Here is a 70,192-nt window from a genome sequence, read left to right on the forward strand (position 1 = left end):
CTAGAAGCCACAACTGGAAAATTTCAGCAGTGGGGGACAGGAGTAGAGGGGGAGGGGGAGTTAGAAGAGATGGAGGAAAAAGTAGCTGCGCAGACCTCTAGTAAGAAAGGGAAAAGAATCCAGTTAAGAAAAAAGAGGAGCAGAAAGCCTGGTGTTGGCAGAGTTAGGGAAGTGTTGGATTTTTGCCTGAAGCATGTGAAAGCAGTACCCAACAAGATAAGAACAAATGTTTGCAGTCATGCCCAAGCTACTCCCTTAGGAACTAGTTTGCTGGCCTTCCTGTACTTACTGGAATACACCAAGTTTACTGTGATTCAGTAGAAGTTCTTCTTACTAAATCAAGGAAATTGCAGTCTCCAGGACTCACTTCCTCCTTGGCAGAAAACCCTGCTCCAGGGCTGTATCCTGGAGTCCTCCAAGTCCCTGACTTTAGTGCCACAAGAAAAGGTAGAACTATTGCTTGCCAGTGCCAACCCCCTCTTGAGCCTATGAGAGCCAGTATGGCTAAAGTGCCAGAGTAGGAGTAGGGAAACTAGGTTCAAGTCCTTGGACCATCTACTCAAGCACAATATACCACACAGAATTGTTGATGGAGGAGGGAATCCATTTTTCATGCTACTTTAATTTTTTTTAGTGAACTCCTAACCTATAATGCCCAAAATGCTTTGCACAACAGTGCAGTAAAGAAGATCCTCCCATCTCAAGAATGAAGCCCAAGAAAAGTCAGACTAATATAATAAATCACCAGCCTTTTGTTTTTATTGAACAACATTTGGTATAATGCGACAGTGAAATATGGAAGTATAGAAGTCCCTGATTAAAAAGTCGTACTAGTACAAACGCAAGCAGATAGAAATACTCCATCCTAAATATGTGTACTCAGAAATAAAGTCCTACTCTCTTCAGTATTACTTTAGGCACAGCCTCACAGCTAACCCCCAATCTGTGAGCCCACAGAAACATATGCAGACGTAGCATTGTCTGACCCAGTTGCCAACCCCTTTTCTGACACATATTGAAGCCAGTGACTAGAGCTGCCTTTTCAGTTTCAATAGGAGAAATTTCTCCAAGACTCCTTTAATAACTCCTTCCTTCCTTCCTTCCTTCCTTCCTTCCCTCCCTCCTTCCCTCCCTCCCTCCCTCCCTCCGTCCCTCCCCTCCCCCTCCCCCTCTCTCTGGAAGAAGACTTAAAAGTGGATTCATTCCTTAAAACAATGTACAGATTCATAATATTGTAGCAAATGTTGCAAAAAACTATTCCTTTTTGGCAAATCTGCAATCAGAAAGCATATGTTTGAAAAATGTGACCAACTATATACAAATACTAATCTGGATTTTTTAAAAAATCAAATTTAATTGGGTCATAAAAAATGAAACTAAAAGGAAAAATGAACTTGTTAGTTGGGATGAACTATCTTGCATGTGTGTGAGGGAGGGAGGCAGGCACTCCCACAGAATTTGCAGCCTTAGGAAGTCCAAGAAAGTCCAAGAAAAATTAATTGTACTGAAATAATTAACTGGCTCTCAGGTATTCAAGTGTTTAATCTCAACATTCAGAAAGCTCTATGATATTATAGCACTTTGCTTCTGTTTATAATGCTTTGAACAGATTGTATGAGACATTATGAAATTGAAAGTTCTATGCGAGATATCCACTGAAATGATCCAAAGCATTTATAAAATGAGTTGTATTGAATCAGGCCTACTGAAGGTACAATTGACTGAATTCCTACACAGATTATTAAAATGGAAGCCTTCGCTGTCAAAGGTATTGCAGCCAGTTTCATCGTCAAGAGAAAGTAATTAAACTAAATGTCACCGGTAAGGTAATAACCTGCCCTTTATCTCTATGTGAGCAACAGTGAAACTAGAAGCCCCAGTTACTGGAATAATATCCAGCACATACTCTACAAAGTGCAATTTGACTATGACTAATAGGTTTCCTGAAGGCCAAGAAGAGCCTTATGTAAATTATTTTGCAATATCTCACCTATTTGGATCTACTGGTAAATGGGACAGGAAAGGCAGGCTTTGCTTGTCAATCATACTGTCACTAAACTCATAAAAGGTCAGTGATTTGTAGACATTTCTCACACACAGCTTGTCTTTCTTACCCTTGCACCATACCTCTTTAGGGAAGGGAGAAACTAGTTCATACCAGACAAGCCAAATTTTGTTGCTACATCTGACCCTCCACGCTGCTTTACCTCATGTAAGTCAATAGTGTATTGTTTAATAGCAAAAGGTTGGTGCCTGAGGAACCAGCTAAATTACAGCTGGAATTTACAGAGCATTTTCCATTCAAATTTTGTTTATGCTCTTTCACATGGCTAAAAAAATTGTTCACAACTATCAGAATGTTTTGAATAATTCAACTGCATGTGTGGCATTTGTCAATTCAGAATCTGTGAACTGCCTTACTTGTTCTGCTCAATATGTACCACAAAATTCCCGCTGAATTAGAAGCATGCTTAATTGATAAAGTAAACACGAAAGCATTATGTATTTCAATTAGTCTATGAGAGCAGCTGTGACTAGACTTGATGCAAATTACCATTGATTAGAATAGAGGCAAACTAAACGCAACCTTTTACAGCCTGTGGCTAAACTATGACAAAATACTGCTCACAGTTTCACTAGTAAGAAAATGAAAAGGCAGTTGAAATAAGATAACCCTTGAAGGTCTGCTTCCAACGGGTCTTATGCATTTCCCTAGGGTTGTACTTCCAGCTGATAGAGGTCTTGGGACCCCACCACAAGGCCCTTATGTCTCATGTCCAGGCATCTCATTGATCTTGAGGCCAGGCCTACAAGCAGCTCTTCTAAGGATGGGAACAACAGTCCAACACAAACATACAGCATTCAATACCCTGAAAATATTTTCATTGCCATTAATACATAAACTTAACTTTTTACAACAAATCTGATGTTTTTAAATTGTACCATTCTAAAACTTCAGAGGTCAGTTTTAAGGTTCAAGGCAGGTTTGTGTGGGTGTGGTCCTTTGTTCATTATACATTATCATACTAAGTATAACCCAGCAAACCTTGCTTAAGACTAAGTCTGTCTGAAAGTTAAAGTCATTCAGAACTGCATGGACATGTTTCATAATTATATGGTCACTTCCTTTTTAGACCCGCTTCTGAGACTCTGGGGTCTAAACAGATGCTGGTATGAGCTGCCTTTAGGCATAATTTCTGTAGAAAGACAGAGTATATATCCAATAAATAAACCACATTGGATATTTTAATGAAAAAGTAATTATTAATTATATGTAAATATTTAAATAACTATCACAGGAGGACTCCCTCTCCTAGATAATCCATGCGCAGTGGCATTTTTCTATCCTATAAATGCACAAAAGATACACAAGAGAGCAGAAGTTCTCTTTTTCACAAATAAGAATCTTCAAACATTTCATTTGGCCTGCATTTTTATGGAAAATGAGCTAATTCACATCTCCTGGATTGCTGAACACAATGTGTGTTGTATTGTTTTATTTTAATTGTATGATGCTGAATATGACACATTAAATGTATAGTACAGATTTATGACAGAGTATGTTGAATTGAATCAGGTTAGATAAAGCTGCTGTTATTTTAGCCTCAAAACACAGCCAGTTATTTAGAAAACTAGTTTATGAAAACAAAGATGTATTTTTAGAAGAAACTTGAGAGTCCCTATAGCACATAGGCCAAGAAAAAAATATTACTTAGCTGGAGGAAGAGGTGCTGCTGGTCTCTCTATCTGATTCCAACCTCCTATTGGACTTCTTGTAAGGGACCTACTTACCTTACCTCCCATGACTACTACATACAAGATGGAAGTAGAACCATACCAACTTCTTCAACTTCTTCTAACAAGTAGCTCATAGGGCTAATGTTTCTTTACTGTCACAGCATACTTTTCAGTGGGTTTGAGATGGAAACTTCATGCTGTCAGTCTTGTCCTGACATGTTTAATCTGGATTGATACGTAGCAAAAATCAGAATGTTGGCTGGTTAAAACTAACCAATCCCCCTTAGTTTCTTGCCCTCTCTCTGCAGATTCTTTCCCCAGATAGACTTATCTTTCTGAGGAGAAGCTTGCTTAAGTTATTAGAAGGAGGGGCATCCTCATTTTCAAAATGGTAGTGGGAAAAGTGACTGATGGAAGTAGAAGCACAACCACCATAAGCAGAGTTCCTGCCCCCCCCCCAATATACCCACCCTCTCCTCTAATCCACAGAAATGGTAGAGAAAGCCCTTGGAAGCAGTTGACCTATGAGTGAGGGTGTGCTTTCATGAGTACACACAAATATCCTGTTCTGTATAGAGATCATTGCCAAATCAGAGATGGTTACTGGCATTTGTCCCTGTCGCAAAGTTGGTGACGTTTATTTCTGGAATGGCCATTTCTGGAAGACCTGCTATTCTGGAAATAAAAGCAGCTGCACACCATGGAGGGTAGAAATGAAATGGTGGAGGAGGGATGTGTATTGTAGAGAAATGGGGATATAGGACATGAGCACACCCAATGAAAATATCATGGAAAACATTTTAACATCACACTGCTATAAAAAAACTTGCCCAGCACAAAAGAAACAGAACTCATGTAAATTGCAGGGCTTGATTTTAATTCTCATAGACATTTTGTTTTAGCGTTGGATAGATCTAGTTCAGTGCTTTTGGATTCATTCTAGTTCACTCTGCTGCTGTAACCCTCTCATTTATACTTAGCCCTAGCATTTTAGGTGACAACCTTCCCAGGAAGAAAGACCTGCCCAGCTATGTTGACCATCTGGAAGGAAGCAAGTTTCAGCAGAACTCTTCTAGAGAGCTTTTGAAACTAATTAAATGTTATATGCTCTTTTCCATTAGGGATCTTATTATTGTTGATTTTATTATTTTATTTATGTTTGTAATTAGTGGACATTTTATCTTTGGTAAAATGCCAAAAATGGTAATAACTGTGGTGATATACATGCATACATACAGAACATGGAACACACATATACCTGCATGCTAGTGCATGCTTATATTCCCTATTCATTTGCACTCCTTACTATGTTTCCATGCACAATATGCAGACATTAATGTTTAAGACAGTAATAGCTTTATTAGCATATGTATTTTGCATATCTCTTTTTCTATAAATTACTTGTAATTCATAATGAAAAGCAAAATACCCTTGACCCTGTTCCGAGGCATATTTATTTAATACCCATTGTCTTTTACTTTTCTTCCCTGTTCCTTATGTGAGCCTTAGATAATGGATCATGTTTCATAAGGGCTTTGGCAGGGAAACTACTTAAGGGGTTACACCCCTCACAGAAGGAGCATATATAATGAGAATTAGATAAGCTGAGAAGAAAGAGTGAGGGAAACGCACAGGTTTTGTTCTTTCCCTCCCTCTCCCAATTCTTCCTCAGATACTTGGGGGCCTTCTGGCTGGCAAATCTCCATAAAGATGTGGGTCCTTCTCCTCAGTGCTCTTCTTCCCAACTTTCAGTTAGTCGGTGCAGATGACTCCGTTGCGTAAGTTGTGTGGCTAGAAGACATGTGAAGATATAAAGACAGATAACATGGCTGGGAGGGAGAAGCTGGCTTTAGCCAGCTCAGAGATGCTCCCTTACAAAAATCATGAAGAATTGGAGCTATAAAGATGACGAAAATAGAAAATGCACCATAAATTAACAAGGGAGAAAGAGATGGGTTGGCTATGACGGCACTGGAGGCAGTAGAAGATAGCAAGTGAACTGAGAGTAGGAGCAGGTAATCTGAGAAAATTGGTGCTTTAAAAAAATTGAAAGTTGAAGCAAACTCAGAATTCTTGTGAGCAGAAGCCGAAAGTATGATTTAATGGTGAAGGGAAAGAGTTTTTTGCTATCAACAAAAGCAAAAAATTGTGGCCAATCTGAAGGTTCCTGCTTGACTGAAGTATCAGAGGAATCTTGAAAAAAGCCAAATCTTGCTATAAAATTGGCAAAATTTTCTCATGAGGGTATCAGCAGATATCTATTATGTCAATAGAATACATGTAATAATCTGTAATGAAAGTTAGGATAAATTGGTAATGAAGATTAAGATAAAAGCAATTAATGTTGATCTTAGCTCATGTTCTCATTGAGTATGAATGTAGAAATCTGCTCTATTGTATTGGTTCATTGCTGACTATTCTAACTAATGTTGACTTTTCAGGTTCCTAGTTAGTGGACCTGTTAATTGAAGATAGCAGTATTTGAACTGGGTACTTTCTACAAGCCACCTGTTCCTGCCTTTATTGTCAGGAAGAGTAATAATACAGGAAGATGTCATCCCTTTCCCTCCCAAAAACAATGACTAAAGCCTGGGATGTCTCAGTATCCAGATGTAAAATAACAACAAGTTGCTCATGGGTAGGAAAACCATGAAAGAGCAGAGGGTGTAATAAAAGCAGCAGAATGATCCTTACATTTGGAACATCCCTTGCCTCACTCTATAGAGGCTGTCAGATTTCTCCAGGAGGTTTTACTATAGTGATCTAGATGGTTCTATGCAGACCTTGAAACAAGAAGTCCTCCACAGATCAGTGTCAGAGCACAGGTTTGGTAGGTAGCCCCTGCCAGTTGTTTGCCTTGAGCAGCAGATTTGCTACCCACCAAATTAGATAGCCTTGCAATATCAGTGGTCTGAGGGTATAAGGGTATAAGGGAGTGGTGGAATACCTTCTTATCTACCTGCTAGTAGTAGAACAGCTTAATATTTTCTTCAGTTAAAATGGTGTTCACCACAGGTGCAATGTAGTGATCATTCTCTGGACAAAAATGTGTTCCTCTTCCTCTCCTTCTGTACTCCTTTTCTTCATTCAGGAAATACATGCTGGTCTTTCCATCTCGTCTGAGTCCTTCATCCAGTAACAAGCTGTGTATGCAACTGAGTAATCCAAATACATCTATAGTGCTCAGTATCACTTTGGAGACTGCAGCCACCATCCAGCCTCTGGTGGAAGGATTCATCTGGCATAAAGAACAGTTGAAATGCTTCAACTTCTCAGTGAGTCTTTGTGTATCTGTGGTAGACCTGCTTTGAGTACAAGGAAAAAGTAGAAGACTTTTGCAAATAAATAATATTAAGCTTGATTTGAGCATACAAGTGCTCTTTGATCCACATCACATTACACTTGTCAGGAACCTTCTGAAACCAAGCAGTGAATTAGTATTATGGCAGCTGCTGAGGGAATACTTTTTTAGATTATTTGTAATGCAGTTTCTATAAGGAAAAAAAGAAATGATCAATTTGGCAATGAATAGTATACTCATTAAGAAAGGAAGAAAAAAAGGATAGGGTTGGGCAAGAGGTATGTTGTAATTTATTGATAAATCTCTGGGAGATTTGAAGTTTATCAAGAGATTCCTGAATTCCAAAAGTTTAATAATGGTGACAACAAAACAAGTTATATTGCTAGAAATGGAGAAAAATAGAAGGAGTATGTGACCAGAAATGAAATTCTGTGCAGAAGAGCTGTAAATTCGGTGCCTCCACTTAAAGGATCTTTGGATTCTAGTAAAAGCAAAGTAGTTCCTGTAATGTGAAGCCTCCTTTCCCTGGCCAAGGAGAAAGAAAGAAGGGAAAAAACCAAATATAAGTCCTAAAGAAAGGAGACTTTCTATATTCCTAGCAGAGAAAAAAATATGGAAAATGTCAAAGGCTGGAATTTGAGCCAATGGACATAGTTTAGAGCAGGGTATATACCATCTGAGCCCAGAACCCCATACGATTTTCCAAATTTTGGAGATAGTTCTCAGAATCCCTCCAAAATTGAATTTTAGCCCTGCCCCAAATTGCAATGTTTAATATCACAGCAGGGAAATCATTAATTACATGGAGAGAAATTTATCACTGGTATTTTATTTGTGTATTTTAAATTGAGTTTAAATCAAATCAAATTTAATTTGTGTCTGAGCCCTCCCTCCTTCCGTTCTTACCTGCTTGGGGGAGAATCTCTTCCACATGCAGTTCAAATGTCAAGTGAAGTCCTAGTTCTGAAAAAGCTGCACATTCATTCTCTGTCTGGGCTCTGTTAGGGCTCCTGCATCTTTAATTCCCAAAGAAGGGAGAACTATGCCCAGGGTGTTACTGAAGGTTTGTACCCCATGAAAGACAATGAAGGCCTTGACTGACCTGACCATTTTGATTTAATGTCTCACCTGTAGAGGGCAAATCCCTGTCTTGGCTTAGTCCTTCTTAAAATAGATCCACAGACTAATGAAAATGTCAGTGATTTCAGTGGCATTAGTTTCAATAAGGTTAAATCTGAATTTCACTGTATGTTTCTAAATGCATTCACAAAAGTTTCACATCCATCAGCTAAATTTTCATTAATGAATGGTGGTTTGTCTGCATTCTTGCCATTGATGAATTGCACAGCTGTGGCAAATTACACAGCTTAGCCCATTAGAAAGATGATGCCAAGTCCTGCTTTTCCTGTCACTGTCATTTTCTTGTTTCACATGGCTTCAACCTCCTGTAAACCTGCTGAGTGTTTCAGTGCATTATATTCATTGCTCATGTTAAAATTGATCAAGGATAAGTTGAAGATTTGTGTATTCGAGCAGATAAAAGATGAGAAGGGCAACTGAGTCTACAACTGTATACTTAGCCATTCCACACAATGGCTTTGCAGCAGACCAGAACCAACTTTGAACCAATGTGATCTGACAACATTGGATGATTTGGAAGCAAAGTTGACTTATTCCTGCCACTGTGCCTTTGAGTTTCAAAACAGAGCAAATCTGTTTTTCCTCTTTGTGGTGAGGAAGTTCTGCAGAGTTTCTGGGTAGGCCATTTTCCACTGATGGTAATGCTTGCCTCACCCTGCCTCCTGGGCTCAATCTAGCCATTACTCTTCCCCCTACCCCACCCCAGCAGCTTTTCCTCATTTGCTTTCTCCCTGTAGCATCATACCAACAAGCTGATATTTCACTATCTTACCAATGCAACAAAAAATGGTGGCTTCATGGCTTAGCAGCTCCTTTCATAGCACCCCTCAGGGTATTTTTGTTCATGCCCTGTCCAATATATATAGCATAAAGAAATGGAATAGGTGGCAACATAGCTCCTTTTTATTTTGCACAAAGTGGGTGGAGGGGATGTTTGCTACTCCAGGGACTTGGGAATGGGGCTCTGATTGAATGCCATCCTTTACCCTCTCCCCCTGGTCAGTTGGAGAAAGCACCCATTGGCCCCAGGTATTCTCATTCTGCTGTCAGCCTTTTAAGGTGCACAGAAATTAAGATCATAAGTCTACTTCAAACTTGCTTTTGAGACACTGGGGAATGGAAAAGGCAGGGCAAAGATTCCATATGGCAGTGCCCGTATTTATCTAGACAAAAACTCCATTGAACAGTGGAACAATATATTGTATAGGATTGTACTGCATAAGGCTGACCCAGAGCAGGTTTATACATTTATGTTTTCTTGCTATCTTATGAAATCCCCATAGGTCAGCCTGCAAAAGCGTCCAATGGAATAGCAGATCTCTTCTGATTTGTTTTAAGGCTACCATCCTTTGGAATGGAAGTGTTACAAAGTCTCCTGCTTTAACCAATCAGTCAAATTCAGCACTTTTCCAAGGATTTCTGTGCAGATCTTGATGATTAACCCTTCTTTCTGCTGCTTCCATGTTTCTCTAAATTTATTTTGAGACCTATCCCATTTCAAAATGTTCACTCTCCTACCACACCAAATTTACCCTTGGCTAAAGAGATACTACTGGCAGGGCTTAATTTTGACCCAGTGCATCTGCTGTTTGAGAAGAATAATTGTATTTTTGATCAAAAGTAATGCCATCAGAAAAACCAACTTGCCCTCCCCCTGCTTTCCCCCCATGAATTGCTTCTTTCCTGAAGCAGTTATGTGGTGGTTTCCCCCTATATTGGTAATGTTGGTATCCCATTTGAAATGACCATTTTTTGCAAGTCCCTGTGATCTGTCATACTCTTTCTGGACTAGGCATACTCAGTCCCACTCATAAGATCCACAAAAATAGAGTTTCACCTTACTACCTATGCTGACTTCTTGGCTATGTTCACACAACACACTTCACTGGTTCATTTTAATGATTCAGGTGACATGTAAATGTGGCTTCTCCTGTAGCGGTACTTTTTTTAATGTGTGAGCTTCCACATCATGGGCCAGTCTACCTGCATACCTACTACCATTAAGGAGCAGCACTTTAGAAAATAAGGACAGTGCATTGTTTGGTGGTATGTGAGCTCTCTCCCTATCGGCAGAATACACACCACCATTTCTGCAAATTCTGTGGACCTAATTATGAACTTTGAGTTCTGCAAACATCAAAACCCCTTTGGAAGACTGTTAGACCATCCTCATGGACCACAGTTGTCGGCAAAAGGCCCTTCCTGAAGGTAAAGAAGATCTATTGATGTCCAGGAACTGAGTTAACCCTCAAAGATATCTAAATAATTTATGGAATTCTGTGTGGGATGTTATTGAGACAGATGTTTGCCCTACCAGCAGATTTAGACTCCAGTACACAAAGTGACTTGTTACCGTATCTGGTCTTCCAAATTCTGAGTCACTGAACCTCTAGAGATGATATGTTGAGAACCCTGAGAAGGAGCTGGGCCTGGAAATACTCTCAAAATTCCCTTCTTCCTGTGGTGGTATGTAAAATAGGAGGCTTCACAAGTGAAAAAGAGGGAAAATATCACAGGAGAAATAAGGAAGACAAAATCATGGGGTATGTGCCAATTTCCATAGTGCTGTCACTTATTTAAAGCTTTACCGTTTCTACTTTCCTCAAGTTCTTATTATCAGCAGGGGTGCCTACAAAGAGAATGACAAAAAAGTCAAGATGGCAGCCACACCCACATGATGGAAGGCCTACCCTTTTCACATGAGGCTTTGATCATATGGCTGTGGCTGCCATCTTGATTTTTTTGACATATCCCACCCCCACAAACATCCCTGATTGTGAGGATTGTGCTTCCAAAACCATGAACTAGATATTTTGAAAAATCATCTAAAAGTATGTATTTTGTTAAAAAAAGACTAATCAAACATCTTCTCTCCAGTTCTTGAACACTCCCTGTATAGTAGCTTTCTGAGACCTACAGTAGTGTCCAAAAGTGCTCACATGTCCTTTTCCATATTCAGCCGCATAAGAAAACTACACCCCTTAAGGGCAATGCTACACGTTACTTACGTTCTGGCATCAGTGAAAGTATCTATCAGTTGAAAAGGAAAAATCAAGTCTTGGTGGTGATAACAAGGTGATGGAGTCCCAGATACTCCTCCGGATCTGTTTAGCAAACAGTTATAAACATGTAATGTTTCATCCTCTCAACCTAATCTATTTTGCTATCAGAAGGATGACCAATCTGTGGCCCTCCAAATAATGTCTATCTCCAATGGTCAGGGCTAGTGGGAACTTAGGTCAAGATTTGGAGTCACCAACCCTATGGGAACTGATCATGAAGATAGCATGCTTTCATGTTAGGGCTTCATGGAGTTAATAAGGAATGCTTTTCTATAATTAGATGGATGTATATTAAATATATGGCACCTAATAGAGCTCAAAAATATATATTCATTTCTCATTCTATAGCAAAGATTATGCTACATTATGTTTTATGTTTATTCATAAGTCAAACTCCTCTAGTAAAACCTCATCTTAGTAATCATAAATTTCCTGCTTGCTGATTCTGTCCCATATTCTGCTTTTTGCTGAACATCACTAGCAAACAGTCCACATTTCTTCTGGTAGAAAAGAATGTTCATACTAGCTGTTGTTGACTTTTTTCTTTTTTGATGAAATGTGCTTTTCATCATAAAAAGGAAAAAATAAGATGGGGTTCAGTAATTAAAGCTTCGCTTGGAACAAGAATCATTTTGAGAAAATAATTTAGAACTTACTAAACCCCAACCAGCTATTAAGTTCAAAATAGAAGAGAATATGTGTAGCTCAGGGTTGAACTATGGAGTCCTTGGGGTTCTCTGAGCTTGGTTGTTTCCTTGCAAACGTTTTTTTACCTGGCTAGGTAACATTTTCAGTGAAGATATTAACTGAAGATGTTACCTAGCCGGGTAACGAAATGTTTGCAAGAAAACAACCAAGCTCAGATAACCCCAAGGACTCCACAGTTTAAAATCAAGTAACAACATAAGGCAAGATATAGCTATCGCTGACCCCCCCACCCCCCCCCCACCCCCCACCGTTAAAGTTTTCACTCAGAGGTTCAACTGGCTCCTTCAGGAATGGCTTTTCAGTGGGCATTCAGGGCATTTTTTTTTTATAAGACTTCAGCAGTTTTTGTTGTTGTTGTGCATTCATTTTTTATTAAATTCATTTTTAGGGAGCTTATTATTTTAAACTTTTACTTAATCCATACATGCCTGTATTGTCTTGCAAGTTTTGATGAGACTGAGGAACAAAAAGCAACATATAGATATAAAAAACAAATAAGAAAAATTTTAATTGAAAGCACGGTACTCCCCTGCCTACCCAGCCCCAGCGGGCTGCCACTGCCAATATATTTTTACTTTAAAAAAGAAAATTGCAAGTCAGGTAAAAATAAAAAAAAGACATCTGAGATTACAGAAAAGCCTGGGAATACAGTGGACCTGCAACAACATTTTATGAATTCATAAACAGTGAGTAAAAAATTAATGGTGATTTCATATTTAAATTGTTGCTTCAAAAACAATACAAATGTCATGGAAACACGCTTGAGGACCTTGCAGCATGGCCTGATGCAAAAAGAATCATTGTGCTTTGAGTCTACGGGAGGGAGGGGAGATCACAGGAAGAAAGGTAAGGGAGGGCAAATGTTGAAAGGGGGGGCACGACAGTGTTAGCATATAAATGCTGTGACTGGTGTACTTGTGCTAGATGTTGGGACACAGGTATGTCATCGTGGCACTCATGCGATAAGGTCACTGGGCCCCGGTCATCATTCCAGCATCGCTGCAGTTTGCTGTGGATGCTGCCGGGTCGAGCTTAAGACTGTTGACTCTGGCCAGGGAAATGGCAAATTCACTCCTCCATGAAGTTCAGTGAACAAGCATGAGGTAGCTTTCTCATTCTTTTCAACAGGAATAACGGGGATAAACTGGAATAATCACATAGCCTTGGGTTTTAGTCAGGAAGGGGTTAATGACAATGCAACAAATAATGTGTCTGTATCAAGATTTCATGCCATGCTGCACATGTAGAAATCTGCTCAAGCACCTTCCCCCCGCCCCCCGAAGCCATTTTTTCCTCCCTTCCTCAGTCTCTTGTCCCTCTCTGATATGCTCTGGAGTATCTGCCAACCTTCTGGAACAAACAGAAGGCCCTGCCAAGGGAAAGGGACATAATTCCCCACCCCACCTCACCCCATCCCACCCCAATCTTCTTGGCAGAAAGGGCCCCATCAAAGGAAGATGCTCAGTAGATCCCACACTAAACAAACAGAGCAAATGTGCATTTAAAGACTAAAGCTTCTTTGAGTGCTTAAGAATAAAAATAGGTGTGGTATTAGAGAATCTGCCCCTGTATTACTGATATTTCTTTAAATAAATAGCTTGTAGAGGGAAGTATGTTAGATCAGATTTGTGACAAGAGTGTGTAGTCAGCCTTCAACCAGGGCAGCTGGTATAGCCCAGATAAGATTGCACTCTCCACTATCAACCTTGCCACAAAGTTTGACCTTGCTGACTTTTTGAACATGCTCATAGGAAAAGAAGCTATTGCCTGAGTGCTGGCAGGTGAAGTTTGTTTCTTTGTTTGTTTGCCTGTTTGTATAGTTTGTGAACCACCTGCATTGTCCAAGCAACTCAGGTGATGTACAGCATATTAAAAACAATAAAATAGAAAATCATTAATAGAGGAAAAACCCCACCCTCTCCATGGAGAAAGGAAACACCACAAACACTCAGGAATAATACCCCAATGTCATATTCCCAGTATCAATGTGGTGTTCAGGCTACAACGTGGGGTTACAAAACACCGTGCCTTTGAGCCTGCCGAAAAGGCCACCTTTTAGAGCCTTCCTAAACAACAGACTCTGAGGCTGGGAGCCCTTACACTGCAGGGCAGAAGCAGCCACTCAGCAGAGACATCCTCCAGGGTGACCACTTTCTCAGTAGAGAGTGTAATCCCGTCCCAGGGTTCTTCAGTTACAGTTTATTCAACAAGCCACACTGACCAGGTTCATACATAATACAACACCATACGAAGGCTTAGTACAAACTCCAAACCCAGCCACTGGGTAAAGTTCCCAATTACATGCTTTTATTGACATTTTAATATATTTGTATTGCATCAAACATAAACAGAGAGTAAACAAAGTAACATGATACTGGCAGTGGTAAGTATCTGGGATGTTCTTGGAAGTTCTTGGAGCCTCTTTTGGCCTGGTGATCCCTGCATGGGCAACTCACAGGATCAGTAGAAAAATGGAAAACACATTTGTTTCTCACAACACTTTGGGAGGTCTAAAGACCAAAAATGTTAAACTAGAATGGAAGAGCTGATGGGGGCTACAAGGTCTTTTGACCTAAAACATGGTCCTCAGAGGTATAAGTTAGCAATGCAGTCTTTTACCTGTGGATCAGTCCAGGATTGCATGCTCCCTCCCTCTTTGTCATTCAGCCTTACTTAATGTTATGCTTCTTGTGTGGCCCAGGTACCACCTCCTGCAGATGGCACTGAGGAAGTGGCTGTCATCCGGCTTTCCGGTGGCCAAGGGAAGATAGATGAGAAGAAGCAGGTTCTTATTGAGAAGGCTAGAACCGGTACTTTTATTCAGACAGACAAGGCCATTTACAGTCCAGGACAAGAGGGTAAGGAGACAGTAGCCCTTTATTCTTGTTTGCTTGATGTAATGTAATACATGATTAGGGCAACGGCAGAAGTGGGCATAGATCTACTTGAGCACTCCTGAAGTCTGCATGTCGTGGTCTTTGAAATTTAAGGAGGCCCATTCAGAAAGAGCTCAGTCATGTCTTTGTGGTCAGTCTAGCTACTTCTCTTAAAGGATAGCCTGCTACTTAAGGTACTGACCTGACCTATTGTTCAGGGCAGAGGGGATATTCTGCTGTAAATCTGTTTTTTGCATTTATATACTAGAAGAAGCAAATGCTTCCACACTCATGTTAAATAATTGTTACAGTAATCTGTGGGTTTTTGCTTTAAATTGAACTAATAGAGCATGGAGAAAAATGACAAGGTATTTGGAATGAAAGTGATTACATTATTAGAATAAAATATAAACTATAGTGATTATTCTGTTTGAATAATTATTCATTGAATAAACCGTACTGGCCTGTTTCACATATGCAAAACTAAATCATAGTAGAGGTAAGAACATTTAGATTTTCTTCCAGTACTTGCCAAAAATACACTTCATTGCTAGTTATATCTATCTCTCAAACTCACTTTTGTTCTTCATATATATATTATGCTATCCATCATTAATTAGTATGTTGTTTGTATGAAAGGAAAAGTGATAGCAAGAAGGGTAAGAATTCATGGAATATGAACACTGGATGAGAAAACAGAACTGAACCCTAGATAAATTCCCCAAAGAATGCTAATTAAAAAATTACTTTGGTGTTTAATAATTTAAGAAGTAGAGCAGAAATAGCAGCTTATTTATGTATATATTTGTTTTTACTGTTAGGATACTGGAAGTCAAATTTGTCTATTATAGAATAATAATAATGTATACTGGGGGGAAAAAAGAAGGGTAAGAATTCAGGTAGTGGAAGCTTGAATTGAATAACACTTTGTTTTACTGTGAAAATGGGACAGAAAACAAAATAGTTCTTTAAATATGTACATTTATTGTGATGCAGTGCTTTTTCGGATCATCACCCTCGATTCAGGATTTAACGTGTTAAATAAAAAGGTAAGAAATATTAATGGTGCAAGTTGCAAATTAAGTGGATTAAAGAAAAGGGGGCCCATATATATGGCTTATATTTTTACAAAATTGTCTGTTTTTTTGGTACAGATATGCACATTCCATTTTTGGATAAACTATCCCAAAAAAGATGGATAAAAAGTTAATGCTTTTTGGCTCCATTTGTTCCTCCTTCCATATGCTTTTTGCCCATGCAAACATCCCTCCAACCCGACCCCAAAAGGGCAGCTTGGGTGAAGAGGGGTTACAGTGGAAAAGCAACCCGTTCTTCCTCCACCTCCCCATTTTCCAAATATCCCTCCTGCAGTGCAGCTTTTTCTTTTTTCTTTTATAGCAATTTTATTAAAGATTATAATTACAAAAGTAAAAACTAATACAAACTGAAAAAATAGAAGAATAAAAAGAAAGAGGAAGGTGCAAAAAAGAAAGAAAAAATAGAAAAAGAAATAGAAAAGAAAGAAAAAATAAGAATGTAGTAAAGAAAAATAAAAGAAATATATAAAGAAGTGACTTCCCACCTTCATCACAAGAAGTATAAACAATTTTAGTAACTTATCACCTTAAACAAATCCATAAAACTTTGTCATTTCAGTCCTGATGTCAGCAAAAGTCCATTAAGAGTTACCAGAAACAATGACGTACCTATTTTAACCTTGATCAAATAAACCAACTTTATATTCCTTCCTTTTACTTCTAACAATTTTAATCTTTAGTCCCTTCAAATAATGTCGTAGAACTTGATTTCTTTTCATTTTTTCTTTGTCCCTTCTCACAAAATTCTTCAAAATTTTAGCAAGCCTCTTTTGTAAATCCTATATAGGAAAATTATTGAGGCCACTCTCTTGGCTTGTTGTTTGTATATTCCTTTTCATTATTAAGATATCATTTGTACGTCCAGTGTAACATCTTTTTCCATATCAGTTTTGATCTTGTCAGGTAGAACTTGTTCCTCTTCCATAACATCTTTTAGACACAGTTTATCTATAGAGGCAGACACTATTAAAATTAACTTCTAGGTCCATTGTTCAAAAATATCCTTCAGTATGTCTAATGTTAAAATATTTTGTTCAAACATTAAAAATGTTAAAATCTCATGTGTCCTTTTTTAAAATTATGACTGTGTTTGACATGTTTATTGTTTTATACTTTTTTGCTGTAGGGCGTCCAGAGTCACTTCTTGTGAGATGGGCAGCCATATAAATTTGATAAATAAATAAATATTTTGCTTCATTCTGTAACTGTAAGCCAAGTTTAAGTGTTCTTCTCCTTTAATTGTAATCTCTAGTTCCCTCTAGTGTCCCCAATTTTTAAAATCTTAACTTTTTTTTTTAAATTCAAAACAAAAGCATTTTCCCATGGGAAGGATTTTTTATAATTAATTCCAAAATCTTATTTCAAATTTATCTGGACCCTTAGTGTGTTTGTAGCTTTCTAAAATCAAAGTTTTAATCACTCTTTTGCTGTTTATTCCAAAAAAAATTTTTTTTAAGTTCTTAAACTTGTAGTTAAACTTCTTTCACTAAGGATTGAAGGAAACTCACACAGTGCTGTCAAACTTGTTGATCCTAAGGTTCCTAACAGCTGAGAAGCAGTTAAGAAGCAATTTCCAAAAATGATTAGAAAAGAAAGTATGTGAACTTAGTGTCCTTTCAAAGGCACCAACCGCGGTTTGAGAAAGATGGCTATTCCTTTGTCTCCCAGAGCTCTAAACCCGCTGGAGACTGCTGTCTTGCAATCTCTGCACAACAAGCAGCTGTCTGGAGCACTTGTGGGCAATCTCAAGTCCTCTCCTTGTCTGGAGAGGAATTATTGAAGAGCCAGTCTACTCACCAGCTCTTCATTCCACCCCAGTCATCATCTCTACTTTTTGGACCTGTCTTCAGTCCACCATTTCATCCCTGAAGTCCCAGTGCAGCTTTTTCATAGCCAACAGCTGTTGTAGTTTCCAATATTTTTGCACATCATGTTTACATAGGCCCTTTTTCTCCTGCACTAGCTAAGTCACTGGGATTGGAAGTGTCTTCCCAATCATCGTTCAATGAAGGAGCAAATCTGGGCTTTGAAGAAAACATGGGCTGAGGGAGGAAAAACATTCAGTTGCTTCTCACTGAATTATAATTGTGACAACAGCCAATAGAGCTCAAGCAGCTTTACATGTCATTTATCATTGTCCCTGGAATAAATGTGCAGGGCAAGGAAGCAGAAATTCAGCCTTTGTTCTCCCCATCAGCTCTGCTTCTCAAAATTCTCATGTCGAGATGTGTATACAAATATTTGCAACTACTCTGTTTTACATATATCATGAAGAGCTGAATAAAACTGCACTCCTTTATTTCAGTTCTGTGTTCAAAGAGAATGAGCCTTTCAAAATAAGGAAGGTAAAGTTTGGAATAAGACTGTCCAGAAAATTGCCTTGTTCCTACTTTTGATTATAAAGGTCTCCTCTTGTTTTCCTTTTCAGTATCAACTGGTAGAGCTGCAGGTAAGCACCCTTCTGGGGATCTGTAGTCTTGTGCACTGAGGGGGGCTGGGGAGAAGTGGCTGAACTTTCATCCCCATAGAGGTTCTAAGCCTCTGCAGGGATCCTATGAGAAATACCAGGATGGACAGTAATGATACTTTTTAAAATATTTTGCTGAGGCAGGATCCTGCAGGGAACCGGATTGCACAGTGGCGTAACGTGGAACCGGAGCAGGGGATTGTGCAACTGTCTGTCCGTCTGGCAAATGAACCAATGTTTGGCACCTATGAGATCAGTGTGGACAATAGGCAGGCCACACTATCCTTCGTTGTGATGGAATACGGTACAAAGTGTTCACCATGCTTTGAAGCTGGACATGCTTTATCTCCTCAGTTCATCCCAGTTAGTTTTTGGGTTCTAGAAATAGATGTCGAGTTTACCTCAGCTCAGAAACTATAACTGCTGGTCTAGCGGACCCTTTATTATTATTAATTATTATTAAAACCAATTTATATAGCTGCCCATCTCACCAGAGGCGACTCTAGGCGGCCTACAACAAAGCTAAAAACAGTCAATAAATACATTAAAAATATAAAAAGCAAAATAAAACAGAGAATAAAAGGATGTTAAAAATAAGGGAGCCACCTCACTAATTCCCCTGTCCCCTGGGGTCCCCAGGCCAGCTGGCATAACCAAGTCTTAAGGGACCTCCGGAAGCTCAACACTGACGAGGCCTACCTCACCTCAGGGGGGAGAAGATTCCACAGGGTGGGCACCACCGCAGAAAAGGCCCACCGCCTGGGGCCTGCCAAACGTAGGTGGCAGAACCCATAACATGCCCTCTGCTGGTTCTGGTAGGATGGGCAGATGAAATCAGGGAGAGGCAGTACCTCAGATAGCCTAGCCCCATGCCATGAAGGACTTTAAAAATCAAAAGCAGCACCTTGAATTGGACCCCTTTTGCCTATTATTTGAAGATAGCCATCCAAACGTTTTCAACAGGAATGGAGATGCATTCTGGCCCTGTCTGGGACCTTTTCATCATAACACCCTGAAATTTTTTCCCTTGGTCCAGGCCTCAGGAAGGGGAGCCTTGAGCATTCAGCCACATCCCGTGGCTACCAGTTGGTGCCTGATGTTGGGAGAGATGAAGGATTTTGAAGAGGATTTACCTTCAGAACACATTCTTTAGAACAGAATCATGAAAACTCTTAGATAACAACATTCCGTTTTTTGATCATTGTTAGAAATACAAACCCTTGCTGGTGGTCTGCCATTGTACAAAAAAATTAAACAATTAAGTTAGGGAAAGCAGTTAGAGCTTATTCTTTCCAAACCCTGAAGAATAACTCTGCTGAAGGTCACATGACCAGAAGGGAGGCGGGCTTAGGATAGCTTAGTCAACAATTTTCTGAGCAGCTGCCCAACTGCCTCTCCCAAAGGAAAATGCTAGGGAATTTTTTTTCTGAAATATTTTTCTGGCCTATTTTAAAACTGGGCCTTTCTTTTGATGACTTCTCCCCCTATACTAAATTTGGCCCCATTCTGCTAGCTCTTTGGAGAGTTATCCTGCTGATGGACAAGGAGACAGATCCTTGATCCCCTTGACATAATCTCTTTCCAACATTCCATTGGGTTGGGAAGAATAATAGAAGAAAGCTATATAAAATTTAAAAACAAGCAGAGCTGACCAATTTAAAACCAGAGCTTGGGCCATTCTTCAGCCTGATCAGTAGTTAGCCAAATTATTCATCTTTTCTTTCTTTCCTTCTTCTCCAGTGCTCCCCAAATTTGAGGTGAAGGTTGTAGAACCCACAAAAATCTTTTCAGCAGATGGCAACTTCCCTCTGAAAGTCTGTGGCAGGTTTGTATCACAGGGTTCGTGAACGTGAAAGTATGTTGCCCCTGCCCAGCACTGAGTCAAACAAGACTGGACAATTCCCCAGCTGTCATCCCTAAAGTCTGTTTGACACCATGTTAGGTGACCACCAGAATGCCTCTCCTACTTGCAGTTTTCACTGTACAAATGGTTTAACATATGTAACTTGATATATCCTTCCCTTGGCGTTTTTCCAAACAACTAAAAGACATTTTTCCCCCTTGAAATTCCTAACCTGGATAATTTTCCTCAATGAATAAATGAACAAGTATTTGTTATTTACTCATTTCTTTAATTGGGTTCTCTTTATTTAGTTTTAGGACTTGTGTGGAGAACAGATTGCATTTTAGGTCATATTTATGCAGAAATATTGAAAATTCAGAAGGGTTCACAAACTTTTAAGCACCGCTGAAATTTGAAGATTCCTTGCTGTGCTGCCATGCCAGTGTGAATGCAGTTGCACAAAAGAACTGCACAGTTACTACTAGGTCATTATGGCCATGAGCCCTAGCCTACCTCACAGGGTTGTGGTGAAGATCACATGAAATGACACCGTATTTGATGTGAAGTGAGATAAAAATCTGATAAATATGGAAGTCTTGGTTCCCATGAGGGGAAAATGAAAGATTTCAAATACAGTTTGTTTTTTTCCCCTGAAATTGGAACCCACTCAGTGTGAGATTTGGTAGTGAGATTAGTTTAGGATTGCCTTAAGCTGTTTTGCTGCCCTGGGAGAAATTTAATGCTGCACTTCTTCCTGCCCAAATGGATGGGATGGCGTGAGAAAAGGCTGCTATCACAGAAGGAGTTGGGGACAAAACCAAGTCGTGTGAGCACATTTTTTTACATTTTCCTGATTGCATCAACTCTGCAGCTTGAAACAAATAAATGAAAGAAGGGAAAGGAAACACAATATGGAAAACTATGAGCATGAGTGATATAATTTTCCTTTCCCCAGTTACGGCTGTACTGAGAGTCTCTGTGTTCCTGTGCACACCCATTTTTGCCAGAGTTACAACAAATGGATTGGGTTTTTTTTTCTTTTTCTTCTTTTTTGAGTTGTGCTAATACTGAGTTTTTAAAGAATTCCTTAATTATATATCTCAGAGGACCAATTTTTCCTGTTGCACCGCAAGAAAAAGTTTGTCTTATTTTTCATCGTAACTTGTCTGGAATGAATTCAGGTTTATTCATCACAAAAGCAAGAAGCAACTATTTATATGTAAATAATATAGTTTCCTAGCTGTTTCAGGGAAAAGTTCCAATTTTCATTGATATCACAGGTCTGCATCTAAGAGATTAGGGCTAGTTACATGGGTCCCATGTAGTACAGAATAACAATTCTTAAGTTCACTTTATAGAACTCTGGTGTTTGATCTATGTGGAATATAGTTTGTAAATAATATTTTATTATTTACATAATAAATAATCATCATCTTCAGCAATAAACAGTGTGATTTGCAAGGTAGAATGGAAAAGTACTACAGTGTTGTATGGGGATTCTAATTCAGGCACATGTAGGGTGTGTGGACATGACTGTGACAGCGACACAGTAGGGCAGGAATATGGTTGCCAACTTGGAAGGGCTTTTCTCTCTTTAGCAACCCTGTGACTGCCAGAAATTTCAACAACATAAAAATGAAATGGCGGGAAAAGCTACTCATTTTAAATTTCTCACTTACAGCTATTAAAGGCACAGCAGCCTTGCCAGAAAAAAAAAATAATGCCAGCTTTAAGCATTGGACTGTTCACATGTAGAAGAAGAGAAAAGGACAGTGTTTTTTATATTCATTTTCCCTCTTTTCCAGCTACACATATGGCAAGCCTGTTCAGGGTTTACTGCAAGTATCCTTGTGCCAGAAAGCTTACCAGTTTTATTGGAGACCACTTAATACAGCAGCACCAACAGATATTTGTCAGGATTACTCAAGCCAGGTAGGAATGGTAAAGAGATGAGTTGTCTGAATCCCTGTCCCACTCAGTCACTTTGCTGACCACAGTAGAATCTAATTGGAAAGAGGCTTTTAGGTCATCAAAGCCAACTCCTGCATGATAATGGAAACTGAATTAAAGTATTCCTGTAGAGTCCTTGGGTTCTCTGAGCTTAGCTGTTTTCTTGCAGACGTTTTGTTACCTGACTAGGTAACAATCTTCAGTACTAGAAAACAGAGAACAAACTCCACGCCACATCCCAGGCTATACTCAAATCACCATTTCCTTTGCATGTAAAAACAAGGAAAATAGGAGCCTAGTTCTGCTTTCTCTTGATCAGCAAATTTCTCTCTTTGGAGTAAGGAGTCAGCCCAGTGCTTCCTTTGTCTTCCTCTTGTTGTCGCCACATTTGGGGGGGGGGGGGGAAATCCCTCTTGCTAGATTAAGCAATCCATACAATCATCTTTCCTGGCAGACTACAAAGGGCTACCAGGAGGAGATAGAAGAGAAAAAAGGGATTAGAGGATGAGGCAACTTTATTCATATTTTGTCCTGGACATACCCACCGCTAGCTTCAGACTTGTTCATTGCTGGTAGGTAGCTTAAGGGAATGTAACTTTCCCTTAAAACACATACCACGGAGAGCAAAGTGTTTCTCTAGAAGTGTTGTGCTTTTTGTCAGTAACCTCAATGGATTTAAATGTGCAGATTAGAAAAAGTTTGCACCATATATTCAAACCATGGGCTTTCCAAAAGCCGATGAAGTAAATATTAAATCGTTGTCTATTTTCCTATGGAGCAGTGAAATGTGGAGCTAACTGTGAGGGTTATGCTGGATTCTAGCTTCCAGTAACATTTAAGCAGGCAGATTTGTGTTCTTCTGCATTTTCTCATTCTTGCCGCACACATCTAATAACAGGCGAGAAACGAAGAATTCTTGGATGGGTTGAATTTGAATTTCACGTTCAGTTCCATTTTGACCTCCATGCTGAGTTGTGCCCTAAGAAATTGTGATTTCTTGATTGTGGCAGACATAAGTCAAATGAAAATGAATGAATGAATGAATGAATGAATGAATGAATGAATGAATGAATGAATGAATAATCCACCCTGCTCTCCCTCAACCATTTTCTAGACTGACAAGACTGGTTGCTTTTCTGTTTCTGTGGAATTGTCACAGTTCAGGCCTCTGAGCTATGATTACAGCCGTAGCATAGATTTGGTGGCTATTTTGGAAGAAGCTGGAACAGGTAAGCAGAAGTGTTTTCTACCAGGTATGTCTATGGTCTGGACATAAATAATAGAAGTTGTGCTTTATTTTGTTTTCTTTATTATGCCATATTCATGTTTCATTCATGGAATTACAGTGGTACCTCAGTTCATGAACTTAATTCGTTCCACAATTCTGGTCGCAACCCGAATCAAATTTCCCCATAAGGTTCAATGTAATTACGGTTAATCTGTTCTGAACCATATGTTTGTTTTTTTAAAAACCGCAAAAATATGAAACAAAATACAGTACGAAGGGAGAGAACGCTAACCTTGCTCGACGCGACTTCTGGCGTGGAGGACAGGAAGGTGGGTGGGGAGGCGGTTATTGCTTGGAGGGAGAGTCCCCCTCCCTACAGGAAGCCGCGACCACGTGTCACGGGAGGGAAAATGGCTGCAGATCCTGTTCGTCACCTGATCTGGCGTTCGCAAATGGAGGCAAAATTTTGTGACCGGAGCTGTTCGTGAACCGAATTGTTCGTGAACAGAAGCGTTCGTGAACCGAGGTACCACTGTATATGGGGATCTGGGTGATAGTGTTTCTTACTGGTTGTCCTGCCATGAATTTGCAGTTTCCCCCCATCATTTTGCATATTTTATAATAGTCCTTGTTATAGTCCTTTCTCCAAGCAAGGAGCACTTCTAGACATGTCTGGACCAAAGTCTATCTGAATTCCCATACCAGGCTGATTTTCCTATAACTCAACCTTATGCTAAACAAATATTGAAGGAACCATTTAGATAACATCCAATCAGGTTATCCAAGGTATTAATTGGTCAGTTTGAATTTCCCCCCTTGGAAACTTCTATGCATCCTTTTCTAGTAAATCTCCTATTGGCCAAACCTGCTTTGTCTTTAAAAAGCTTGCAGAAAGGAAGGGAAACACTCAGCTGTAAAATGACTGAGAATCACCCTCTAAGTATAATCAAAGGTTAAGGTCCAGATGAGTTTAGGTAGTGAGGGCTTTGTTCCCACCTGCACCTAATCACTGCACAAATATGCCCTGGCAACATCTTTTTTCTGCCATATCCCCATAATATATGTGAGACAGGTTTAAATTGTCATTTGCTACTAAATTAAAATTAGGTATTAATTTCCCCAGATTCCAACATTGCCAAAGGGCAGCCCTAATTGGTATGAAACTTTTAGGCTTGGTTATTCATTATTTTGATGTCAGCTCCGCTAGGTAGACCAGACCAAGAATTCAACTCCATAGGAAAGCTAAACTACTTTTACTGAGAAGCTTGTAAGTTTGATTGTGCTGTACCTCCTCCTCTTTCTTATAGTTCAGTGAAGTAGACAGGTGTCTGTCTGAGCCACTTCAGAATGTTATCTGTTGCAGACTTAAAATATGTTTCACCCCTGTCACCGTGGTAACAGATCTTGCATATCTTTGTCAAGGCCATCTCCCTTACTCTCTACACTTGAAGAGAAGTCAGGACATTGCAGAGGCAAGAAAGGGATCAGCAATGGGGACAATACAGTTTATGTCAATTTATTTTATTGTCCCCAGGAAATCAAGGAAGGCCATGGTGGAGCAATGTTGTTCCAACAGACTGGATCAACCTCATATGCAATTTAAACACAACTCAGAAGGCTGAGAGACAAATGTCTGGTCATTTGAAGTGCCCTAAGTGTGTGGTCATGTCTATTTTATTGGTGTTGCAGTCACATAATGCCAAGGAAGTGGGATTAGCCATTAGCCTAGGTCCCCTCTGGTACCTGGGCCCTCAAACTAGGCCATCCTCTGAACCTGCTAGGTCTCCAAGCTTAAAGATATAGCTTTGTAGAGGAAATCATTTTGTCCCAGCTTAGGGCCAAATGATTCTTCAAAGAGGGGTCATCTCTGAAAACTCTGTCAGCCCTCTTTCAGAACGTCATTCCATCCCCTTTCCCTACTTGTCTTCCATTGCCTGCCCCCCAAAAATAGCAGTCTGCCAGCTGCACTCCCAAGCCACTGAGCATGTTTAGCCCTCACTGAACTGTTTGGCAGATTTGCCCCAGAAGATGTTCCCGTAACTCCTGAATCCTAACAGAGCACTGAATTTCTATTAGCATTTGCTTATGACATTGGATGTGACTATAAATATGTCCTAGAATAATAAAAGGTATGAGTTGGATGAGACCTGTAAGTCACCAGTGTGCTATTGTTATAAAGCCAAATTAAAGATGGAACTTATGGTTTCTTCATATATGATGCCTATTCTTCAGAAGATGACCAACTAAGCTTCATCTCTTTGTTCTACAGGAGTGCAAGCAAATACTACTCTTCAAATCCCAATATCTTCTCAGTTAGGATCAATGTCCTTTGTGGAAACAGATAATTACTATTACCCAGGCTACCCCTTCAGTGGAAAGGTAATTTCTATACTTTTCAGCAACTTCCTAGTACTTTTCAGCACAATTTAGAAAGAAATGCAATAGGCTAAGTGACTACAGATGCCTTTTTAAAAACTTTCCGTTACACTACAGAACATCCATAAGGGATGAGATGGCACAGATCCAGATAAGGAATGCCTGCATAAATATGCTCCTTTTGAAAGTTACACACTATGGATAGGCAACTTACACTTTTAGTTTACACATACTGCTCATGATACATGCACATCAGTCTCCTTTCAGTCAAGCCAATAACTTAGCAGATTAGTCCCTTTCTAGAAGTTTGAACAGTCTTGACTGCAGGCTGTAATTTAAAGAATAAGATGCTAGCCAGAAAAGAATTTTTAAAAAGAGGAAATAACAGTACAATAACTTTATTGCGGTCATCAACCAGCACAAAAGAGGAAATAATCCAAAGAAAGTAAACCTTCTAAAGAGGGCTGAATAATGAGTTTAAACACTTCTAGAGGATGGAGTGAAGTAGACAGATTTCAGTGAAGCAATCCTGCATCTGCTGCACAAGAAGCCACCTTGGATAAATTCCATTATGTGAGTAAGCCTGAGTTCTTCCTCTCTGTTGTCCTCACAGCTCAAAGCCTTGCAAAAAGATGGATCCATTCTGAAGAACCACAAGGTGTTCTTATTCATTAATTTCAGAAATGAGCGCATCAAGATGCCTCTTACCACTGATAGTAATGGAGTGGCTGCCTTCACTTTGGACACAGATTCCTGGAGTGGAATGGGGGTCTCTTTACAGGTCAGTCAAGTGCATCAAAGGTCCTAGCAAGAATTTCTTAGTGTGCTGCTTTATCAACAGCAAAATATTTGTGCCAGATCTCCTCTCTGGGTATGTCAGCACTCCCTTCTGAAAGAAACATTCAACAAAAAATGTTTCTTCCTTGGATATCTTTTGCAATAGTGACTAAAGGATGTTAGATGGTAAATATACAGTTCTGTGAAAAAGAGTATTCAGCCCCTTTCAGATGTTCTGAATTTTTTGCCTATCTTTGCCCCTGATTGTTATCTGAGCTTCATGCAGGCCCTAGGGGAGATTGCGTGAACAAATAAACATTTGGTCCCTGTTTCATTTACTTCATAAACCAAGTTATCCAATATGCAATGTGCCGGTGCGAAAAAAATATCACCATATGGGTTAGCCCTGTCCCCAACCTGTATAAATCAGAAGTCACAATATATATGGGCCATAACTGGTCAATGAAATTCATGAAAACATTAATTAAATTGAACTGATGGGGGGCATTGATATGAATAAATCAGTGTATAAAGTCACAACTTCCAATAAACCACAAACAAACATTGATTTGCTTATATGGCAACAAGGAAGCAGGATAAGGTACCCAACAATATTTTAAACATTATAAAATATCTGAAGGAAGAGAATGGTCTCTTTCTTATCTGAAGGAAATATTTTCTAAAAGGCTACTGCAGAAAAGATATGACCCCTATAGTGTAAGATCAATAAACAATAGGTGGGGAGCAGAACCCACTTGGAAGATCTTAAGAGGTGAGCAGAGATCCAAAGGGTAACACAAATGGGTGGTGAGCAAGCAAAAAAATAAAATTAGGAACTTGTTTAGAATAAATCATATGCAAGACTTAGAGTGTCTTTAAGGCATTCTCATCCTATTTATATTAGACTGGTGATAGCTAATGCAGAAGGAGAAGCAGAGGCATGACATTTATAACGTGTGTCCTCCTGTTTGATTTAGGTTTCTATTCTCAAGAGGTAATATGAGCCACAGAGCTTTTAGGCTATAACCGTGGCGGTAAAGAGACTGTTCTGCTTTCCTCCAGTAGATGGCAATCTGTCACAAACATTCCAATGCAGATACCTGGACTTTAAACTTCTTAGGGCTGCTGGTCATTCGATTATGTATACTGGATTGGATAATGTTTTGATTGATTGATAAATCTGGTTATACCTGCATAAGACTAGAACATGTTTTTGAAAAGCATAATGACTTTCTTTTAGGTTAGGGTTGTAGTGACAGACATATTCTATCCTTACTGAAAGTAAAGGAAGAAGGTCTCTTCTAAATTCATGCTTTTGTATTAGAAAATGTGTGAGTTATTGGGGTAACTTAAACTATTTTCCTTGAATTAATTTAACTGATTATTTGGCTTAGGAATACAGTTTGGGCTTGTCTCTCTCTCCCTCCCCCCCCCCCCCTCCAGGGAACGTTGCAGCTGCAGGAACCAGTGTACAGCTCACAGATCAGCCAGACATATGAGAATGCTAATCTCTACCTCACACCATTTTACACCACAACCAAGAGCTATGTGAAAATCCAAGGGCTGTCAACAGTGCTCCCCTGCAACCAGAAGCAGGAGATTCAAGTGGATTACAACATTAGCAACAGGGACCTAGAAGAACAAGGGCAAGGCAGTGTCGTCATCTTCTCCTACTACGTAAGCATTGGGGCTAGGGTGGGAAGGGGTTGAGGGGGAGGGGGTAAAAGCCAGGTGGCCAGAGAGGGAGGCCAGCCCTTTGTTCTTCAGCCTCTTTGGTTTGGATCTTCTTAACAAGACGTTCCAAGAAGGTATTCCAACATTTGGGCACCACAGGGGCACTGCTGTTAGATACATCTAACACTGAAAATAAATCCTGCTTTTATGTGGTGTGTCTTCATTGTGAAACTATTGGTACTGAAGCAGCCTTCACCCCATTTCAGTTTAAAGTGGGTCTCCTTTAAACTAAGCTCAACTTCTTTATGGATACATCCACATCCATGTAATTATCTTGGAATAATATGAAAGACGTTTGCCAGAATGTTTTATCAGAGTTTCTTGGTGGTATCCCATCCAACGACTGTTGAGGCCTGACCCTGAGATTGTTTGTTTAAATGTTTTATATGGCTGCCTATCTCAGGGCAGTGACTCTGGGTGGCATCCAAAGTTAATTTAATTTGTTATTTAGCAATCCAAACCACAATATTTGAGCTCAAAACAGTAATCTCAACTTATAAAAAACAGCATTAACCAGGAGAGCTCACCAAACTCCTGGCCCAAATACCTGGGGGCACATCCAGGTCTTCACTGGCTTACAAAAGGTTAACATCTGGATCTCTGGGGAGATGCTGTTTTAGGGGCAGACAGAGAAAGGTCCAACAAGGGACCCAGAGCATGCCTTCTCTGCTAGATGTGGTGAGGAGAGCAGAGACAATGGGAGACAGGGAGTCCCACAAATAGCGTGGCCCCATACCATGTAGGGCTTTATAGGTGATAACCAGCACCCTGAATCATACCTAGATGTTTTAGAGTCTTTGGAAGGTTCTTAAGTGTCTCTGTGTTTATATACACTCAAAGCCTCCCCTTTGAGAGTGGGTGACAAGAAAGCATCCAAGCAATCACCTTCCTTGTACCACGCTGGCTTGGGACAAAACACAATAATTTTTATAGGAATTCTGCAATCATGTGGATTGTATCCCATGATCTGTCAGTCCTGAGTCTAGGAATGCAAAACAAAACTAGCTGGATTAGACCAAAGCTAAAGAGATCACCTCGCCTACTCTCCTATTTTCCCCAGTGACCATGATGTGCCTCTGAGATTTGCCTCAGAGATTTGTGAGCTTGGGAGTCTGTTTTGCATGATTTCATCCCCGTTACGCCTCCTTCTTCCACAGGTGACCAGAAAGGGGCAGATCCTTGTGCATGGACAAAAGACTGTGAAGAGTAAAGGTGGAGGTAGGATCACTGATAACAGGTTAAAGAGATGACTGGTGAAACTGGAAAGGTGATGAAGGGAGGCTGGGATTATGAGTGGAAGAATGATTTGCTCTTATTATTCTCCCTGATTCCTTTCTTTCACACCTCTTTCAGCTCTACAAGGCTCTTTCTCCATCCTCCTGACTTTTAATTCTGACTTTGCACCACAGTCATCTCTGGTTGTTTATTCTCTCTTCTCTGATGGTGGTGTCATTGCGGACAAAACTACATTTGTTGTCTCCATGTGCTTCAAAAACCAGGTGAGTAGGCCCATGGATGTCATGCATGGAGTAACAGAACAAAGTGGGATTGTGGGGAGATCAATGTCCTGAATGGCCCATTCAAAAGAGAGAGAGGGAGATCCAGCACAAGTCATTCTGTCTGGATAGCAGCTTTTTGAAAAAAGGGAGGAAACAGATTATTGATTTACACAGAGGTCCACAAGTTTTACTCTTGGCTTTAGCAATCTACAAGGGGCATTGTCTTTTGGGTAATAAAAACACAATGCAAACTCTTGCAGAGTCCTTGGGCAACCTCATGTATTAGTTTTGGAGCTCATTATCATGGCTGATTAAAGTGCTATCCATCAGTTCTTGAGCTAACAGAAAACTCTACTTGCATAAAATTAGGTGAGAATTTTACACCTCATGCTGAAGCTGTACAACTGCAGATTCTAGGAAAATTCCTGTATTAGCTTGGATCCTTAAGCTAAAATGTCACCTGAATCACAAATCTAAGATAACGTTATTCAATGGCTAGCTGTGGCTTGAGATTAAGAAGACATTGTTCCTTTCTCTTTTACATTGGTCAGACCAAACCTAGAATACTGTGTTCAGTTCTAGGCACTACATTTTAAAGAAGGTTAGTGACAATGTATTGTCGAAGGCTTTCACGGCCGGCATACAATGGCTGGTGTGGGTCTTCCGGGCTGTGTGGCCGTGTTCTGGAAGTTTTGTTTCCTAACGTTTCGCCAGCACCTGTGACCGGCATCTTCAGAGTGCAGGAGCACAGACAGGATGAAGATGCCAGTCACAGGTGCTGGCGAAACGTTAGGAAACAAAACTTCAAGAACACGGCCACACAGCCCGGAAGACCCACACCAGCCAAGGTTAGTGACAAATTGGAATGTTTCCAGAGGAGAAAACCCTAAATGATAAGAGGCCTGGAAGGAAAAATTTAGAGAGGCATTGGGTATATTTAGCCTGGTGGAGAGAAGGCTGCAGGGAGATATAATAATTGCCTCCAAGATTTTGAAGGGTTGTCATCTAGAGGACAGATGTGTTCTATTTTGAAAATAGAACAAGAAACAATGGTTCTGGATTACAAGGAAGTAGATTTTGTAAAGTAATTATTTTATTTGAAATAATTCTTAATGTAAGATCCATCCAACAGTGCAACAGAAATAGTGGACTCTGCTTCCCTGGAGGTGGTTAAACAGAGGCTAAATTTGTGGCTGTTGTAATAGTGGATTCCTGCACTGGGCAGGATATCAGACTAGACAACCTCCAAGTTATCTTCCAAATTTTATATTCTAAGATTCTAATAGTGTTAGCCTATCTACACAGCTGATGTCATGCTGCAATTTCATGGCACCTTGCTGAAATAATATAATTAAGTATTATGGAAATGTAAAGGGTTAGGGTTAAGGTCTAAGGAAACTCCACAAAACTGTAGAGTATACAAGTGGACATTTGCTCTATTTACTCTATTTACTCCACAAAATATTTACTCTACAAAAATGTAGAGTATACAAAATGAATATTTATAACTAGGTACAGTCATTGGTACCTTATGGTTTCATGCATCCTGATTGAGATTCATTTTAGCACTCCTGCTTCTCATTCATTTTTGTAGGTCAGTCTGGGGTTGCCTCAGCAGCAAGAATTGCCAGGATCAAACATTGATCTTACACTGAAAGCAGCTCCTGGTTCGTTATGTGCTGTCCGTGCAGTGGATCAAAGTGTCTTCCTCCTCAAGGAGGAGCAAGAGCTCTCCAAGGAAACTGTAAGGAACACATAGAGAAAGAGGGAGTTGGTGAAAGAGATATGATGGCCGGGAAGAGGAAATGGATGGGAAATGGAAGCTTCTTGTTTATAGCATTGTTCTACAATCCAATGTTTAAAAGTGCAGGAATAAAAGTGGTGCATTATTAAAATGATAAACATGACCCAGTAAAACACATAAATTGCAGTAACTCCAGTGACAGTGTTTGGTCTGGGAATGACAGCCTGAATCACATCTTTTGCTAGACAGCCCTTGTGTTCCTTTGCAGGTATATGGCATGTTTGATTTCTCTGAAGGATACCCTTATCAGGTCTCTGAGTATGACTATTGCTTTGAACCTTTCCAACCGTGGTGGCGTAGGAGGCGCTCTGTCTGGAGACCCCAGTATGACTTTGGGATTGACCTCTTCAGTTTCCTCAAGGTAGATATCCTTCCATTTTTTTGTTGTACCTTCTTATTTAGCAAGCCAGTGTGGAGGAGACCCTGAGTCATATTCAGGGATCCCCAAACCACACCAGTGGCTTTTCTAAAATTGTGCCCTGAGGCAAGAGAAACGGCCCATTGTTTTATAAGCGTCCCTGCTGCCCTGGGCAAGAAACTGTCAATAGTTGAAGAAGGAATGATAGAAGTGTTGGGACTCCCTGTTGTCAATCAGCTTTTGTGGAGTTTGAAAGTAGGATAAAAACACCCCAGATTCTCTACCAGATAGAATGGTGATAAGCATGCCCCAAGGGCAACGGTGCCTCCTCCACTTACCCTTTAGCTCTCAGTAATGCCTCCATTTGAAGAGACAGGGGAAAGGAAGCTGCACAGCTAGGTGAAGAACTGTGAAAAGATATGGCAGGGTTGAGGCGGGGATCTGATGCTTTGGCTTGAAAGTACAGACACAAATAATACAATCTTCCTTTGATCTTCTTCACTGCTGACTTATGACAGGAAATGGGACTGAAGGTCATGTCAAACTACAAAATAAAGAAGTCGGCTTCATGCAGCAGCTATCCATTTTATGGTGTCACCTCAGCAGGTAAGGTTTTTTCCAAATTCTTGACTGAACACAGGCAATCATGAGTGTATGGATGTGTATAAGCATGAATGCATAGATGCATGTGTTTACTACCAACATGACGATAGCTTTCTTCAGTTTCATCTGCATTTATAGGTTTGGCAGGTTTATAAAGTTCAGAAGCAAGTAAAACCTATTTGATGAGACAAAGAAAGGTGTATCAACACAGCAGTCAATGTTTCACTTTTTGATTCTCTTTCAAAAGAATTCACTTTTTACTAGCTCACTTTTTCAGCGTCCCTTGCTAATAAATTAGTCAAAGCACTTCAGGAGAAAAACAGGCTCTTTGCCTATATTCTTTTTGCTTTACAACAGCTATGCCAAGGGTGTTCACAACAGAAGCTTACATGGCCCTACCTTCTCCCTCACCTGACCAACCCTTTGAATCCCAAGTCCGTCAATTGTTTCCTGAGACCTGGCTGTGGGGCTTGTATCCTGTTGGGTAAGTTGTGTTTGAACTATACTTCCTGTGCTTGAAGCAGCACACATATGGAAACACGCTTCTAATGGCTACTGTATATCTCCAGTCAATCTTCACCATGTTGGTAGCTCTGAAGAGGTTAAATATTTCAGTTTAAAATGCAAGGCATTGGATCTAGGAGGGAAAATTCCCATTTGCAAGAATAAAACCTGTCATCTTTCTCTGTTACACCCCAAATTCTTTGCAGTGTTTCAGGAACAAAGCAAGTGCCTGTCACAGTTCCTGACTCCATCACTGAATGGAAACTCAGCATGTTCTGTACTTCCCAAAGCCATGGGTTTGGGATTTCCCCAGCAGTGGGCTTGACAGCCTTTAAGCCTTTCTTTGTGGATGTCACCATGCCCTACTCTGTGATTCGTGGGGAATCGTTTCCACTGATTGCCTCCGTCTTCAGCTATATGAAACAGTGCATACAGGTAAGATTAAAGTTGTGTTTGCAGGTAATGCTAAGCTAGGATAAGGATTTGCATTAACAATAATTTTTTTTGCACTAGCAAAAGTAAGGGCTGAGCTGCATGATCCCTTGTCCCCAGCATGAATACGGACCACCGACCACTTCTTAAGAGCAGGAACACACAATGCCGTCCTCTACTCTCCCTCAGTCCACCTGACATTTTCAGCTACTGATTTGTGTTGTCCAGTTTGCCTACTGCATCTCATTTCATGGTGCACAAAGACCTCTGCTCCAGTTGACCACAGAGAATGTCTTCTCCTTTCTGTCACTGCTTGCTGCACTTTGCAGCATTTTGTTTTATAAGTTCACCAGAGGAAGAAGAAAAGCTCTCCTTGTAGTCCAAGTGATAGAAAGAATGTTTACCGGTCCAGGAGGGGTAAAGAATGAGACCCAGTTTGATGTAGTGTTTAAGGCACCAGGCTGAAAACCAGGAGACTGAGAGGTTTAGTCCCACCTTAGGCACGAAGCCAGCTGGGTGACCTTTGGCCAGTCCCTCTCTCTCAGCCCTGGGAACCAGGCAAAGGCAAGCCACTTCCAAAAAACCTTGTCAAGAAAACTGCAGGGAATAGTTCAGGCAATTGCCAAGTCTACACTGACCCAAGTACAAAAAAAAAAAAAAAAAAGGAGGGGGAGAAGCAGGGGAATCCACCAATCAGGGCTCTGGTGTATGTGATCTGGAGGGAACAGGATATCATCACTGTGGAGGAATGGGATGGAATCCAGAAAGGGATGTCTTAGGCCAGGTCCATTGCTAGCTAGTGTAAGTACAGGAGTCAAGCAGCTGAAGGCTGCAGTGCAGAAAAAACTCAGTTTTGTATGTGAGAAAAAAATAATCCTGGCTTGTTGGCCATTCACAGCATTTTTAGTTATTGTAGGCTGTACTTTTTGCCTCTGTATTTTTGAAGATTTATCATTTGTTGCATTTTTTGCTCTGCTATATTTTCATTTTCTTTTATGATAATGTTGTCAGTTTTTGTTGGGTGTTGAGGTGTCCTTGTGAGAGGTGTTTTGGGTAGAAATGTATCTTTTTGAGGTGTGTGTCTTTGAGAGAAGGGTTTCCATTCACTGAGGGGGGGTGTTAAATATGTGTGTGTGTGCGTTTTTTCTGATTTTTACTAATTTCCCATCTGGGAACTATATATATTGTTGTTGTTTGTGGAGGCAAGTATGTGTAGGTGGATGAAGAGAAACAAGATGAGTCCAATCAGTCATGCATAAATAGTAGATACCCTCTTCTGTGGGTAGTACTTTGGATCCAGAAGAACATTTAGCTTCTTTTATTTCTCTTTATATTCTGGCACACTAAAATGGCCAGCATGCCATTGGGAATAACTTGTCGCAACCAAATATGTTTTTTTAAAAAAAGCCTTAAAAAGTATCTTTTGTTAATTCTCCATATTTTTTGTCTTTCTACTCCTGTTTTTCCATTTATTGTGGCTGAGCTCTGCTCTTGATCTGTCTGTTCAACAGATCCAGATTACCCTCTACAGGTCTGAAGACTATGAGGTACAATTATGCAAGGGATGTAAATACACCAGCTGCCTGTGCACTAATGAAGCCAAAACCTTCTCATGGAACATAAGGGCTACTAAACTGGGTGAGGTGACCTAAGGGAGGATGGCTGGGCACACTGATGATAGATGCAACTAACTGTAGGGTATTCCAGTCAAGACCATTATCCCATCGTTGTGCAGTATTGAAACAGGTTCCTACTTATACTTGGACTCATATAGAATCTTGGATTAGCACCTAACTACCTTACGCCCAGATTTAGAACTCCTGCATCCATTCTCTAGAACCGATATTCTCTAGATTTTGTCCTGGAAAAGAAAGTGTTAACTATGTTGGAATAATATCTGGAACTTTTAATGTTCACGTTTGAAAGCTGTTGAGGGCTTCCTCCTTAATTCTTATAGTAACAGTTATATACAGTATATTCTATACCTCTAGTGAATCAGAAGGGTTGAAGGGAATGGATACTTCAAAAATGAGTGTGAGAGGACAGCCCTTCTACAAATAGGCTATGATGAGAAGTTCAGAGAAGGCACTGCCAATGTCTGGGCTATGGCCCTTATTTGATGTTTTTCTCTGGCAGATTGGTGAGTCATTGACATGCACTCAGACATGACTCTTCTTCTTGGCCAATGCACCAGGGACACACTCTTACCTGGAAGTCATATCATATGATTAATATATAATTTTGGCTTCAGTAGGACAATCATGCTGTCTATAGCTGGACTGGCCTCTATGGCTATTTTTATAAACAAGTACATATTCAGTGAATAAGCCTTTAAATCTTGCAGTGAAATGTTTTGTTCCTCAAATTCAAGTTTATTCTGATTTATTTAGCAATGGTCAATGGCTAGCAAGGCTGATCAATGGAATTAGGCAGCAGTACTGGAGGGAGAGTTTATAGAAGTTCTTTGGTGATTAGATTTCTCTATAAGTTGGTTTTTGCAGTGATTAAGACGTTGTTCTATCCCTCCATGTCAGGCATGGTAAACTTCACTCTCAGCACAGAGACACTGAATCATCGAGTATTGTGTGGCAGTGAGCAAACAATTGTGCCGGAAAAGGGCCAACAAGACATCTTGATCAAGCCTCTTCTTGTCCAGGTGAGTTTACAATCCAGCATTCCAGGCTTCTATAATCTTCCCTATCCTGACACTGGCCTGTTTTCAGTACAGGGAAAATGCTTAGCTAAATACCCCTCATGTGGCCCGTCATACAATCATAGGTACATATGAACTTCTACAGCTCATAAGAATAAATGCATTGTTACCTGCACTCCTTGCTCTGTACTTTCAGCAACCCGTACCACACGGGCCATTCCTATGTTTCTTTCCCTCTGTTTAATACTCATATAGCCCTTTTAGAGTCTAAAAGATGCTGAAGAGTCTAAGTAAATTAATTCCTGAATAGAAGCATTTTGCAGTCTACCATCACTGTGTAGGAAAGGCCAGGCTCTAGCAGTGATAAAACAGTATTTTCCCTGGTCAGAGGGCAGCCTCAAGGTGCAACAAATCTGCTAGGCTTGCTACTTTGGAGGCAAGTCTGGAAACTGCAGTGAATTGAAACAGGCAAAAGAGGCAGAATAGGGAGTGGCAGAGGAGACAGCAGATTTTATGCTGGTACCATTTTCTGCCAACTTAAGCATCAACCAAGAACATTTTGGCTCTGCCATATGGAAAGGCCTATGCTTCTTCCTGGAAAATGCGACAGGATCTCAAATTGGGGATGCTGTGGAAGATGGAAACTATTAATTACAACAGCCTCAAAGGCTCCAGATGACAGTTTCTGAATTGATTCCTAACTTCAGGAAAGAGCCAGAAGCATCTGCTCACACAGAGTCTGGGGCGATGAAAGGATCTGAGGAAAGAATATAATTTCCTTACCAGCCACTAGCAAAACACTCCCTTTGTATCACTTGTGTGGTGGTAAAAGTTACCCCCCCACACACATGTGAGCTGCATTCACTGCCAAACCTATGAAATGCCCCCCCCCCCATACATGTGAACTGCTTAAACTGCCCATGTAAGAAAATATTTACAGGTAGTCCTCGCTTATCAACCACTCGTTCAGCGGCCATTTGAAGTTGCAACAGCACTGAACGAGTGGTACTTATGACTGGTCCTTGAGGTTCCGGATGTTACAGTGCCCCCACAGTCCCAAGATCAAGCAAAATCAATGGAGAAGCCAGCAGGAAAGGTCATTAGTGGCTCTGGTAAGTCCCCTCCAGTCTTCTTGCGCTCGCACCCCACTGGACCATCCACCCCAGCTTTCCTGTGCTCACACATGGCCTGCACCGGGCTTCCCAGGGCCTCCCCCACCTCCCATGCCACTCCCTCACCCCTCTGTGGCACCCCCACGTTCCTTACCCGGGACTCCCACCACTTCCCGCTACATGTCCTGGGGTTACAATGGCAACTGGGACTGCCAGGATTGTTGTTGCTAAGTGATGCAGTCATGTGACATTGCACTTTATAACAGCATCGCTTAGCGAAAGCAATCCCTGTCCCAACTGCTATTATAACTCAAGGACTACCTGTACAGCAAGCTGAATTGACCCTGAGTGGCAACAGGGGGAGGAATCAGCCAGGAACTTGTGGCCCAATAAACCAAATTGTTTATATTCCCTGACCGTATCTCAGATATGGCTAGCATGCTGACCTAGTATTTATTTTATTTTATTTATTTTAGAAGATTTGCATGGCCGCCCATCTTAGAACTCTGGGCAGAAGGTCCAGAAAGACATTAATAATAGGGTCACACAGATAGGCTTATCAAAAACATTCTGTCATTGCTGTAATTTACACGGTGTCTGCCTTTTTCCTTTGTCTTGCCTCTACAATGTATTAGGCCAAAGGTATATAAGCTCTGGTTCTGCTATTGATCAGGGCTGATCAGCAATGTATCAATTTTTGCTGGGAGCCCTGTATATACTGTGTTATTGTGTGCATGGTAATAAAATTATGTTGTATCTTCAAAGTGATTTGGTTGCTTTAGGTGAGCCAGGTTTTGACCACAACAGTTGTTTCCAGATGTTGACTTTCTTTAGCTAAACCACCTCTCAAACAGAGCCCATTGCATTGCATTGCATTGCTGCTAAAGACCAGAGGAGAAGGTTTCTAAGAAGCATGTCAAGCTTTTAATTGGGACTGTAGACTGTGCTTAATTATGATTATTTGTGATGTTTTCTTTCCCCAACCTCCAAGCCTGAAGGTGTCCTGGTGGAGAAATCTCATAGTTCCCTGCTATGTTCTAAAGGTCAGTTGAAATTCAGCCATTAACCTTAGGGTCTAAAAAAAGTTCGGGGGAATAAGCCAAATAGCTTATTATTAATTGCCTGGTTTCCTATAAACATCTTTATCCTCCTCACAACCTTTTTTGAAATTACATTGACAATGTAGTAGCTGCACAAGTCCATTTTCTTTCAGTGAAGATTGTGCAAATGAGTTTCCAGATGGATTGTGTCACATAAGGTAGATGTGTGTTTCTCCTAACCTGTGTTTTACCAGGTTTTGTTACCTGTAGCAATTGCTTCATGCTGTCTCATAGCAGGTTAGTTTTTGATTAGGAAAACATCACTGTGGATACAGCGGGAAAATCTTTCACCTCAGATATAGTTCTGCTAAGGTCAGGTGTGGCATGCTTGTCAGTCAGTAAATTTATGTGGACATGAGGAATGGGTTTCCTTGAACATGAAAAGAAAAAATAACGTGAAAATTGAGAACAATTGTGCATTTCATCATAGTCAAATCACTGAAACTGGATGGTTGACACCCTGTTAGGAGTACTAAGATCATCATGCAGAACATGGTTTTATTGTATTTTAATTAGTATTTATCCTTGTTTTTATTGTAAACCGCCCAAAGTTGCTTTTTGAGTGAGATGGGCAGTGACTAAATTTGAAATATAAATACATAAATACATTCCATGCACAATAAAACCGTGGGAGCCAATTGAGAACCAGACCAGAGCTGACACTTGGCATGTGATATACTGTAGCTTTCTCTGTCTTTTTTAAAAGAAACAGCCACTGAGAGGGACTAAGAAGTTTGGGACTCCAACATGGGTAGAGGGATGGGACAGAGATTTTTCAAACCACTGTTCCCACTACAGTCTCCTTCAAAATCACCCCCTCTGCCCCACTCCAAGGTACCTTTCATGATGGGAAATTTGCTACCTAGGTTTACCTTGGTCCTATGTGTTCCTGCAGAGGCTTTTGTGTGCACTGCTCTCATTCACATGTTTACCCTTTCATCCTCCTACCACTAGGAGCTTTGGCTTCAGATTCATTCTCCCTGCAGCTACCTGAAGATGTTGTGCCAGATTCATCCAGGGCCCAAGTGTCTGTCATTGGTAAGACATTTAGCCAGTTTAACTTTTATGATCTGTCTCCATTCTGATTTATGTATGAAGGTATCAGGGTACAACAAGGAGATTGTAGAACATAAGGAAGATGACCTTGACAGAGATATGCAGAAGCTGTTACATAGAACATCCAGATAACATTTCGAAGAGGATCAGACAGGTATCTCCCTAATTCACTGAACTATAAGAAGGAGAACATACAGCACAGACTTACAAGATTCTGATACTATATCCGGTTTTAATAAAAGTAGTTTTAACCTTCCTTGAAGTTGATTTCTTGGTCTGGTCTACCTAGTGGGGCTGACAGAGATGCACAGGAGGTCTATAGAGTGCTCCAAAATCAGGTTATATCAGGTATATTATGGAAGATCTGAATGATTGCTTGATCATTCCTGTTCCTCAGGTGCCAATCAAGAAAATAAACAATTAAAAATTGAAGGGCTTCAGCTTAGTAGGTTATGGCTCATGGTGTAAATATCAAGACATATTGGTGCAATGTAAACAAATTTGGTTGTGTGATAATATCATTTAGGACACACATATGGGTAGGGAATATGTCCCATAGCATAACAGATGCTCCTGGTTTGTTCACAATGTACTGAGCTGATTTCATAAAGTTGTTCCAGTTTTTCTGAACACCTACCATTGCCAACATTGTAATTTTCTTTCACAAGGATCTAGGCTGACAGTGAAAGTTTATATCCCATCATGGATGCACTCATTTTTGCTCCTAGGGTGATCCCATTTTTATTGGGACATATTGTGCCTAGAACTCTGTGTTTTCATGTCTTCATTGTATGAATCTTGTTGCCTTATAACCTTTAACTTCTTAGTGCTCAATGTATGTCATGGAAACATAACAATTAAGCTTGACTTATTGTCATGTTAGCAAATATGTTCCATCTGTCACTACCATTGACACTTTTACTATATGTTCACTTCTTAAATATATTTAAGTAGCCCATCAGACCTAGATGTTAAAGTAGGGATACTAAGAACTGATATAATTCATAACAAATCTCTTGATGGTAATTGAAGGAAATCTAATATTTAGCTTATCAAGGAAATTAAACAAATACATTACTTCTAGGTTATAGTTGGAAACCATATATTGACTTTCATTTCTTGGGACAGCTCAGAAATATATTTTGCGTTTTTGCAGATATACCACATCTGGTTGACATGAGTTAGTTAACTGTATTACACTAACTGATCAGCATTTTGTGCAATTATTATAAGGTGTTATAAAATACTGATTAAAATGCATATAAAATTTTATAAAATCAATAGAAATCAGTAGAATAATTTACTATAACACCATAAATGCAGATAATAAGATGCTAACAAATGTAATTTATACTGATTAACAGGATTCTGAAACTATTTTGTGAATAAAATACAAAAATGCATTGAACTAAATACTAAGTACTTAGTATATGTGCATCTCTCTCTCTCTCTCTCTCTCTCTCTCTCTCTCTCTCCCCCTCCCTCCCTCCCTCTCTTTCTCTCTCTAATTAGGGTTGATGACTGATAAAATACAATAGGGACCTAAGACATAGGACAACATAAGAGACATTTTAAAAAGAAAGTTTGACACATACTGATTTTGAAGTAAAACTGCAACTCCAGACTTAGATTTAAACTTATTTGTCTATTAGACCCAAATGTATTTTGTCTTCATAGATGAATTAATGCCATATTCTTAGATGGCTTTTCCAGAGGTGATAGCTACATTTGGGTGCAGATAGTTGGTAAGGAGGCATATGAGGTAACTTCTGAGATACATGCAGCAAGTCTATTGGAGAGCAATGGTCAATGAAACAGAAAAATCCTACCTTCATCCACATCTGCCTATCTATCTGGACAGGTGATATAATGGGGACGGCACTGCAGAACTTGGATAAATTGGTGAAGATGCCCAGTGGCTGCGGAGAGCAAAACATGGTCCTGTTTGCCCCCATCATCTCTGTGTTACAATACCTGCAGAGCACAGGGCAGCTGAATGAAGAGCTAAAGACCAAAGCAATGAACTATCTGCAGTCAGGTCTGTCAACCTTTCTACTGTTAGCTTCTTCCTTTTAAAACCCCTTCTTCCACAGTCATCATCCAAAGCAAGATGGAGGGACTAGAGGAAGGTTGCTCAGATGAACCTATGCTCTATGTTCTGGTGCCATTGCTAAACTCATTGCAGTTCTGTGCAGGATCAGAGTTTTACATCATGGCATCTGAATAGAAGGGCTTGGCACTCTATTGTTCCGCTGAGTTGGGGTTCTTTTTAAACCACGTGACATTCAGTTTCTTTTATACAAAAGGTTATCAAAGAGAACTTCAGTACAAACACAGTGATGGTTCTTATAGTGCCTTTGGACCAAGTGATGGACAAGGCAATACCTGGTAAGTCTCAGCCTTTTTACAGTAGATTGGTCCTATACAGATATTTTCATTATTTAGTATTTCGTATCTAGCTTGGCTAATCCAGGCTGCTTTTGTAGACTTTCACTAGGAAATGAAGCAAACCCTAAAGATACTGTGGATCCAGGAGGCTGCAGTCTTCTGACTGTTGGCAGGGGGAAAGGCAATGGGAGGGGGAGGGGGAGGGGAGAAACAAAAGTGGGAGACAAACGAATAACAAAAAACCAAGAAAGAACCCTTTTGGCCAGGATGAAGGCCAACAAATGAAAGCCGCCAGTTGGCAGGTATGATGAATGGAAGGCCAAAGCTTCAGAGAAAGAGCAGCTCTCGAGGAGGAATATTAAGGCTGAGAAAAAAGCGTTCCATACAGGCGTTTCAGGCTGAAGTGGGATCGGAAGGAAACGGGCTGAGCTGTGGAAGAGAGAACTTGCAGGGCACCTTGCAGGGGCAGGTGCTTATGACAGAATTCTTGCTTGGGGACAAAAGTCCTAAATCAACAGGTATCTGTGCTTTCATGCTTTCCCCATCTTTTTGCAGGCTGACAGCTTTTGTAACCAAGTGCTTTATTCAAGCCAAGCAATTTATTTTTATTGATGAACGGAATATCCAGGCTTCTTTGGAGTGGCTGAGAAGTAACCAGCTGCCCACTGGGTGCTTTGCCAACGTGGGGAGGCTCCTCCACACAGCAATGAAGGTAAGAGTTAAGGTGATAAGACAACCAGGAACACTGCTGAATCAATAACATACTAAGAATCATACCTTTCTCTCGTGTCATCCTTATAACTTATTGGGAGGTTTGGAATATTTCCTTTTCTTCTTTTGTATAAAATAATCTCCTAAAATGATGTCGTAACCTGGCTTGTTTTCTCTTTTTTGTTATGTGCTTGACAGGGAGGTGTGAATGATGAAGTTTCTCTAGCTGCCTACATCATTGCTGCACTCTTGGAGGCCCAAAGGCCACTTGAGGTGGGTGCTGACAAGGCTCAGGAAATGGGCTAATCTTTTCCAGAATCTTCTTATGTTGAGCAGAATGGATGCTTGCTTCCACTAGGTTAAACACTGTTTAGTTTTCTTCCTTGGACACCATTATTTCCTGGGTGGCAGGAATTCCTACTACATGGATCTGAAAAAGGAGAAAATCTGATCCATGTTGCATTGGATGGCTTAGTTTGGAAGGATGGGGCAATGGAAATGGTGGTGGTTCAGTTTCACATAACATGGGCTCCTTTACAATGCTGCATTTGGGTTACACTGTAAGCATATGGTGGCTCCATCATAAATCTTTTTCCACCCAGCAACCTGCTCAGCACCCTACCCTCCAGATGTGCTGGATTTCAGATTCCATAATCTCTAGAGAGCATGCAGTCCAAAGTATCTGGAGAGCACCAGGCTGTGGAAGGCTATTTTACATTTATGTGAAACATTTACAGTATTTCTCCACTCCTTGACCTGTCTCAAGATCTTTTAACATTTACATCACTTTTTTATTAGGAAATATTCACCTTTTCATTACAGAGGGGAAAAGCTGCTGCTGCTATCAAAATAAGTAGCAAATTGAGTGAGAGAATAACAGATTATTGTGAGTCAATGGCAAACTGTATTCAATACTATTATTATTGTTGGTTGCACAGTCACCCAAATGTTTAGACTGGATTTGGCACTTTTATCCAACTATCAAGTCCTTCCCAATGGCCTGGGATAGGCAGATGTTGTTGTTTGATGGTGTTAAAGGTATCGTCACAGGATGTAAGCTGTTCCAAGTAAAGCTGCCTTTTGCAATTGACCGATGGTGATTTTGTCAATGCCGATGGTCTTCAAGTGGTGCTCCAGATGTTTTGGGATTGCACCCTATTACTCTTGGTACTCTCTTTGCTTTCTTTTGCCACAGTCGTTCTATTTCTATTTGCAGGTCTTTGCATTTTGTGATTTTCTCCAGTTCTTCCTCTTCTATTCTGCTGTTTCCAGGTATTGCAATGTCCATTATCCAGGCTTTTCCGTATTTCTTATAAACAGTTGTTAAGTCTGGGGTGTTATGCAGCAGGTACTTGTCTGTTTGAAAGTGCCAGAGCACTTTAGCTTCTTCATTTTCTATTACTTTGTCTGTGTTGTCGTCCCAGCAATTCTTGCTTGCAGGCAAATGGTCTTTCTTGCAGATATTCCAATGCACCATTGTTGATACTTCATCATGTTTCTTCCGCTTCTTTGTAGAAGCGGCATTTGCTGTCTGTTGCTGGCTCCTCAATTCTGGCTTTGTATGTGTTTGTTCTTAAGGCTTGGTCTTGTGCAGCCAGAATTAGTCCCTCTGCCTCTTTCTTCAACTTTCCTACTGTTAGCCATTGCTAGTTCTTGTTGTTATTGTAAGGAATGCCCCGTTCGACAAGAGAAACTCCCGTGACACATGTGGTTCACAAAAGAGGTTTACTCAAGCGTAAGGCAACAGTTACAAACAAAGCCAGGACTGGCTTGGCACATCTTCCCACACAATTTATAGTTGTCCCAATCCTCCACTAGCCCCGTTGCTAGGTTACATAGTACTTGTTGTGGATTACAGATTGCCCACTGTAATCCCCCCTTTTACTCTAATGTCAGGTTCAGCCCAGTTCTGTTGTTCTTTGTTGTTAGCCACTGGCGTGGTCATTGCCTTCGTTGGATCTTTGTGCCGAGCCGGGGAACTGATTGCTCTTCCTCGATCCGCGGCTCTCCCCTTTGTCCATTGCGCCCGCGGCCATCCAGTGTTAACGCAACGCATCTGCTTGCAGTTAGTAAAGCGGCGCCAGCTGGCCCATTCATTAGTTTGCGGTTTCGCACTTCCTCTTTCTGTGCTAGTGCTCGAGCGGTAAAACTGACTAAAGCACAGCTGGGCAAGTTCCTAGCCGTGCTGCGCTGGCTGAACTTGACAGTTATGTGCTTTGTCTGCTAGTTGCCTGCTAGTACTAGCTGCCTGCTAGTACTGACCATGTAATACCGTATCTCTTTTCTATTCTTCATTTGGTCTTTGTTGTAGGCCAGCTTGGTCTCTTCATTATTCAGTAAGCCTTCATTGTGTACTAGCTTCAATGCATCTTCTTCACTGCCCTTCAGATATTCTTCTAATGCCCTTTTTTCTTCTTCAGCTGTCTGGTATACTTGCAACATTCCATGCCAACCCATGCTCTTTGGTATGTAGAGTCTATCAACATCACTGCATGGAGGAAGGGCATGATTCATTATCATTATTTTTCTGGTCTTCCTATCCAGGGCTTCTAGTTCTGCTTGAGTCCAGTCCACTATTCCAGCTGTGTATCTAATGACTGGAATTGCCCAGGTGTTAATTGCCTTGATGGTATTTCCTCCACTGAGTTTGGACTTTAAGATCTTCTTCACTGTCATGATGTATTCACTCCTAACCTTCTTGACTTCAATGTGCTTGATGTTGTCAGCCTGAAGGATGCCCAGGTATTTGTAGTGATCTTCTTCATCCAGAATCTTGATGTTATTTCCATAGGGCATCTTGATTCCTTCATTTTCACTATTTTTCCCCTGTTGATGGTAAGGGTGGCACATTTGTCCAGTCCAAACTCCATTGCAATATCTTGGCTGTATATTTGGACAGTGTTGAGCAGTGATTCTATTTCAGGTGGCGTTTTTCCATACAGCTTCAGATCATCCATGTAAAGGAGGTGGGATAGCCTGGCAGATGTTTTTGATGTTTTGATGTTTAATAGCCATGCCCTGACTTCTTCTTCTTCTTATTATTATTATTATGAATCTAGTCCTGGTTGGTAAACAGATGTTTTTGATTTACCCATCTCAGGCTGAGAGAGAGTGACTGGTCAAGAGTCACCCAACTGGCTTCTCTGCCTAAAGGAGGATTAGAACTCCAGCTTCCAGCTTCCAGTCCAGTGCCTTTAACTTATTCTCAATTGAATGAAGATGGATGGATGGATGGATGGATGGATGGATGGATGGATGGATGGATGGATAGATAGACAGAGATATTTTATCTCCTTTAATCATCACACCAAATTGGCTCTCAATTAAATGACATTCTTAATGTATACGCACAGACAGAGAATGAGAGATTCAGAGAGATTATCCAGTTGAATGTACTGGTATTCGCTCTCTCTCAGCCAGAATATTTTAAGGGACTAAGTTTCTCTTCAGGGAGGAATTCTCTTTCCTGCAGCCAAAAACAAAAGTGGAACACTAACTCTATTGGAATTTGATGCAGTATAAGCTTTTCATAAGGAATATCCTTTAGCAAATGGCCCTTAGTTTGTAGTATCCCAGAGACGGAGTTTTTAAAGATAATTTTCATTTGCCTATGAACAACTATCACCAAACAGTATAACAACCCTACAATAAGGATGGTGAACCAAGCCTCTACACACATAAGGCTCATGCAAATGATGCTTCCAGTACAACCCATAACAGTGTGGCTGCCATTTTAAGATTCCACTGAAGCCAGAGAGGGCATTTTATTTATTTGTCAGTCAAATTTGTATCCCAGCTGCTATTAAATTGTTCACCACAAAATCAGACTGCAGCTGAAGTATTATATGGGATGCAGGTGGGATCATATTCTATTCCATTCTATGAAAAAGTGAAGTTGTCTTGTTTATAACACCAGATATATTTCCTGTGCAGAACTGACTGGAGACAGGACTCCCCAAGAGGGAGACGAGGATTTGGCAGTCGATTCTGTTTATACGGGTCAAGATCAAGCTGGCCATGACTGGGTTGATTTCCCTAATTACAAGGATGAATTTAAATCTAGATGGTAGATGCACATACAGTGGAACCTCGGTTCACGACTTAATTCGTTCCGCGACTCTGGTCGCAACCCGAATTGGTTGCGACCCAAAGCAAATTTTCCCATAAGGTTCAATGTAATTACCGTTAATCCATTCTGGCATGGGGGACAGGGAGGCGGCTCTTGCTTGGAGGGAGAGTCCCCCTCGCTACGACCATGTGTCAAGGGTGGAAAATGGCCGCGGACCACGTGTCAGGGGTGGAAAATGGCCGCGGATCACGTGTCAGGGGCGGAAAAATGGCCGCGGACCACGTGTCAGGGCAGAAAATGGCCGCGGATCATGTGTCAGGGGCGAAAAAATGGCCGCGGATCACGTGTCATGGGTGGGAAAATGGCCGCGGACCGTGTCACGGGAGGGAAAATGGCCGCGGATCCTGTTCGTCACCCGATCCAGCATTCGCGGAGGCAAAATTTTTCGACCGGAGCTGTTCGTGAACCGCATTGGTCGTGAACAGAAGCGTTCGTGACCCGAGGTACCACTGTATAAGTAAAATGTGTTTAATCACTCTGTCTCCTGAGTTTCTGCTAGCCTAAGAAATTAGAGACATAGAGTTACAATGTGAGCTGAGCCATATTAGAAAACTTTCCCAACCACTGAGGAAAATAGAGGCAGTCCTCACTTAGCGACCACAATTGGGCCTGGCAACTCTGTTGCTGAGCACTGCGGTCGCTAAGTGAAAAATCCTGTGACTGTGACAGGCTTACGACATCACTTCCCATTTGGCCGTTAAGCAAATTACCATGGTTGCTAAGTGAGACATCACGTGACCATGACTTACGATTTTACTTCTATGTTTTCCATTATTTCTGCTTGTCACAAGCTGGTTAGGAAGCATGCGAATGATGAGTACGTGTCTGCAGGACACTGCAACAGTTGTAAATGTGCATCATTTGTGAAGTACCCGAATGGCAATCACATGACCATGGGATGCTGCGATGATCACAAATGTGAGATTGGTCACAAAACTGTTTTTTTTTTTACACTGTCGCAACTTCAAATAATCACTTAACGAGGCAGTCAGTAAGCGAGGACTACCTGTACAGAGACTTGAACCTGCCAAATATCTGTATTCTCTTCCTTATTCCAATTATAGATGGACCTTTAACAAGACCTGCTTTAACATCTCCCTTTTGCCATCTTGGAGGGGAGATTCCCCAAACTTTCAGTATTGCAAAGCCTATGCTCATGATGTGATTGGATCTATGAAGGTTGTGGTTTTTTATCTGACTTGAAATGATAGTTACTTTATTACCTTCCTTTATTTTTAAAGAATTTTCTTGGTCAGAATGTTATGGTAAGTTATCTTATGACTGACAGAAATCCTAAAGACACCTAATCCATGGCTAAATTTTGCTACTGAGTGACAAGGATACACCGTGAGGTCACTCTCACAGGACAAAATGACTACCTATAGCCACTGGTAATTTGCTTATATCTGAGGAGTGTTGGATGTTTTCTAAATGTTTTTTGTTTATTATAATAGTCCTCTGGTCAGTGATGGTAATAAAGTTTCAAATTAACCCTTAGCATCCCCTTTCTTAATTTTTGTCAAAGGAACCATGTTTTTTTTTCCCAATCAGGATCCAATGGTGAAGGAAGGCTTGAACTGTCTCAGAAAGGCTGTTTCCAGTACAACAGATGTTTATACACAGGCATTGTTGGCATACGTTTTTTCTCTGGCTGGAGATACCGTCCTCAGACAAAAATTGCTTGCCAAGTTAGACCAGCAGGCCATCAAGTTGCCAGGTACTGAGGGAAGCATTGCATCAACCATGATACACTTAGAACTGATTCATAGATTTAAGTAAATTGTATGTTTTATAGTGCTTGATACCGTACTAGATCAATCTACAGGTTAGAGTACAGTATAACATGCTTTAAAGTTTCTCAAACCTCTTTCTCCCTGCCTTTGTTACCACCTGATTTTATCCTGACAGAACTCTTCTTTCAAAATCCCAAGTTAAAAAAAAAAAGTAATTGTGATCAATTGTTAACAGTCAACTCAGTCTTCCTGACACACCCTTGCTGGTGAATTCTGAGACCTTTTGCCAATATAAGAAAGTGGCTTTGGGTTTTCCTCTCCAAAGCTGAGATAGGTAGAACTTTAAAAACCTTGTAAACATCCTGAAAGTACAAGAAATTACACTATGTAAGTATGCAGTCTTCAGTGTAAGGAAGAAATACTCTTTTAAAACAACTATACAGCTATATGCCTGTATCTGAAAAGGCATTTATTTGGGAAAAAGGGACTATAGAAAGAACAAGCAGAAGAAACACTTACAAACAGGGAATCTGAAATAAAATAAATTCAGTCTAAGGGCATATCCACACATTCCTCTAACATTGGTACAAAGGTGCCTCCCTAACTATTATTGAAGAGCATATCCTCATAATGCACCCTTCCTCATATTCCCAACCCCTAGCCAAGGCTGCCTAGCTCCATAATGATCTAATCCAATGCTAAAGAGTCCCCCCCCCAATTTCATCTAAAACAAGCTTTGCTGTATATGCATGATGGGGAGCACTTTGGTAGCAACTGTGGTGATGATGAAGCAGTGGCTGGAATCTGCCAGCTCCTGTTGGCTGCCTTTCAGCTGCTGCAGGCGTGTCCCCGCCCTTTCAGGTGACTTCCCTCTGTGGCCATTTTGGCTTGGGCAGCAAGAGTGATCAGAGCTTAAAGCCTGACCAGCCCTCCTCTGCATGGGTCAAGTAATCTAGACAGTTGCTTATAAAGTGCCCCAACTGATTGGCCACTTATGTGGCAGGGTGGCCCTAGCTGAAGTGAGCAGCTTCCCTACCAGTGCCTGTCCACAGCCCCCATCATCTGTTTTTAAGCAAAATGACTGCAAGAGTGAGCAAACACAAGAGGTAGGTGAATGAGCGTGGGAGACTAGAGGGACTGTTGAATTATATCAAAATGCAGAGGGTTTCTCACACCTGCCTCTTTTTTCAAGCAGGGAACATCTTTTCATCCAGAATCATGAGTTCAAGCATGGAATTTCTTCTTTTTAAATGTGAATTTATTACTGTTGCTTTTAACTTGCTTTCTTTAAGAGATTTTTAAAAATTTATTTTAGATTTCTGTTATACATTGGATTGTTTTAAAATGTATGGACTTACTGTTTATATATTTTAGAAAGGTAAAATAAAAATCCCTAAACTGAGATTAAATAAGTAGAGCTATCTTGTATGCAGTTATATGTGCTTTCAGCTTTTTCCTTTAGAATTAACCAAGTTTTATAGCCACTATCGTCATTAGACTGTAACTGTTTTGGAAATAACACTGTTTCAGTAGTCATCTTTGGAATCTGTCCAAGGCTATTAGTTAAATGATTCCTTTACTAGCTCCAACCTCTTTTGAAGACATGGGGAAAAATTAACACCCCCCCCCAAAAAACCTCATTCATGTCCCAGAAACTCTTTTCTTTTTCCCATCCTGTGGTAACATTTCATTGTCACTAAGCTTAAGACTTAATAAGAGAAGTTTTTCTTTTTCCTATACTGGAAGACAGCCTCCTTGAACAGTTGGTACTGCTTCACAATGCAGTCTACATCTTCTTGTAGGAAAAAACCCTCCTAATTCTTGTCCAGCAACAAAGACTGGAGCTAATCTTTCTTTATTCGAGGTTACACTGATCTTGTTAATAATACCAAATTATTTGCTGCTGTTCTAAGCAGTAAGCTTCATTTCTTTTCTCCTATAGGAGGGCAGATCTATTGGAGCCGGAAACCTGCCTCAACTCCTAGCCAGACCCCTTGGTCCCAACCTGAGTCTGTGAGTGTGGAGCTGACAGGCTATGTATTGCTGGCTACCGTCACCAGTGGAAAGGTGATCAAAGAAGATATTGGGAAGGCCACAGGCATTGTGAATTGGCTGGTCAAGCAGCAAAACGCCTATGGAGGCTTTGCCTCAACTCAGGTAACGTAAGCCCTTTCTCTTCCAAAAAGGTCCCTGCACCCCACACTGCTGTCTCCAAATGTGGATGCAGAAAATAAATATTCTTGGAAAGGATAACAAATGAGCCAAATTGAACTAGGTTTTAAAACCTTATCTGCTCCACTTCTACCCTCTCTTCCCAAGAGTAAGTGATCCAAGATCAACAATGAAAGTTGTCGGCAAATGGGATTTAAGTATAGTTCTCCTTCTAAAACAACTCTGGCTCATCTTTTGCCTCAAAGAAGGTTATGAGCAAGAATATTTTCTGAAAGGATGAAATTCATGTGTTATGTGTCATCATCATAAGATGTTAAGATGGTAAACAAACTGCTGCTGCTTCTGAAGCATGAAGATTGCCTGATGTTCTAGAAATTCTCCATCCTACTGCAACTATTGACTGCATCTAATTCTTTAGGCTCCTTTTGGCACTTTTTGACCCTAGCATCTGGCATTCTCTACAAAGAATCCTGCAATAATAATCATATTTGCCAAACATGCTCATGGCATTTAAATGGGGGAGGCAAGGGGAGAGTTCTGTTATCAGATGGATCAAATTTGTTCTGCATTTATTTGGCTCAATGGGGGAGATTGGATATTTTAAGAATTTGGTAGGTAACCTGTCCTCTTTATATCTCTTTCCCAATCAACCTACACTGAATTGCTCTTCAGACCTCAAAAAAGTGAAACTACCTGCAGTGAGAAGCAGCTGACCCTTTCAATAACAAACCAGCCTTATGTTGACCAGAGGCAGTCATCTAACCCCTGAGAGCCAATAGAGAAAAAGAAGGGGGTTTGGGTGGGAAGAGTTTTGTGGCATTTTTGGAGGTGGCTAGAGGCCTAGTTGAGAGGGGTTATCTCAGGCAAGGCTGGGAAATAAGGAGTTATTTTGTTACAGGCTAGAATATCTTTAGGGTTTTGGTCTTTGTCTCTTTTTTACTGTGTTGAGTGAGTGGAACTGTATCTTCTTTGTCACTTTTAATAAAGTTGACTTTTTTAATCCTGGAGTTGACTGGTTGCCTTCTAGCACCTGCATCAACTTGGCTGAGCTACTGATTCCCCAAAGTTTTGTTTGGTTTCCATTCCGGGAGTTTAGCCAGACTCAGAGTGGGGTGAGGATTTCCCTTTCAGTCCTCTCCTGGTTCTTCCAGAGATGTGGTGAACAAGTGAGAAGCTGGATGGTAACAAAGGGGTGGTGGCAGCAAGGAGACATACTTTTCCAGTTGCAGTTCACCCCAAGGCATGAATTACCACAGAACCGAAGGACCTCAGTGGGAGGGGCTGGTTCAACCCTGGAGCACCATATTACGCTATGAAACATAAAACCATGCTAGCATCTCTATCTTCTACTGCACAAGTTTTAAAAGATGCTGATGTTTCAACAAGTTGTCTCTATAGTTCATTGAAATATACTGGATAGCTTGATCTTATATTTTGCTTCCACAAGGCAATATGATGGACTTCATGGATCATGGTACAATTGTTCTCCTTTCTCAGGATACTGTGGTTGCCCTTCAAGCCCTAGCTAGATATGGGGCAGTGACATATGTTGGATCTGGAGAGCTCTCGATCATAGTGAAATCTAAGACCTTTCAACAATCATTCCATGTGGATAATACCAATCAGCTATTACTTCAGCTGTCAACCTTGCCAGATATTCCTGGGGAGTACACAGTGCAGGCTTCTGGTGAAGGTTGTGTCTACATACAGGTCAGTGATGATTCTTTATTGAAGGTGGCCAACAGGGAAGTGGTTCAGTGAAAGGAGTCTGACAGATTTTGGTAACAACTCTAGCCAAGGAAGTTCTAAAGCTGAAGATACATGATTCCTCATGCATAAATTCAATCTGCAACATGTCTAATTAAATGGCCCTCAAATTAGAAAAGGCCTCAAGTCTATGGTAGTTACAGCTGGTAGTTACAGACCTATGGTAGTTACAGATCTGTGGTAATTACAACTTCAGACCTATGGTACTTTCTGTGGTACCAATTAGATAAAGTAATACCAGACTTAATAAACCAACAATATTATCAGAATAATTCATGTCCTTGGATCATGTGATCACTGGGCTTCTTACTGTTGTCATCAGCAGTGGTAGTTTGGTTAGATATTATAAATCCTTGAAACACAGAGTGCATCTAGTGATTTACTAGTTCAGATTAGATCAATTTTACTATGGTCATAGACCATCATAAAAATGAAAGATGTACTGTATATAACAGAAAATGTAGTAAAATAACAGAGGTCATCATATATACCATGAAGCACAAGCATGATTAGTTCCATAAATTCAGTGAGTACCTTTTTGTTTTGAAAACCTACACATAAGAACACAATAAATGTAAAGAAATTCAGGTGTCTTTCTTGAAATAAAGGTCCAATAAGTGCATTCAAGAGTCATACAGTATATAGTTCTGTATTTTCTGTATTTTAAAAAGGAATGAAGCTTTTAAGAAAAGGTGACATGTTTGAAGCATTAGAAGAAAAAACCCACATATTTGTGTGTTTACCCAACTAATCAAGTGGTTTATAACTTCTTTTCTCATATTTATGATTACTATGAGTCCTTGATCACAGGTGTATATGAAAAGATTTCTGGTTGTTCACAGAAATTAATGGAGGGCACCTGGCTACCCTATATTCTCCAAAATCTGATTAAAAGATTAATGCATAATGGAGCACTTGCTAAGGAGTGATAATGAGGCTCACTGATTGTAATACAATATGGAATATAAGTACAAAACTAAAATCTGGAATGGAGATTAGTGAAAGAATACCACCAGTTATGTCTTGACTAATATGAAGGGATTAACAAGAAGAGAGGAAAGGAAGAAAAAGTAGCTATGTAATGTATAGGCCTAGCACAAAGTTTCTAAACAAAAATGTAGAAAAACTGCTTGTGCATGCTTCAGGACTGAATTCAGGATTTCTCACTAAGTCTAGTCCTGTGACTGGAGTGGCAACTGGGAAGTAAGGAAGCAATTTGCATTTACTGGAGTTCCTATTGTGGCAGTACTGATAGGATACAATGGCCATTGTTACGTTTTTACAATGGAGGATACATCAGTTTTGAACATTACCACAATCAAGTTAAAGTACTGTAGCTTGTTTTCCTAGCTGCCATGAGTCTCTCACCCAAACAACATCTCTGGGGAAAAAAAAATATTAGACATGGAACAGGGATTAGGCCAATAAAAAGTTTATATAAAGTTATAATAGCACTTAAAAGAGAGCATGTTTGAAGACGCTAGTCTAATACTTAAGAAAGGAGTTCAAATGTTTGCCACAGGACATAATAGTTAGAAGAAAGCTTTTATTGTATGGAATTGAGGAGAGGGAAATGACTCCCTTGCAGATGGGAGAATTTCAGTGTTTCTCTTTTAAGATAAGCTTTTTTAGCTCCAAGCTTTTCTCCAAGGAGGACAAAATGCCACTTTGTACAGCTTCAACCCTGTTACATTTTTGGTGCTTGTTCCATATTAGGCCATTCTACGCTATAACATGCCTCCCCTGAAGACTGCAGAGACCTTCTCCTTAACTGTGGAAGCAGAAGGGCAAGGATGTGAAATTCAGACGGTATCCCGTTTCATAACTCTCAACATCAATGTAAGGTGAGACATTATGATGTTGCCAAAACTTCAGTTTTCCCAGATTTCAGTATAAATTTGTCTAGATTACCACTCAAGCACTGTTCAGTCTGAAAGTTTTTCTGTGGCTTTCATTCTGCCTGCCTCTATGGTCTTGAGTTATAAAGTTCTTTTAGCAGGTGATTTCAAACATGACCAGTGTTGTAACAGCAGGCTCAAATGTCTCAGGAAATATATTCAGGTGCCTGAAAAGAGGTCTCCCTATTCCCATCAGGAAAGTAAAAAAGGAAATGGGCAAGAGAGCAGAGCTGAAGTGCTCATGTGATGGGGAAGCACTGTCACCCTTCTAATAATCTCACTGGAATTAAATTTTTAATCTAGGCCTGGCAGAAAAATAGGTACAGCCAGTATTTGGGGAAAGGGGAGAATTGCTAGTCCCAAATACCAACTGAAGTATTGCTTCCTCATCACTCAAGAGTAAAGGATGATTCTTCAGGGTAGTAAGCACCACTATGCCACGGAGAAATGGGAATTCTGATTTGGAAATGGCTTATGTTCAATTTCTCTGACAGTTACGTTGGCAATCGGGGCGTTTCTAACATGGCCATTATAGAAGTGAAGATGATGTCTGGATTCTATCCTGCCCAGGGTACTAAATACTTTGTAAGTCTGTTTTGATTAACTTGCATTCTGTCTCCCCTTCCTTCTACCAGAAGGAAACCAGCTTACACATATAAATGAGTCCCACTGCATGGAATACAAGGCCTAAATAGTGTCTTCAAGATCTGTGATACCAAAAAAGGAATCATAAGGTGGCAGCAATTCTTACTGCTGAGAATCATGAGATTGTGGCAGAAAGGGAAGGGGAGGGGAAGGGAGGGAGGGGGGAGGGAGGACGGACAGACAGATGGACGGACAGAAGGAAGACTCTGAAATATCAATGATTGTAACTTACATGGATATAACTCCTTTCATGGGTGGGGTGGAAGAACCCAGGATGGTATAAGAAGTGGCATATAAGCAGTAGGGAGAATGGGGAATCAGGAAAAATTGCTTTCTCCAACTTTCTTCCAGTTGGAGCCTCTTCTAGATTTCAATTCCTTCCACTAAGAGAAAGTGCATTTCCATTTTGGGATGGGCAAGTCTAAATCCAATCCCAAATATTTACAGCTGATTCCTATTAATTCATCATCACAACAATTAGCTGAAGCAGGCCTCTGTATAATTTAATTGATTGGGATTAAAAGAGTAATCCACACTGCAATTTCGTATGTATATGCCAAAGTGGAATTTTAAGAATCTGGCCACTTAACATTTCCATTCCTTCTTTACAGCTTGAACAGCAGCCACTTGTGAAAAAAGTGGAGTTTGTACAGGAATATGTCAACATTTATCTAGATCAGGTCAGTATTGGGAGAAGGGATATAGTTTTGTATTAGGTAAGCATGATTTTCATATTTCATAGGCTGGGCCAGTTAAATTGCTGAGTTATAATAACTGCCATTATAACATTATTATGAGGACCAGAACATACTTGGCTGATGAAAGTTATTAAAATTATTAACATTATTATTTTATTACTATAACATACCTACATTTGGTCATGGAAAACAAGCTAGACTTGCAGAGATGTTTGACCAAATTGGAAGGAAAATTATTTCTTGAAGTTTATTGATTAAAAGTTTTATAGGTCCCAGAATACACACTTGGAATTATGATCAGTTGTCACAGAGGCCACCAGAACACTTCTGTTATTCCATTATCCTGTTTTGTTTTGTTTTCTATGTTCCAAAGTTTTGATTTAGTTTGGGATGGGATGGGATGACATCTTGTATCACTTTGTATTTTATTTTATTATTTATAATTTTTTGTTCTCATGTTTCTTCAAACTGTAAATCCCCAGAGTTACTCTTGTGAATTGGGCAGCCTTATAAATTTAATAAACAAATAAAATTATGACTGAAGAGAAGTTACAATATGTAAAAAAATAAACAGCTTGAATTTTTGTTGTATGGGGGGATTCTATTTAGTTGATACCAGTTTCTATAACTTTTTCAACTCACTGTGATCAAAAGTAAAAAGGAGAATCTTGGTTTCTTAATGTCTCTTTGAATTAAATATTTTGTTAGGTTGGAAAGAAGAAGCAGTCATACACTTTCAACATGAGCCAAGATATTCTAGTCAAAGAACTAAAGCCAGCTACTGTTAAAGTCTATGATTACTATCAACCAGGTAGGGTTTTTTCTCATGTTGAAAATTATTGGCATTTTTAATTAATTTGTATCTCTCAACCTGAAGAATTTGTGACCCATGAAGCTGAATACAGCCTATTTGTCATGTGTTGTAGCTATAACTTCCTTTTTAAGCTGGAAAATTGAATCTAGTAGAAATGATAGAGTGTATTGCCTTCAGTTCGGTCAGTTTCAGATTATAAGGCTGGTTTTCACAATGCTTCTTGGAATATATCAATGTAGGTGGATTGAAGCATGACCAGATTCTTTGTTCTGAGTTTGGGGGCTCTAGACCTTAAAACAAAAGGTTTACTATATGTTTCTCTCACACCTCTTCTGACCATCAAGCATTCTGATGTCCCTCTCCAGCTGATTAACCTAAGTAACATTTTTAGAGGAGGATAAAAAAGAGGATACTCTAGCTGTTTAGCTAGTTCTGAGAGTAATGGTCTGTATTGATTTCTTATAGATGAAACGGCAACAGTGGAATACGAAGACCCCTGCCAATGAGGTTAGTCAGTTATAGGCCAGAAGCCATGACAACAAGGGCCTCTGCAGATGACCAGCAATATCCAAGTCTAACTGTCACAGTATAATGCACATCCAATTTAGCATTGCAGTTTCACAATACCTTGGATGGATATTCTGATACTGCCCACTTCAGTGACTGGGGAATTCAGGGTATTTACTGACTGCACCAATCAAATTGTTGAATTTATAGCTCTCCAAACTAACCATCAATTTGATTTTTTTAAAATCCCTCCTTTGAGATTGATCTTAGATAAACTTCTCTTCTGATCCCCAGAAAGGAGCAGTGTGAATAATTTGGCACATTTTGGCTAGGATACCACAGATATAACCAAAGCTGTTTTTACCTCAGGCATGTTCCTGCTAGGCAAGGCTATCTAGCTCAGAGCTACCTAGCCAGGCAACATACTGTCTTTGTTGCTAACATTCCATCTACTAGGAAGTACATGCAATCCACTGATGCACATTCAGAACAATTGCAAGGTTGTTGCAAATGATGAAACACTAGAGCAAGTGGATGCATTTCTGTACGCTGGTAAAGATGGGAAAATGGATGGAGAAAGTTTTGAGAGGTACAAATTTTGGTAGAAATATAGTGGGTAATGTGTGGTCTGTTGCAAAGGAATTAATATTCATCAAAAGAAGCAAAAATGGCTGTGTGTAAGATCATAAACAAAAAGAAATATAGTCAAAAATGAATGGATAGTTAATGAATGTGTAATGAATGCAGAAATTTGTAACCAGAATGTGGAATTGGTTTGATCATAAAAATGAAAGAATGGGAATCAACTTGCAAAGCAAATATATGAAGGGCAAGTAAATATGAAAGACTAAAAGGAAAGGAAAAGCCTGAAAAGTCACAACTGATTGAAAGTCAGTTGAAGTTTGAATTGAAAAAATTTAAAGTTGAGGTCCTGAAAAACAGGGAGGTAAGAAGTTTGAGAAGAAAAGGCCATTTATGAAGCAGTCTATGGATGTAGTGAAAGCAAGGATGGTTTGCAAGGATATAAATGTATGGAGAGGTATAGTGAAGCTAAACTAAATTTATGATTGATTTGATTGATTGATTGATTGATTGACTGATTGATTGATTATGTGCCATCAAGTCAGTGTAAACTGTTAGCAACCACATAGATTTGCTCCATGATGATCTGTCCCTAACCTGGTCTTTCAGGTCTTCCAATGGTGCATGCATCGCCACTGTAACTGAGTCCATCCACCTTGCTACTGGTCATCCTCTTCTTCTCTTTCATTCTGCCTTTCCCAGCATCAGAGCCTTCTCCAGAGAGCGAGGTCTTTGGATAATGCATCCAAAGTAGGATAATTTGAGCTTGGCCATCTGTACCAATTTTTTTGCCTTTTATTTATTTCTTTTTCTGTACAGTATTTAAGACAGCATTGTTTATCTTAAAGGAGAATAGGATGATGGGTATATATGAGTGTATGTAAAATGTTTTTCTCCCTATTTCAGGAGAAGAAATATTGCTGATTCCAGCTGCATAGTTTTCAGCGCTTTTGCATGCCCAGAGTTCAATGCACATGCTCATCAGAATTTTCTGTTTAAGAGAAACTACATTTCTTTTTTTGATTTGCTTGAAGTGCCATTTTTTATGGCAAGAAGAGCCATAAAACTAAGGAACTCTAGAATAATATAGAAAAGGTCCTATGTTAACAAGTAAATAATAAAAAAATTGAATTGGTTCAATGGCATTTTGTTCTACTAGATTCTCTTTATTGACTGCTCCCTGCATAAATATAAGAAACTAACCTTGGTGTCAAAGTCTAGTTCTTTTATTTTCTTTTTTGAGAAGGAAAAGGGAAAGAGAAACATCAACAAAAACCTAAATTTCTTTTGTACTAATCAAACTATTATTGCATTTTAATTCATATCATGTCATACAATTAAACTATAAAAATTAAGTCAGGAAAATTTCATAACAGAAAGAAACAGGAAACTAAACATATCAATTTGTATATGCAATCCACATTACTAATTAATGATCCAGTCAAGGCTTCCAGTAATAAAATGCTTGTTCAAATATAGAAAGAGTTATAAGTTCTTCAGGCCATTATATAATTGATAGAGAATGGATGTCCTTCCAGATTTAGAATATCAGCATTTTTAGCGGCATGCACACCATGACAGCCTGCATTCAGCCATGACTTCCTGCTGGCTGTTCACACATTCACCCAGACACCCCAAAAATGTTTTGTGTTACACAGCTGATAAGAGAAGCTGAGTATAGAACAGATAGCACAGGAAAACATTCCCATAGGAGGGGCATTTGGGCTGGCATCAGAGGTATTTCCTTATGTGAGAAGGCAGGGAGAAGTGAGGGCCTCAAACGAACCATGTTTGCTAGGGGAGAGCGCTGTGCACCATGGGGCAGCCTTGGGGGGGACGGCAGGAGGGAGGATGGGCAGAAGGCACACTCGCACCAGAGTGAAGGGGGACGGCAGGAGGGAGGATGGGCAGAAGGCACACTCGCACCAGAGTGAAGAGGGACGGCAGGAGGGAGGAAAGACTGCAGGCAAGAGGCACGTTCGCACCAGAGTGAAGAGAAACGGCAGGGGGCGGCTGTCGGGTCAAGTGGGGATTGGAATGTGTATTGCGCTGATTGGATTCGGAAAGTGGAATGTCTGCGGTTTTGCGGTTAACTAGCGGCGCTCCGGGGTGGTAAAAAAGGTGAGATTGTGAGCCAAGCCCTCGTAGGAGGGGGAGGACAGATAGGGGGTATAAAAACCTGTCAGACCTTGCTTCGGGGTTCCTCCATTGCTGCGGGAGGGACCCACCTTTGCAAACGTGCCCAATAAAAACTTCTGTCTACTGGACAACCGAACCCGTGTCTGTCGTTTTCTGACAAAATTGGCGAGCCAGCCAGGAGTCCTCGACGTGGACCGGACTGTGGGGAACCGGTGAGTAATCGGCCGTAACACCCCGTTGAGGTGTCTCCCGTTTTCCCCGGAGTCGGGTCCGGGACGGGACTCCAATCGCCAGTCAGACAGAAGTAAAGAGGAAGTCGGCCGACGAGGGGACCTCTGGGAGGTCTGGTGAGTACAGCCTACCCATAAATCTCGGGGAGATTAGCGTGGTTACGAGGCGTTGGACGCCGCAAGGGGACAGAAGAGTCCGGGACCTTCTGTAAGGTGGGAAACATAGTCAGGAAGGATGGGTAAGGCGCAGAGTAAGAGTGTAAGGCCAGGGGCCAGTGGGAAAAACGCAGTAGGGGGAATCCCCACGGATTCTCCATTAGGACAATTGTTGCAACAATGGGAGACACCCTGGTTGTGTCCATTCACCAGGGGTCTGGAAAAACCGACCATGATAACTTTGTGCACTAAAGAATGGCCAAAATATCCACTAGTGGACCCCGAATTCCCCTACCATTGGGATACTCTTGGAATCCCCAGTAATTACTGGGTGACCCAACTAAAAAACTACATTGTGGAACATAAAATGTTACCACAGGAACCCTATGTGGAAGTCTGGTTCCATGTTCATTGGGAGGGGCCTCGACCCAAGTTAGCCAAAATTTTTGTCCAAAAAGAACAGGAGGATGAGGAGGACCTCTGGCTGACTGGACCTCAATGGGGGCCGCCACCACCTCCTCCTCTTCCTACCGCTCCCCCTCCGGTACCCCCACCCTATCCCGGGCTGCGGAAAGAGCTGGACCAGCTGAACCAAGACATTCAGAACTTGCCCTTTATTCTAAGGTCGGCCAGTGCCTTCTCCGTCCTGGAGGTCCCGAACGGAACGAACGCACAGGGGGTGGCCGTCACCAGTTACGTAACGGTTCCCATCAAACCCAGTGAATTGAGGGAATTAAAAAAGACCCTCCCTCGTATGCAAGAGAACGCCCATACCGCCGCCGAACAATTGGAACTTTTTCTCGGCCTGGTGGAATACTCCTGGGGGGAACTGGATTACATTTTAGCCCACCTCTATACGCCAGAAGAGAGGGGCCAGATTCGGCGAGCTGTGCTCGGGGCTTGGGAGTGAAGGAATGCAAATGTCCCAAATGCCCCGGCCGCGAATACTAAATTCCCTCTGGCAGACCCAAATTGGGATCCCAATAATGCTGAACATCGGGAGAACATGAGAGGAGTTTCCCCCTGTACGACTAGGGGGGTCATGGTTCCCCAACCGGGACCCACGGGGAACCCTTGGTAAACATCACGGTGGGTCCCACCGGCGAGGAACAGCAGTTCCTCGTGGACACCGGAGCCTCTCGAACATCGCTGTGCCAACCGATCCCAGGGATTGCGAAATCCCGGGGCGCGTCGGTATCGGTGATGGGGGTGGGAGGCTCTCCGGTCAAGGCAAACGTACTGGAGGAAGTGAGACTGGAGTGGAATGGGAAGGAGGTAACTGCAGATGTGTTACTGATCCCACAGGCGAGAGTGAACCTGCTGGAAAGGGATCTAATGGGTAGTCTAGGAATGGAGTTGTGGAATGTGGAACAGGCAGAAAGGATGTGTTTGTTGCGGGAGGCGGACGTGGAGGTTGTGAACCCTGAGGTATGGGCAGGGGAGGGGGGCGGGGCGGTTTCGCATAGCCCCAATTAGCATCCCCTTGAAACCAGGGGTGACAGGTTTGCGGCAAGCCCAATACCCGCTGTCCCGGGATGGGAGGCGTGGGCTGAAGCAACAACTGAGATGGACGGTGCTGCCCTAGGGGTACACCGAGAGCCCCCTCTTGCTTGGACAGGCATTGGAAGAGAAACTCCAGGGGTTCCGGGCCCCGGGGGGTTCTCGGGTGCTGCAGTATGTGGATGATTTGTTGGTGTCTGAAGAGAAGGAAGTAAAGGTGAGAGAAGACTCAGTGGCTTTATTGAACTGGTTGGCTGAGGAAGGATTGAAGGTGTCAAAAGGGAAGGTCCAATTTGTGGAAAGGGAGGTCAAGTATTTAGGACATGTACTCCGGAAGGGCGAGAAGTTGATTGATCCTTCTCGGATACAGGGGATAATGCAGTTGAAGCCCCCTCATACTAAAACAGAGGTGCGGCGGTTTCTGGGTCTAGTAGGATATTGCCGGCTATGGATAGATGAGTACATGAGCAAGGCTCAGTTTCTGTATGAGAAGTTGAAAGGATCATCTGACAGGGTAGAATGGACAGACAGGGACACAGAGAAGTGGGGAGAATTACGAAGGAGCCTGGTGACGGCCCCGGCTCTGGCTCTACCGAACTTGGCCCTCCCCTTTCACCTATACGTTACAGCCCATGGGGGAACTGCCATTGGAGTGCTGACTCAGAGACGGGCTGGGAAATATCAACCAGTGGCCTTCCTGAGCAAAGCCCTAGAACCAGTGGTGAGGGGATGGCCGACTTGTGTGCAGGCAGTGGCTGCCGCTGTTGTGTTAGTGACAGAAGGGAAAAAACTCACTTTTGGGAGCCCCGTGATTGTCCATTCACCCCATCAGATCTTAAGTGTGCTTAGTCAGCAGGCGGCTGCTTGGATGACAGAAGGGAGGATGTTGAAATATGAGACAGTTCTCCGGATAAGTCCTGATGTGGTGGTAGGAACAGACAGGAATTTGAACCCAGCGGAGTTTCTTGCAGGGGAGCGGAAAGAATGGGAGCCGGCGGAGCACGAGTGCTCCACCCTGTTGCAGCTGCAAACAAAGACCCGGGAGGACCTGCAGGAGGTCCCGCTGGAGGAGGGTGAGGTCTGGTTTGTGGATGGGTCTAGCCGAGTAGAGCGGGGACAAAGGAAGTCAGGATATGCGATAGTGACGGCGGAGGGAGAGACAATAGAGAAGGGGGCACTACCAGCGGACTGGTCGGCTCAGCTGTGTGAAGTGCACGCTTTGAAACGGGCACTAGAGTTGGGAAAGGGAGTGTCCCTCACCGTCTACACAGACTCGCGATACGCCTGGGTAGTAGTGCACACTTTCGGGAAAATTTGGCTGGAACGGGGTTTACTCACAGCTGCTGGAAAGGGAAGGTTGCAGGGAGGAAGCAGGTCATTGGGTTACAATTGAGGTGACCCCAGTAGTGAGCCGTGCTGACATGAGGGGGATGGTGGAGAAACTGCACGAAGGGTCTCACTGGGGGGTGCAGGCTTTGGTAGACACTGTAAAGCCGTGGTACTGGAGCCTGGGGGTTCGATGGGAACTCCACACCCCTTGGCATCCTGACTCCAGTGGGAAAGTGGAAAGGGCCAACGGGGTGTTGAAGCAACATCTCACCAAACTGGGATTGGAAACAGGGCTATCTTGGACAAAGACACTTCCGGTTGCCCTGCTTCGAATGCGGACAGCCCCTCGCAAGGATGTGGGGGTCTCCCCGTTCAAGGTGATGATGGGAAGACCTTTCCTGGCTCCAATGGGAGAGCCTATCCCCGAGCTAAAGGATGCCTTCCTAAGAAAGTATCTCTTGGTACTGTCACAATCTCTCTTGTCTCTAAGAAAACAGGGACTCCTCGCTCAACGGCCCCCTTGCTGAAAGACCAACACCCCCACAAGCCAGAGGATTGGGTCCTGATAAAGACGTGGAAGGATGAGAAGCTGAAACCGTCTTGGGAGGGACCATACCAAGTTCTCCTGACAACTGAATCAGCGGTTCGGACCCGACAGGGGGGTTGGACCCACTACCATCGGGTTAAGCGAGCTCCCGACCCCCGACCGTGGACTGCCCAACCGGGAGACGGACTCAAAGTAAAACTTAAAAGGAACTGAACTAAGGCAGGGGAGGAGATGACCAACATAAAGGCGTAGAATTGGCACAGACAGCTTTGATCACTGGGGATGATCCCCGTGGGGGGGGGGTGTTCTATCATTTTGGGTCTTCTCCCATACCAAGACCCTGAACTAATCAAAGGCAAATGGCTCTAAATCTCTTGGGGATAACCAATGCAACTCAATGTGTATATTTCAACAATACCCAGAACCGTACCCCCCATTGCCCTCAAAAGGTCCTGCTTTCACTTGTGGAGGGGTCTATAATATCCCTTACGCCTCAACCCCTCTATACCTACCTAAAGGTTTCTTTTTGTTATGTGGACATGAAGCTTACACCTATGTTCCAGCCTATAGTTCAGGGGGCCCTTGTGCCATAGGGCGCCTGACCTCTCTATATGCCCTGCCTCCAATGCAAGCGCACCCATCAAAAGAAAAAAGAAAAAGGGAGCTGCCATCTGATTGTGAGAGTGATGTGACACTCTTGTCCGAAACAGAAGCCATGGCTCTGGCCCTCTCCTTAGTAGGGGTTCCTGCACTAAGCGGAAGAGCTTACCTGGACCTAAGGAAGGTGGCCTGCCTCCTGGCTAAAAGTGTCAACCTTACATCCTCTCTCATTGCAGCCCTCACTGAAGAAGTCACTGAGATCAGGAGGGCGGTCATTCAAAATCGGATAGCTATAGACTATTTCCTATTAAGGGCAGGACAAGGCTGTGAATCTTTTCAAGGTCTTTGTTGCTTTAACCTAACCAACAATGAGAATTATATTGAAGCAAAACTAGCCAAGTTGAAGACCTTAGCCTCTCGCATATCCGAGGATCCAGAGGGATGGAATTGGTCGTGGCTCACTAGTTGGTTACCTAACTTTGCTTGGTTAAAACAACTTTCTGTGCTAGCTGTTGGCTTCATTGCCTTACTGGTCCTAGTATGTTGCTTAATGCAATGCCTCCCTGCTTGTGGGAATTGTCCCAGTGTGTGAAGCCCCCGGTCTGGGATGAGGGAGCAATCCTGTTAGCCAGGTTTGAGGCCCAACAGAGGCGTGAAAAGAAAAAGGGGGGATTGTGAGAAGGCAGGGAGAAGTGAGGGCCTCAAACGAACCATGTTTGCTAGGGGAGAGCGCTGTGCACCATGGGGCAGCCTTGGGGGGACGGCAGGAGGGAGGATGGGCAGAAGGCACACTCGCACCAGAGTGAAGGGGGATGGCAGGAGGGAGGATGGGCAGAAGGCACACTTGCACCAGAGTGAAGAGGGACGGCAGGAGGGAGGAAAGACTGCAGGCAAGAGGCACGTTCGCACCAGAGTGAAGAGAAACGGCAGGGGGCGGCTGTCGGGTCAAGTGGGGATTGGAATGTGTATTGCGCTGATTGGATTCGGAAAGTGGAATGTCTGCGGTTTTGCGGTTAACTAGCGGCGCTCCGGGGCGGTAAAAAAGGTGAGATTGTGAGCCAAGCCCTCGTAGGAGGGGGAGGACAGATAGGGGGTATAAAAACCTGTCAGACCTTGCTTCGGGGTTCCTCCATTGCTGCGGGAGGGACCCACCTTTGCAAACGTGCCCAATAAAAACTTCTGTCTACTGGACAACCGAACCCGTGTCTGTCGTTTTCTGACACTTATAAAATACAGAGACTCAGGGAAGAGGAATGGGAAGAGAACTTGGATGGACGGAATTAATGGCTAACACATCTTCAGATGGATCTAGACAGTGGGAGCTACTGAAGATTTGTTGTTTTAGTAAAGAGCAGTGTTGGCTGGTAAACTGAAATTTGGCTGGGCAATGTTATACTGCAACAAGTTTGCTAGTTTGAGGGCAATTCCAGAGAATTTTGCTGAAGACAGGTGTCCAGTGAAAATCTGGAGAAAGATTCTTGAATCTTGGAAGACTTTATCTGCCCTTGGCAGATGATTCCCCCTAAGACTGAAAATGATGCATGAGAACATATTCTACTGGCCACTGCTGAGGGAAAAAACTTGCAGCAGTCAGAGATAGCGATAGAAGGTTGCCAGGTAAATATTTAGCACTTTCCTCCTCTCTAAAGCACCATGTAAAGAGAGTAAGTAGAAGTAGCAATATGCACATGCATGTTAGAGCAACCTAAAAACATCTGTTCAATGAAATAAACCTTAGAACAGTGTTTCTCAACCACAGCAACTTTAAGAAGTGTGGACTTCAACTCCCAGAATTCTCCAGCAGGCCTTAGACCATGACATTCTGTGGTAGAAAAAAGACTCTCTCTGCAAGGCAGTTCAAAAAGTTAAGTTGCTGCCTTATGAGGAGGTGAAGGGAAGGAGGTAGTAGGCACTGGAATACAGTTTACTAGTCGTAAATTCTACTTGCAGTACCAGACAGGGGAAAACAAGACTAACTGCCGTTAGCTTTGATGTGTTTTCATAATAAATGAGGGGAAAAAATCCCAAAGTTGTTGTTGCACTATGCCATTCATCAAATCCTAAGAACTGACAGGAAACTCTGGTCACTTACAAATCTGTGTTGTCCTCTGTAAATTTTCAAAATGATACATAATTAAAAAGAACATAACAATGAGTGAAATTAATGCGTTTTTGTCCCAAAAGGAACCACTATAGCACACGATCACATCATAGGAATCCATATTGCATTTTGATCACCACTTTTCCAATGATTAGGTGAAACTATCATTTTTTTTTTTAATGTTTTTTTTATTTTTACAACAAACACAAAACAAACATGAACAAACAAAAACATAAAAAGGCATAAAAAAGCATCTTCCATTTTATACCGTGTGTCAACCAGTTACCAACTCGTTGGTGCCCCTTTCATAATCTTAAATTCTCATATCATCTATTCAAAATATACTTGTATACTTATCAATTAACAATTATTAATCATTCATAGCTAATCTATAAAATCATATATTACAAGAAATTTTAACTTTCAATAGGATTAGTAATACATTTCCATCTATCTATTATATGTGTATATATATAATAATTAATATCAAATTTCTATTATAAAGTTTCCTAATCCATTACATTACTATATTTTCTCATCTAATCATTAGTAAAAACAAATCCCATGTCATATAAAATTACTTATCTTCTTACTCTAGTTTCAAATCTCAATTTAACTCATCTCTGCACATTCCATAATTTTCAATAACTTCCTCCTGCATAAGTACTTTTTAATTTTCCCAATTCTTAAGAGTTACAGTTCTAACCAATATCAGTTACAGTATCAATTACAGTTCTAACCAGGTTACAGTTCTAACCAGATTCTTCACTACATGTTATAGAATTTTTAACTATATATCTCAGATTTATACTTTATTCCAGCGCTTGCATAATTTTGAGTTCACCCTTTTCATTCAATATCCCAAAATATCTAGCTGTTTATTCCTTTTTCTATATTATTGGATAAGAGAAAGCAATAATAAATGTCCTTTTGAATATTCTGCTTTTGGAAGCTTCTGTCAGTTCCATCATTGTTGTATTCCCCTCATTTTTTCTTTAAACATCTGCAGTGGTTTCTTTCAATATTGTTTTACTTCTTCTTTTTATGCATTCTCTTAGTACAATTTTCCATTATGATCTTGTATAATCTTTTTCTCACCCTCAGTGCCAAGAACAAATCTGTCTCTCTTCATTTATCAGTTGATTAACCCTTTTAATTCTCAGTTTATAGGCCTCACAATAATTCTGTTTAATGTTTCTGATTTCTTGTACTATTTCTTCCTTTTCCAATGATCCCGTTTTATGTTTAATTAAGTCCATTTTAGCTTTAATATCTTTTTTTCTTTTTCTTTTTTTTTTAAAGAATTTCTGCAGCTCTTCTTCCAATTTTTTACAGTCATCCTCAATAGTTTAAAGATCTTTTTCTGCATTGTATTTCTCGTATAGTCTATTATCTTGATAAACTTTCATTGAGTCAAAGGATTCTTTATCTTTGTTCTTGCCAAAAATAAGAAAAAAAAAGAAGCAAAAGGAGAAAAAAAAAAAAAAGGAAAAATAAAAAGAAAAAGAAAGGAGGGGAAAGACTAAGTCTCTTTAAAAAAAAAAAAATCCAACTGAGGGGGGAATAGAGAGCAAAGCAGAGCTTCTAGCAGAAAGAAGAGCTACTGCCACTAATCAGAACTCTTGTGACTAGCTCAAACTTTCCATCTTAGTATTTTCAAAATCGCTTTCAACTCCACTTTCTTGTTTATAATTACGGATGGCACCTGTATAAACATGCACATCCCACTATCTTTTTAGAAAGCACAGAGTCCTTGAGCGTGCGTCACAATGAAAAAAGAAAGCACTAAGTCGAGCCTCTGGATGGCAGTGCAACTTTCTTTCATTTACTTTCTCTTAACTCCACTTTCCCCATTTCAAAGTCAAAAAAATATAAATTTCTTATAACAATAAAGAAATCTTAGTAAAAAAAAAAAAAAAGGCTTAAAATAAAGAGTTATTGAGTATTAAAAAGAGAAAGCCAATCCAGTTAAAAATATATTTTTTTTTAAAAGAAAAACATCTTGTCAATTCCACTAAAAAGGGAAAGTTGAAAAGAAAAATTTTCTCCCCCTTCTTTTTTTTATAAGGTTCAATCTCGCCGCTTAATCCACTTTTCTTCACTTTTAAAAATCTCTTTAAGTTGCTTAAGGTGTTCTCTAAGAATAGTTGAATAGTAAAAGTCCATCTCACCCAGTTGACACCCCTCTCTTCCATCTTCCTTTGGAGCTGTCCCGGCTTTCGCAGCCATTTTTGGCTGCCTCTCCTCCGCCAGCTTCAAGAGCTTCTCCTGGGATCGATCTGGGACTTGCGGCGTCCCTGAGATCCGCAGGACGCGCCCTTTGCGTTCGCCATCTCTACGGGACGGCTTAGGTCCATCGGGACCGTCCGGGGGAGGAGATATCAGCTGCGATCCTGGGAGCCCAGGATCCCCCGCCGTATCGCCGCGACGCCAGCTCCGCCCTCCCAAACTATCATTTTTTTAATGGAAAGATGCAGAGATATTGTCAGAACCTGCATCACCCAACTGTTGTTGTTTTCCACTGTATTGCATTCGTTGGGAGTTGGATTGATTCGTTTCTGCCACTTGTAACTAAGGGGGGGGGGTGGCTGCTAATGGTTGTAAGGGGAGTTGGGAAGCAGCTTAACCATATATGGGCAATTCAGACTGGCTTGATTGCCGGCCAGGCAGCTGGGGCCCAAAGAACCAGGAAGAAGCTCGGGGAGGAAGGAGAGAGGTCAACAACAGGTGAAGAGGAGTCAGGACGCCAGGCAATAAGGGGAAGGGGGATAAATAGAGGGAGGTTTACCCAAGGTGTTAGTTTTAGCAATGTTCTGTTTACAAGCTACATGTACCCCTTAATAAAGAAGTATTTGTCTGAACCAAGCCTGGTTGCGTGAGAATGCTTCAGAACTGAGATTTGGACATCATGGACTTGACAGATATACACAAAAATATTTTTGTTGACTTAATCATAATTTTAAATCTATAGAAATTTGACTTATAGATGCCAAAATGGTCTTCTCCTGAATACTCTAATTCCTAATTCTGCGCTTCTTTATTCTCTTAAAACATCTAATTTTTTACCTTCTAATAATGGTTAATTGTCTATGAATGGTTAATATAACCATTTAATAGCATATTATTTTGCAAAACAATGTAATACTAGAGGGGTTTTTGAAAAACTTAAGGCTGATAGCCCATATTTAACTGTCAAAAGATGTCTTAATTTAAATGATGCTTCTTAACACTTTTGGGCAAATGATACATAATGCAATTCCTTAAAAATTAAATCTAATCCTATTAACGCAGCTAAGATATGCACTCCACCTGGGTCCAACAAAAAGTTTGCCTTGCTATTTTCAAGCTCAAAACTCAGCTCTTCCCATCCAGAAATGATAACTACCCTGTGTTTGCATCATGCAGTAAACCAGGGATGGATATCTGTTTTCAACTCTGCAGAGGGAATTCAAAGCAGGAAAGTCTTTCATTAGCTGCTCTGAGATATGAAGCTGAGTTTTGGATCAAACTCCCCCATCAGGCAGCCACCAGGGTTCATGGCACTGCTCTGGAGGCAACTACAGCAATCTTGCCAGCTGTTGAAAGAAACCATAAAGCAGCTATCTTTTATTCTGATAGTAACCTTGATCTAGGAAGGCATAACAAGTCACTGACCCATAGAGCATTCTCTTTCCATGTTTATCTAGCTTTCTCACCAAGTATAAAGTTCACTTTAAATCAGTTCTGTGCCTTGGGAATCCACGTATCCTTTATATAATAATATAACATGAAGCCTCATTTAAACATCAACAAAGGAGAAATTAATGTGATGAATCTGTAGCAAAATGCAAAGCCTTGTGAAACAAATACTCAGCATCAGATGGATGGGGAAGTTGTTGTGAATTAAGTTGCCTAGGACAAGGAGCATAGTTATTATATTGCTAACTATGATAGTGAGCTGTAGACAGCCATCTTTAGTGTGTGAATCAAGGAATGAATGGAAATGTCTGGAATGGTTGAATCAAAGTCAAGAATATTTTCTCAGATGATGCTGAACAGCAGCTATAACTAATAAAGTAAAGGTCATCGTTGATGCCAAAAAGAGATGTCCATGAAGATAGGAATGGAGCTGAAAGAATGGCAACAACC

General features: G+C 41.0%; 1 protein-coding gene across 1 annotated transcript; it reads left to right on the forward strand.

The window, feature by feature from the left end:
- The first annotated feature begins 14,317 nt into the window (after positions 1-14,317).
- A2ML1 (alpha-2-macroglobulin like 1) lies at positions 14,318-58,547 on the forward strand. The gene is made up of 35 exons (XM_088138468.1): positions 14,318-14,332; positions 14,651-14,807; positions 15,822-15,874; positions 18,351-18,371; positions 18,534-18,693; positions 20,130-20,214; positions 22,038-22,164; positions 23,297-23,411; positions 25,680-25,789; positions 26,400-26,567; positions 28,007-28,240; positions 29,455-29,515; positions 29,651-29,796; positions 31,391-31,540; positions 31,809-31,961; positions 32,477-32,564; positions 32,919-33,045; positions 33,272-33,500; positions 35,009-35,135; positions 36,032-36,153; positions 38,254-38,305; positions 39,317-39,400; positions 41,280-41,456; positions 41,725-41,806; positions 42,362-42,518; positions 42,716-42,790; positions 48,198-48,363; positions 50,322-50,536; positions 52,049-52,261; positions 54,035-54,162; positions 54,711-54,801; positions 55,473-55,541; positions 56,268-56,370; positions 56,839-56,880; positions 58,369-58,547. Exons 1-34 carry the CDS (start codon positions 14,318-14,320, stop codon positions 56,877-56,879), a joined length of 4,101 nt encoding a protein of 1,366 aa, XP_087994594.1. The 3' UTR covers position 56,880; positions 58,369-58,547.
- The last annotated feature ends 11,645 nt before the right edge of the window (positions 58,548-70,192 follow it).

The sequence above is a fragment of the Python bivittatus genome, unplaced genomic scaffold (assembly GCF_059951505.1).
Source record: "Python bivittatus isolate LINGU-HERP-01145 unplaced genomic scaffold, Pbiv_v1 ctg000220_np1212, whole genome shotgun sequence".
In the NCBI taxonomy this organism is placed as follows: Eukaryota; Metazoa; Chordata; class Lepidosauria; order Squamata; family Pythonidae; genus Python; species Python bivittatus.

Coding starts and splice junctions, on each gene's coding strand:
- A2ML1 (XM_088138468.1), top strand. Junction 31,962..32,476: donor ACCTCTTCAGTTTCCTCAAG/GTAGATATCCTT, acceptor GACTTATGACAG/GAAATGGGACTGAAGGTCAT. Junction 35,136..36,031: donor CATAAGGGCTACTAAACTGG/GTGAGGTGACCT, acceptor CCTCCATGTCAG/GCATGGTAAACTTCACTCTC.